General features: G+C 37.4%; 2 protein-coding genes across 2 annotated transcripts; both read right to left on the bottom strand.

Annotated features, from left to right (window-relative positions):
* Nucleotides 1-4,006: 4,006 nt before the first annotated feature.
* On the bottom strand, nt 4,007-37,027 carry LOC148862085 (solanesyl-diphosphate synthase 2, chloroplastic-like). Its single transcript, XM_088984153.1, has 6 exons — nt 36,466-37,027; nt 36,254-36,378; nt 31,728-31,855; nt 31,512-31,615; nt 4,903-5,030; nt 4,007-4,807 (listed from the first exon to the last, which is right to left on the bottom strand). The coding sequence occupies exons 1-6, from the start codon at nt 36,689-36,691 to the stop codon at nt 4,259-4,261; spliced, it is 1,260 nt and encodes a 419-aa protein (XP_088840279.1). The 5' UTR covers nt 36,692-37,027; the 3' UTR covers nt 4,007-4,258.
* A 19,155-nt stretch (nt 37,028-56,182) lies between these two features.
* On the bottom strand, nt 56,183-57,457 carry LOC148862084 (transcription factor bHLH144-like). Its single transcript, XM_088984152.1, has one exon. It carries the CDS (start codon nt 57,320-57,322, stop codon nt 56,597-56,599), a length of 726 nt encoding a protein of 241 aa, XP_088840278.1. The 5' UTR covers nt 57,323-57,457; the 3' UTR covers nt 56,183-56,596.
* Between the last annotated feature and the right edge of the window lie 3,030 nt (nt 57,458-60,487).

Genomic DNA, 60,487 nt, shown 5'->3' with positions numbered 1-60,487 from the left:
ACCCTACCTTAGCCTCTTGTCAAGTTTTATTATAGTCCCCTCAGTCCCATTGACAAGAATTTTATAAGACACCGTTGTAATACATTCCATAACCTACGCAATCAACCTAGGCCTTAACTAAAAAGGTTTTACACTGTAGCTTCTTCTTTCCTTGTTTTGGATTGGAGTTGTGCATTTTGGAATAGAATGGGAAATTTGAAAAGTTTTAGGCCATGTTTGGTTCAATTCTCATTCTTACCTAAGATGAAATTCTAAAATAGAAAAGAATATGTAAAAATAGGCAAAATGAGAAAATATTGCTATGAACCAAACACTTTTTTCCTAAAATTGAATTCTTTTCAAACTGACAAGTATCCTATGTTGCTCATTTTCATTCTTAAAAAAAAAAAAAATTGTGTCGTTATTCACAAACCGCCAACCTAGGTCTCCAATAGTTAATGTTTACCAATTGGCATAGATGTTTTGTAAAAGTACTTTTACAAAAGTGCTTTTATAAAAGTACTTTCGTAAAAATGCTTTTGTAAAAGTACATTTGTAAAAGTGCTTTCATAAAAGTACTTCTATAAAAGTACTTTTGTAAAAGTATTTTCATGAAAGTAGTTTAATAAAAGTTCTTTTGTAAAAGTACTTCCATAAATGTGATTTTATAAAAGTACTTTCGTAAATGTACTTTTGTAAGAGTACTTTCATAAAAGTTCTTTTATAAAAGTACTTTTGTAAGAGTGCTTTTGTAAAAGTACTTCCATAAAAGTGCTTTTATAAAAATACTTTTATAAAAGTGCTTTTATAAAAACACTTTTCGTAAAAGTACTTCCATAAAAGTGCTTTCGTAAAAGTACTTTTGTAAAAGTGCTTTCGCAAAAGTAAATATCTATGGCAACAGTTTTATAGGTGGAGTTTCCTCAAAGAATGAAATAAGCAAGATGGAGCATAATTATTTTTCATGCTGCAGGCTAGTAATTTTTGTGTTGTAGGGCTGATTTTTCATTCTAAAAAGAATGTAGCCCATGGCAAGAACTTTGTAACCAAACACTCGAATGTTATTCATTCTTACCCATTCTTGCCTATAATAAGCAAGAATTAAGAGAATGAGGCTCAGAGCAATGAACCAAACATGGCCTTAATCTTCTTCTTTATCCAAACTCAAAGACCAAGAGACAAGATCCTGATTCTTAGAAGTCATTCAATAATAAGGTTAAAAGTATCATAGTGGCTCTCTTTTTTTTTTTTTTATCTTTTTCAACTACAAGATTATGTTGACTTTAAACTAAACGGAGTTCTGAATTTTAAGGGGATTGGAATTTCTTTGTGGGGTTTCCATTAAGTGAAGAGGTTTGGGATTTGGTAATTGAATAGGTTTCAAAATTCTAAGTACTGATGACAATCTAATGTGGAAAGGTAATACTAATGGTGAATTTTCAATATCTTCAGCTTGGGAGGTAATTAATTATACGGAAATATGAAAAGGTTAACTGGAACAAGTTTATTTAGAAACTTGGCTTACCCTGAAAAATCTCAATCTTTATGTGGAGGTTCATATACAACTCTATTGTTGTGGATGAATGGATTAAACCCAAAGGTGTCTATCTAGCTTCAAGGTGTAGATGTTGCAGTCAATTTGGTTATGAATATCTAGATTACCTATTTAGTATGGTACATTGCCAATGAAGTGTTAGAACTACTTTAGTGGGGTGTTTGAAATTTTTACTTTTCAAACACAATACATTAGAGATCGTTGGCCAAGACCAACGAAATCAGGTCTTGACCATCATCCCCTTTCTAATTCTTTGGGAAGTGTGTGTTGAAAGATGTAGACAAACCTATGAGAGTAAGGCCACTAATGGTAGATGATTATTAGTTGTTTAAAGTCAAAAAAAAAATATATAGTTATTCCCCAAGAAAACTAAGTGGATTTGTTGGAAACGTCCCCAAGAAGGACATGTAAAACTCAATACTAATGGCTCTTGAAGGGAAAATCCTGGTCCAGGGGGAGGTGGAAGAGTGATAAGGGATAGCAATGGAATTTTTCTTATTGGTTTTTCTAACTCATATGATGACTCTAAATCCTTGCAAACTAAATTTCTAGCTGTTTTGGATGGTATTCAAAGATGTATCGGTTTAAGTTACTTGAACATTGAGATCGAGAGTGACAATAGCACTATGATTAACATCATGACAGGTAAGAGTCTCATCCCTTGGTCGCTTACTACATCTACAACAAGATCAAGATTCAAGACTTTGACTAATGGGTTGCACCATTCAATGTGGTTTCTAATGGTGCTCTAGCGAATAGAGGTATTTCTAATGGTGTTATTCCATCACTGAACTAACTTTCAATATAAGAGTCCTAATTTATGAAGATCAATGTGGTATCCCTTCAGCTAGAATTAGGTTTTGTTATAATGGTTGAGTTGCTTGTTTTGTTTTCTTTTTGTATGCCTGAGATAGTAATGGGGAGTGTTTTGTTTTCTTTTTATTCTCCCTTGGATAATGGTTGACAAATTTGCAAGATGACTGCCCCTCCACCTCCACTTGGAGTAAAGTTTGAGGTAAAAAAAAATGTATCGGTTTTTTAACCTTTGGATACATTTAATATAGCGATTTAGGTTCAATTTGGAAGGAATACAAATACAAATACATACAGGACAAATAAATATAAAATAATACAAAATATAAAGTTTTGCACTCTATGTATTTGTATTTGTACTCCTTCCAAATGGAGCGTAGGAAGAAAGGGTTTTATCAATTGTTAATACCCTTCGTACGGTTAAAATGTCAAAACCTCAAAGTGATTCTAACCACGAGCACAGCCTCTTTGAGCCATATTCAGTATTAACAGTAAGCAGGACTAGACAGTTGCTCACAATACCTAACAACAAGAATCCTGGCCTCTATCACAAAATAATCTAAATTCCATTCAGATCTTAATAAAACATCATTATTGTCTACGTCAGGAAGAAAACTTCTGAAACTAAATTCTAAAGGGTCGTTGATAATGGCTGAAGTTGCTGAAGTGAAAGACTTGTTGCTTTTCTTTTGGTTGATAAAATAATTAAATAGTAAAATTTTCTAATGTATAATGATATACCCAACTTCAGTTTCAGCCATGGAGCCCACAACCTCTTTAAAAACTTATTCACTAAAATACAAAGCAAGCTTTTCAGTTCAGTATCAAAGGGCCCCTTAGTCATCCATTAAAAGGAACTTCCCTATTTAAGAAATAACTCCAAACAATTAATGCTTCTAAGCGCATATGAGTCATTTGAAACTTAACTATTAACACAATGAATTTCTAGAGAATTTATTAATTTTATAAAAAAAAATTGCCTCCAAAAGCATCCCAAATTCAAAGTACAAAATAAAATATTACTAAAGTGAAACCCTAATGGCATTTCAATCTAAAACCAGATAGTTTATATTTTGATAGAATATCAGTGGGATGAAAAGTTCATTTGATGGTCAATTATAAGTCTTGGGAACAACGACTTGGCAAATAATGGCTTGAAGTCAATAATAGGGAATGCCTTGTGGAAAGGGATCATTTTGTTTTAGACTTCCAGTTTTATTGACTTGCTTCATTTTCTTGAAAACCTTATGACCTCATTGCAACATTTTATCAAGAATCATGGAAAACATGTCCTCTTACCTCTGAAATGAAAAGAAAACTACAATGGAATAATTTCAGTTCATGGAGAATCCAAACAGGGTATAAGCATACATACAGAATCATCATTATGCGCTTTAGCATATCTTGGATAAGGTGTAGATATGAACACATTACAATTCTACTTTAGACCTGCATTCATTGCACCATGACTTCATAGATGAATCTCTTTATGCATCTGTGAAACACATCAAATCCATTCATTGTACTTGGGGACTTCTTATAAGCGCAGAGGGATCAAGTATAACACCTCACCATTTCATACTGTGAAATACTTGCCATGGTGCAAGATGATGATTTTTTATTTCACAGGATAGTTATCATAGTAGCAGAGATAGCAAGTTTAACCCTTGTCACCAAGGAGTGGGGCATTAAATAGTTGCTTTAGCTTCTGTGCTTCAAGATTGTTATTGAACAACACTAGATCACATAAAATACAGATAAATCAAAGAAATGAAGAGAATAGTATACAATGAGAAAATATTTAAGCAAATGTAATCAACATCATGAAGAAGAGGACGCAATTGCATCACTGACAGAAAGACTTTGGAGAAGAGTACCATTACTCGTTTTGATTGTATTGTTGTTTTGCATCTAATCAATTCGCTCAAGATTGTACTTTACCATCCCTTCAAGAGCAGATTTGAAGTCACTTGTAGGAAGGCATTGGAGGCACTGGATTGCCTGATCAGCTATCTCCTTTGCTAAAGCTTGTGCTCTCTCAATTCCCCCAGACTTGTTAACCAATTCAATAGCCCCAATTAAGGATCCATCTTCAACAAACTCAGATTCAATGATTTCTCTAAGTTTTGGCTCATTTTCTAGAGCAAAAATAACAGGTGCAGTTAGGTTTCCTTTTGCCAGATCACTAGCAGCTGGCTTTCCCAGCTGTTCCGATGATTGAGTGAAATCCAAGATATCATCAACTACCTGGAATGATAGGCCAAGATTCCTTCCATATTCAAACATTTTTTCACATATGCTACTATCCACCCCACTAAAAATAGCAGCACCTTTAGTGCTTGCAGCAATTAAAGAAGCTGTTTTGTAATAGCTCTTGATCAAATATTCCTCAAGTTCAACATCACAGTCATAAAGGCTTGATGCCTGCTTTATTTCACCACTTGCAAAATCTTTAATGACCTGCCATAATACAAATAACAATAAGCAGTAGTAAATTTCACTATGTTCCATGATGAGATTCTTTTATCAATAAAATAAGCAGTTTCCTTGTAGACCTGGCTGATAAGTTTTATGACTTCGATGTTTTCAAGATTTGCAAGGTACCATGATGACTGTGCAAACATGAAGTCTCCTGCTAGTACTGCCACTCTTGTGCCATATAATTGGTGAATGGTTTCTTTTCCTGCAAAGGGAATAGCAGTTATGCAAGTTCCATTTAACAATCACTCCCCTAAGAATGGACAAGAATAGTCATCCATACAGTTATACCCCAACCAATTATGTGCCAGAGACCATGTCTGCTCCTCCAAGATTGAATTCTTTAGATCATGGGTTTCAAGGTTTTATGGAACAACAATCCATATTGATTAATTAATATAGTAATATAAACATTTAGCTAAACAGGTATCTAGGTGTAGTGTATACAGTCCGGATTTTTTTTTTTTTTTGGTGAAACAGGTCAAGCTTTCAAGCAACATTTCACTGCTCAATGTTTCCTCTTCAGTCATCATCCAATTTAAACAATAAACCCATCCATGTAGAAAACAATCATGGAATGATTTTGGGACATGGAAACACCAACTATTGTTTTCCTGCAAACCTATTAATCAGAAGGCAATAACTTTCTTCTTTTGTGTCTATGTTTGTATGTCTCAATCATGGAAGCTGGTCTGTTCATTGGTGGGAGCATGGAACCTTGTTAGTTGTTGGGGATTGGCTTCCAAAGGACAAATATCCAGGAAATGGTTAGGACATACGACTGATTAACAGGATATAGATTGAATTCTGGAGCAGAGAGAAAATTTAATTGTACAAAAAATTTCAGTTCACCCTTCTTAACTTTAGAGACACTAGTAGTGAATATGATATACTATTTACCATATACATAGTCAGAGTGGCTGTAAAGTGGAGTTCAGGAACTTTCAGTTTTCCATTTTTTTTTTCTAAATTTTGAGTCATGGGAGTAATTTCATCATTTTAATTTTCAATGTAGGGTCGGTCATCTTAAGTTGTTAATTAGGTAACTGTTAGGGTTTATTTGAAGTTATAGCATTTTTTTCTCTTAACTGGGTGTGCAGTGGCAGTTAATTATAGTAACATGCAGACACAGAGAGGCTCTTTCCAAGATTTGAACCCTGGTCACCCAGGTTGAAATGGAGAAATCCATCTCTTTCTGATCCTTTGTCTCTTCAATCCTCATCTTAAACCTTCCTTAGCCCTATCCCCATCTTCATAGTCCGAAATTGTAGCTTTAAAACCTTATCGTTACCAAAGCTCTGCTTATCTTCTTCTCTTTTTATAACAATCCCTATTTTTGGCACCTACCAAGTGTTCATAGGAATGTTGGCTATGCATCCTACACCACTAACCACTTCACCCAAAACTTATCACTATTCATCTGTTCATGCAATTTTAAACTCCATTACTTTTGATCAGTAACATCGAACTCAGCAGTGAAAGAATAAATTAAGTCAAAAAGCTAAATTTCTTACAGTTTAAAACAGTCTACCTTTACACAATAATAAGAGACATACCTTTACACAATAATAAGAGACATACCAATTCAGCCACTTTCAAGTAAGAATTGCATTCAACACAAGCTGTTTCTGTTCTTAACCCTATAACCATAGCTAAAAGATGCAACTGGCTTCACCACATGCCATATTCTGGCTTCAAAGTTAAACAATTTCAAGCCTTGCATAAACCTTGAAGTTTTTTTTTTTTTTTTTTGCTTTATTCTTAGAGACATCACAAATGTGGCTGGAAACAGAATAGTATTTGAATTTTGAAAAGCTTCTTCCACTAAGATAGGAGCCAAAGCAGGTAAGTTAAATGGTTTGCTCCACTAACCCAACTATATGCTAAGAGTCACATTGACAAATATATTTGATCTGTAGTATACTGAATAAACTCCATGCAAAGTTCTCATCATAACCTCTTTGTTTTTTATTGAAAATAAGTAGAAAAGAAAATTCATCAGAAAAAAAGAAGGAATACAAACAGAGGTGATAAGAAATCATACCAAATAGAAAGAAAAGCCACCCCTGAAAGCAACCCTACAAAACAGAAACACAAACCCCCTATGCTTTTGAATCGTAGAACCTACTCCACACAATTACAATTCTTTACTCAACCAAAGAAGAACAGAAGAAAAAATCTTCAGCTCCCACTACCTCCAAAACTTTCTTCCTCCAAAATCAACAACCATTTTCTTCAGCTTCTCTAAAGAATTTTCTTGCAAACTCCTCACCCTCTAAGAAACAAATCCCCAATATTTTACTCACCTCCACCTCCTTGTTAGCAACCTCTTCCCAGTCAACCCTTCTTTGAACAACATAAGTTTTGTCCACTTTCACTTCCTCTTCCTCTTCCTCCTCCTGTAGCAAAACATTTGAGCCCAAATCTTCTCTATCTTCAAGTCTTCAACAGGTTTTCTTCTGTATTTTCTCGCTTCAAGGGCCTGAGCAGGATTTTCTGTGATCCCCAACCTAGCTTCAGAGCCATCTTTCTCTTCCTCTTGATTAGAAGCTTGACAAGTAGTGTTGGCTTGGCTATCAAGAACACCTCCAGACTCCTTAATACAAAAATCTTGAACCTGAGAAGATTGAGGATCATCAGACACCCCCACTTTACCTTTTTCCCTTTCTTTCTCTTATACACTCTCTTAAATGTATTAGACAGGCCAGCACCATGGACACCTTCTTTCAGCCAGGAAAAAGCCTTCGTCACATGCACCAACTGACCATTTTTTGAATTATTCATCTTTTTTGGTTAACTGAAAGCTTACTCTTACCTTTCTCTCCTTTTAAAAAAATACACTTCCCATCCTATTTTCTTTTCCTATCCAAATCTTTGCCTAGTTTCCCAATAACAACTTCAAAGTTCTCATCATAACCTTAGAAGGCTAGAAATAGAAAATTTCAAGTTATAAAAGGTTACTCTTCCTCACCCAAGACATAACTAGTGTTTAGAAAACTGGATTGGACTGGCCAGTCGGACCAGTTGAACTATGACCCGGGACCTTGGCCGGTTCGATCTTACCCCAATAATTGCTTTTGCTAAAAAAACAGGTGAACTGGTCCCGGTTTCATGAAACCACCCAGGTCTTTAATCAATTGAAGTTTCAAAATGTGTTTAACAAGATTTGACCCCATGACCAGTTGAACTATGACCCGGGACCTTGGCCGGTTCGATCTTACCCCAATAATTGCTTTTGCTAAAAAAACAGGTGAACTGGTCCCGGTTTCATGAAACCACCCAGGTCTTTAATCAATTGAAGTTTCAAAATGTGTTTAACAAGATTTGACCCCATGACCTCTTATTTTCATATATTTACCACTAGTCCACCTCTTAACTTGTGTTAATTGATGACTCTTTATTGTACATATTATTTTATTACACATGTATTTTAAAGAAAATGTAAATTAGGAGACTTGAACCCTTGTTATTTGCCTTAAAAATTAAGGAATTTGCCATCCATACACCATATTTAAGTATACCAAAAGTTGTAAAATATTATATATAGTATTTATATGACCTGTAATATATAGCCACATCATCATGGTTCGACCTTCGGTTCGACCCTGGTTGAACCTCTCCCCTCTCCGGTTCTATGCCCGGTCCGGTTCTTTGAACATTGGACATAGCACCTCACACCTTACCCCATGAAACAAGAGGCCCACAAAGCAATGGACCCACTTGATTGAGGAAAATGAGAAGCTAGTGGATGAACTATGGTACTGGACAGAATCCTTACAATTAATCATTTGATATCCAAGGGTCTCAACTTGGAATAATGCATGTTGCTTTTGTTAAGAAGAAGCTAAAACAAGTCCCTCATTTTCTGTCACATTGTCAGTTTATGCATGTGTTATGGTGCCACTTTATTCAACTGTTCAAAAGATCATGGGTCCACATGACTTCCTTGTGCTTATGCCATCTTGGGAAGTGAAAGGATACTCCAGAAGAGGCACCATACTGTGGAATCGATTACCTTTAGTTTTGCCTTGTGTTGGGGTATATATTTTCTTTTGGTAGAAGTTGGGGTATATAGTGTGATAGGAACAGAAGGATTTTCTAGTTGAAAAGTGCATCCAAGGAGAAGATAATTCAAAAAATGGAGAACACAATAGTCTGATGGTGCCTCATTCTGAAGGAGTTTAACTATTGTATCTGTGACTATGATCACTTCATATATCAATGGGAAGAAATCCTCTCAAATGATGTACCTATTGCTGGTTGCTCCTTTTGTAAATATTAGATGTGGTTCTAATTCATTAGCTGTGCATGCTCTATGTTTTTCCATGGGGTTTCTCCCCTATTTTCTATTATATAATGAAATCCCACCATTTATCAAAATATAAAAAGCCCCACAACCCTCTTTCTTCATGCAATATGTTAGTATTCCATTCTTTAACTACTGACATCTTTCTCTCTTAATCATTATCATGTTACCAAGACATCACTACCAAGTTTTATTTTGACTTTCCTTACCCATACTTGGCTTTGTTTGTCAGTTATTATTTTGAGTAGTAGCAAGGGGCAAACATGGATATTGAATTTTTTAGAAGTTAGCACAACATACTTAATTGAACTCAAAAAATCCTTATCTTAACTATTCACCCATAAAAAAAAAAAAAAAAGCCTTATCTGAACTATTTAAGGTTGGCTACAAAAATGCCATAACAACTTATCAAGAGACATGGATTATATGAAGCATTAACCTTGAAGATATCTTTGCTCATATGAAGAAATTCTAGGAGTCCTTTCATAATTTTAGTTTTAATTATCATAATGAAGTTTCAACTAACTCCGCCAGTGTGAGTTTGCCTTTTCATCCTTTTAGTTTTAATTATCATAAAGGAGGAGAGTTGCATCAGATCGGCACTTGGCAGCCATCATTAAAACTTGCCAAACTTTCATGGCATGGATCCTGATTTGTATTGGTGAAACAGGATTCATGTTGCCGACCCTATATAGTTGGGATAAGGCTTGGATGATGATGAATGAAGTTGACTGAATTAATTAAAAACTAAAACTTTTTAAATTTCTCAGGTTCTGAAAATGATAATCAAGTCACTGGTTTCACTAATTGTATTTATTGAAGTTTCACTAAATAGGTTCATTGTGTGTTCCTACCCAAGTAAATGTATTTTTCTGAGTTTATTCAGAAGCAAAAAAGTATAGGCTCACTGCCTATGTCTAACATCTACATATAATAACTTTTGCCAGTACCCAAAAAGCCATATTCATGGACAAAAGTGGAATTCAAAACTGCAGGAATAAACTGAATAAAATTCTTACATTTCATTGTTCAGTGAAAGATCTTCATAGAGAAAATAAGAGTGAAATCCTTGAAGTCTGTTATGATCCATTTATCCCATGTTGGTAGTATGGGATGCTAATGTGAGGTATCCGGTATCCCACATCGGTAGTATGGGATGCTGTTGTGTGGTATATATGTGCTTGGGTTCCCTCCCTCTAACAGCTAGCTTTTAAGGGTGAGTTCTCCTAAGGCACATAACAAATGGTATCAGAGCCTACACTATGCCTCCCAGTTGCAATCGTGTGGCGCAGGTGGTGACGTCGGTATTGCAGTGTTCGGCCGGGACTAGGTGGACTACTGCAAAGCAAACCTGCATGGGCACCGGGAATGCAGAGCGTGGTGGAATGTTACGATCCATTTGTCCCATGTTGGTAGTATGGGATGCTAATGTGAAATATCCCAAATTGGTAGTATGGGATGCTGTTGTGGGGTATATATGTGCTTGGGTTCCCTCCCACTAACAGCTAGCTTTAAGGGGTGAGTTCTCCTAAGGCACATAACAAAGTCATGTACAAGTTGCCCACATAAATAGAGAAGTTTTAAAGGTAACAGAAAATTTCTTATATACAAATTCAAGTAGCGATTGCATTTTGGATAGTGGGAGTGGATCACATTTGAATGAAAATTCCATTATGGCACAGAACTAAGATTGTTGAGAAGTTTAGACTTTCAACGTTTATTGTGGGCAGAATGGCCTTTTACATTTGTTATTTCTTAATGTAATAGGAAGTAGAGTATGATAGTCTTTTTGTACACTTATTTTGGCATAATCTACAATTAGAAAGGGGATGGACAAGAACCCCATGATTGCCTCTTCTCTTTCATCATTCTATTCATCTTCTTCCTCTCTCAAAACAAAATAATTTATTTATTCCATTTATTTGTACATCAGAGTGTTAGACAAGTTGGTGTCAAAGCCAGGTTCTTTTTTCTCTTCTTTGCACATGACACCCATATAACTAGGGTCAGCAGCATGTATGGGGGATTGAAGGACTGTTCAAGTGAGACCAAATTTCCTGATTTTTAGAAGATTTTTGGAGAAGAAGCTGGTCCAGTTCGATGCCTAAATGGTGTTCCCAAAGAGAGAATTCTACCCAAAAATCAAGAAAAAGCAGAGATAGAAGAATTTGTTTTGGTTTAGGATTTTAGAAGGTGATTGGAGTTAGCACTCAGGCTTCCTTTTACTCACTTTTATATCCATTTGGAGATTTCCACCTATTTTAGGAACTCCATTACCTGGAGAGAGAGAGCCCTATTTCTCTCCTTATGTTCTTGCCACCAAGGTTGTTTTGCCCTGTAAATGGTTGGTATTCTGATCTACAGGTCAAGAATATCTATATAGTGGATTGGTTGGTTACTCAATGTATTATTGGAGTTTGTTTGGAATGAATGGTGATTTGAAACAAAGTTTGGAGTTGGGAGTGATTCTAAGTGGGTCTTGAGAGAACCCTAATGCACCAGTGACTATTGCAAAGTTTGATGGAGGAAATTATTTAGAATGGACTTGGTCTATTTGCATATTCATAGGTGGATGTGGAAAACTTATCTATATTAATAAAATAGTGGTGGAGTTGGAGAATTCAAATCCTATGTATGCTCAATGGACATAGGAAAATTATATGGTAGTGTCATAGCAAGTGAATTCTACGTAGCTACATATTAGCAAAAGTATTTGTGGATGAAGAGAATCAAGGATATATGGGACAGTATAGTAGAGATAATATATACATAGAGCATGGATGTCGCTACTTGCTACAGCCTACCAATTGCAAAGTGAAGTGAACAATCTACAAAGGAGGAAAAATCTTTAGCAATTTACTTCCCCACCTTGAAGTCTTTTGGCAAGAAATTGATCACTTGGTGACTGTAGAATAATAGAACCTAAACAATGATATAGGAACCTTGTTGAAAGGAATATAATCTTTGAATTTCTAACTGGGATGAAATAGGAATATGATACAAGATGACAGGATATCCTTACTCATGGAGACATTACTTTGTCTCACGGCCTACTTACTAGCCCATAATGAGGAGAATATGGGGGAAGTCTACTGCTACAAATGCCTGCTAGAGTATTCAGTTCATGTCAGTGAGAAGCCTAAGGTGTTACCCATGTTAGCTAATTTAATAATCCAGAGGACAATTGTTTGAAGTTATATCCAAATCTTAAACCTGATAGATTCATAAATAACAACAAGAAGGATAGCAATGACTCCAATTCGAGAAGTTTGGCAAGCATAGATGGTTGGAGAGTGTAATTGGGAGCACCTCTATAAATCCTTAGTTTATCTATAGCAATTGTCCATATAGATACTCATGTCACTACCAATCATGCTACCATTTCAAGCAGAGATTTAAAAGGCATGGGAGGTGTGCCCTTGGAGGCAAACTTCTAGGCAAGACGCCCCCAAAATGCCATGAGGTGTATTCCAGAGACAGTGATGCCTCTAAGGCATACACTTCATATGCCTTTTGCATAAGGCATGCTAGATGATTACGCCCTATGTGCCTCATGCACACCTCATACAAAAAGACAAAAAAAAAAGAAAAAAAGGAAGGCAAAGGAAAAGAAAGAAATATAAGAAAAAAAGAGCAAAGAAAGAAATGAAAAGGGAAGGGAAGGGAAGGAAAGAGAATGGAAAAAAAAAGTTCGGGCCAGGGGCTTCACTCACTGGACCCCCCCGGTGTCTTGTTGAAGCAAAGGCGAGTGAGCATAGTGTTATGCATCTTCAATCTTCTTAATACAAGAGATCTTTATTAAAAAGAAAAAAGAGAAAGAAGAGATCCTCCTTCCTCTTCTTCCCCCTCCCCTTCCTCTTAAGGAGGTTTACGCTACTTGGAAACGCCCCATGTCATGCCTCTGCATTTTAAAACATTGATTTCAAGTAATCAAAGTATCCCATAGATTATGTATTCAAGTGCTGCTAATCACAGGACTAGAGTTTCTTCCTTTTTTTTTTTTTCTTTTAACTTGTGTCATTTATGTTCTGGTAGGAGAAGGCATCTATAGCTTATGGTTCCTTGGCTCCTATCTCTAGAAAGGGAAACATTAGAGTTTCTGATGGCTTGACTCTCCCATTTGGTCTTCATGTCCATAAATTGAGCACCAATTTGCTCCCAATAGCCTTAAAAAGAATCTGAACCATTCAATGACTTTCTTCCCCAATTGTTTTGTATTTTAGGATCCAGAATTCAAGAGAATGATTGAAAGTGGCCATGATATGAATGGGATATACCTTCTTAGATGCCTGGAAAGAGTCCTCAGAATTAATGTTTGGTGTCTAAAATTATTTCTTTTGAGTATGTTGATTGTGTAATGCTCTGGAATACTCATTTGTGTCACTTATCTTTTTAGTTCTCCACTTTTTTTTTTTTCTATATTTGTTTAAGTCTATTAAGATGTTAAGTTGACATTGTAAAAGTTGTCATCTTGCCAAGTATTGTAGAAACTCTTGTACTTCAAGTGATAAAAAAATCTAGTACGCCTTTAAGATTGTGTACTATGATGTGTAGGGACCATGTCATCTTCCTTATATGGGTAGATTCCAATATTTATTGTTTTTATAGAAGATTTTTCTTGGTACACTTGCTTTATCTGATGCATTCCTTAGATTAAGTACTGAAAAATTATTTGTCAAATCATCAAGTAATCCTACAGAATTTGATTCTTATGAAAAAACCTTGCAATCAGATAATACCAAATAATATTTTGAGAAGAACCTAGCTTCTTATTCACCAAAGTCCCTATGCCTAAAACACTTTACAAAAATGGGGTTGCTGAAATAAAGAACCAAAATATGCCCTCCTGTATTCTTGGCTTCAAAAGCCCATGCAATCTAGTGTATCCCAATAGTGATTTGTTTTCTATCCCCCATGAAAGAACCTTTATGTTCACATTCATGGTTCCCACAGTTTACAATTCAACCCGTAAGCTTTTAAGCTTATATTTCTTGGTTATGCCCGAACTCAGAGATATTGTTGCATTGATCCCATCAATGAAAGTTGTTTTGTGTCTATGGATGTTAGAACAATGATGCCCTTGATCCATCCTTACTTCTCCTTATACTCAAGTAACACTTTTCTTGATTCTAGTCCTATTCATTCAACAATGAATCCTCAAGAGGAGTTGCAGGTCCACAAATGAAGAAAGAAGGTTGTTTCCACCTCAGCAACTCAACCTTTACCACCACCGTTCTCCTCTAAGATGATAGATTTTGGGTTGCCCTTGTCTAGCATTATCAATTTCACTAACTTTGATTATTGATAAAAAAATTCACTGACTTCGATTTATCCATTGCTTTGAGGAAAGATAAGTACCATTCATCCACTTATTGTTGTATTTCCATGTACTTGTCCTATGATCTCTTGTCACCTGTTGAGTTGGGCCGATTTCTAGTTATTGGGCCCAGTTGTTTTTGTTCTTATTTTAAGTTGTTAAGTTAGGAAGTTGTTGGGCTTTAGGCCCATTAGCTTATGTTTTTTAAGTTGTGACTGTTCAGCTACTTTAGTAGCCGCCCTACTAAGGGCATTCTTGTAATCTTTCATTCTTTTAAGTTAAGTATAAAATATAATGAGGGGTTGGCAGCCAGAACTAATTCAATTCTAGTTATCATCCCACTCTTTCTTTCCCCTCTTTTCTTCTCTATTGCTGAAACTCTTCATCTTCTTCTTCTTTCTCTTCACAAGGAATTCATCCTGATTTACAAACAGTGATTTCTACTTAGTATCTGAGCAAGGCCAAAGGTTTCTTGAGAGCTGTTTTCTCATGCAGCCCTAGATCAGCCGACTACATGGTGATTTAAGAGGCTGATCAAAGATCTCAGGTAAGCCCAATTTTTGGATTTTTTGGTGAATCTGTTTTTCCTTGTAGCTGGTCTAGGGTTTCTCATCAAAATTAGGAAAAACTAGAGAAAGGGGGAGAGCCTTGTTTCTGTTGGACTCTTCAATTTTGACCTAGGAAGTGGCGCCCTAATTTTTTAGGGTTCCTTGGAGTTTTCTGTAGGAAGCGGTTCAAGTCCTACCTGATTTGGAGGTTTCTGGAGAAAGCGGCTGCCTCTTCTCTCTCTTCTCCTGTCCCGCAGAAAAGGAAACTTTTGTGGGAGGACCATCTAGGGCACCAAAAAGGTGTTGTTGGTTCCAAAAGTGTTTCATTTGATCTTCTTGCATATTACAGTAATTTTCTTTGCACCTTTTGAGAAGTATGGAGGGTCATGGAGTTGAAAACAAGCTCGGGAGTGAAATGGAACCAGTGGAAGGAGGTGCTAGAGACCTTTTTGGGGCTGGGACCATTACTACAGTTAAGTTGGATGGTTAGAATTACTTAGAATGGTCACAATCTACAAAGATGGCCATTGGTGCTCGTGGGAAGTTAGGGTATATCACTGGTGAAAAAGTGAAACCCGAAACTAACAACTCCCGGTGGGTACAGGAGAATTATACGGTGATGACTTGGTTGTGTAATTCCATGTTGCCCCATATAAGTAAAAACTTTTTTATGGGCAAATACAACTAAGGAAATATGGGATGGGGTTGCAGAAACCTATTCACAGAGGGAGAATGTTGCTAGGACTTATCAATTGAGAAATCAGATTATTGCTACAAGGCAGGGAGACAAACCTATTGTAGTTTACTTTTCAGCCCTTAAAACCCCGTGGCAGAAGATTGACCGTTTAGAGACATTTGCTTGGGAAGGCCTTAATCCCGAGTATGATATTGCAAGATAGCACATTCTTTCCAGGGACAATGTTACCCTCTCCCAGGCATATGCCTTTGTGTCAGGGGAGAAGAGCAGGAGAAATGTGATGATGAAAAATTCTGGTTTTGATCAGTCAGCCATGGTTAGTACTATGAGACCTAAACAAGGTGGAGACCGGGGTGGCAGTGAAATCAAGAAGGAAGACAAAAAAGATTTGATCTGTGACTACTGTAAGAAGCCTAAACACGCAAGAGATACTTGCTGGAAGCTTCATCCACATCTTGTGCCGAATATACTCAAAAATAAGAAGGGAAATGCTCACATGGCAATCACTGGTGACATTCCGTCCCCTCCTACTACAGCTGCTCTGGAGTCTGTTGCAGTTGTTGCAATAAGGGCCGAATTTGAGAGGTATGGGCAGTTTCAGAACCAGTGGGGTATAGCCAGTTCTAGTTCAGCAATAGGCGGACAACAAGGTACATGTGGTTCTGGTGGAGTTCACTCTACTTCCTTTGCTCACACAAGTAGTTCACATGCCACTGCAAATTATGTTTCTACTTCAGGTAAAGAGAGACCTCATTGGGTTATAAATTCTGGAGCCTCAAAGCACATGACCCAAAGCTCCACTATTTTTCCCTCTTACCAGCTCTGTTCTGGTAGAGATAGGGTCTCCATAGCTGATGGATCTCATGTTCCCATTGCTGGGAAGGGGTCTGTCAAGATTAGTGATTCCATTTCCCTTCCCTCTGTCCTTCATGTTCCCAAATTGAGCACTAATTTGTTATCCGTTAGTAGTTTGATTAAGAACCTGAATTGTTCAGTAATTTTTTCTCCTGATCATTGTATCTTGCAGGATCTGGATTCAAAAAGGACGATTTGGGGTGGTCGTTAGGTGAATGGAATCTACCTCCTGGATGTGCTTCCTCCTCATCAGAGTCATCATGTCAACAGGGATAGTGAGTTAGGATCTGTGGGCCAGATTATGCTTTGGCATTATCGTTTGGGTCATTTGCCTTTTTCTTCTTCGAGTCTTTTGTTTCCAAAGCTATTTGAGTTTGTTAGTTTGTCAAGTTTGGAGTGTGAAGGTTGCCAACTTGGAAAGCATTGTAGACATTCCTTTAAAGTTAAGAATAAAAGGTGTTCTTCTTCTTTTGATGTTATTCATTCTGATGTGTGGGGACTTATCATGTTCCTTCTATGGGTGGTTATCGATATTTTTCTCTTATTTGTGGATGAATTCTCTTGATATTCTTGGGTTTACTTGATGAGATCCTGAGATGAGGTACCATCCTTGGTAAGGCAATTTCATCAGATAGTGCTAACACAGTTTGGAACACGAATAAAGGTGTTTAGATCAGACAATGCTAGAGAATATTTTGGAAAACACCTTGTTTCATATCTGTTAGAATATGGTGTTGTCCATTAGAGCAATTGTTCCTACAGTCCACAACAGAATGGTGTTGTAGAAAGGAAGAACAGACACATTGTCGGAATTGCAAGAAGCATGATGATCACATCTACAGTTCCACTTCGGTTTTGGGGTGATGCAGTCCTCACAACAGTATATTTGATTAATAGGGTGCCCTCTCGTATACTTGGATTCAGCACCCCATTCAGTCTCCTTTTTCCTGAGAGGGAGATGTTTCATATTCCTCTCAGGGTGTTTGGGTGTGTCTGCTTTACACATATCCTTGGTCCTCACCGCTCGAAGCTTGGTCCGAAGGCAAAGAACTGCGTCTTCCTTGGATATGCAGAAAATTAAAAAGGGTACTGCTGCTATGATCCAGTCTCTAGGAGTCAATATGTTACTATGGATGTCACTTTTTTTGAGTCCACATACTTCTTCTCGAAGAATCCTTCTTAGGAGGAGTGTTTTGGGGAAGTGAGTGAGCAGCCTATCCCTCTCCCAGTTCCAGTCCCTGTGTCCACTCCTGTGCTTGATCCTCCTGTATCACCTACCTTACCACCTCCCTTGTGTCCTGTTTCTCAACGTTACTCACGATAGAAACTTCACAGGGAGGTTGATTCCACTGTAGTAGAACTCACATCACTTCCTGTCGATTCCTTGGAGACTCCAGATTTAGCTAACACGGATTCAGGTATTCCTCTTGATCCCTCTATTGTTTCAGTTCCCATTGATTCTACTAATCCGTTACAGATGACCTGGACCTTCCTATTGCTCTTAGAAAAGGGAAGAGAAAGTGTATTGCTCATTGTATTTCGCAGTACTTATCCTACAGTGGACTTTCTCCTACCTATCGTGCTTTTCTTTCCTCTCTTGACTCTGTGTCTATACCCAAGGGTGTCAGTGAGGCTCTCTCCAAACCTAAGTCGAAGGCAACTATGCAGGAAAAGATGGAAGCTTTAATTAAGAATCAGAAATGGGAGATTGTGGACCTACCAGAGGGCAAGGAGATTGTTGGATGCAGATGGGTTTACATAGTAAAATATAAGGCAGATGGAAGTATAGAAAGGTACAAGGCCAGACTTGTTGCAAAAGGATACACACAGACCTATGGCATTGATTACTTAGTGTAGAGAACATCGATGTGGTCCCCACAATGTTCGTATGGCAGCAATATTTCTTTTAGATATGACAGTGTTAGTTGGTAGTTATTTCAGCTTTATTATTAGTTATTTCTTATTCTATTTGCCATGTAAGCAATAAGGGCAATTCAGCCCTTTTACAGTTAGCCAATAGTTATATAAATACTAAGAGAGGGTTGGCAGAAATTGTAACATTCTCTCTCTCTCTTTTCTGAAAGTCTCTTCGTGTACTTCTTCTCTTCAATGTCCATCCTTTTTTCTTTTTAATTCAAGACTGATTGTAGTCTAGATTGACTACTTGGTATCAGAGCTGACCTAGGAGCTCTTATGCTAGTCTGATTAGGCCAACTGCATGAGAACCTCCTAGGTTTGGAAGTTTTTCAACAAGGAAGGAGGATCAGCTGATTCTTGGAGGTTACTGGTAGTGTGCGGCTGCTACTAAAGAGGTTGTAGAAGTCTGGGAGAGTTCTAGTAGTTAGGAAGAATCAGAAGAAGCTTCGGATCCTCAAGATTAGGGTTTTGCATCAACCAGAAGGTGGCGGCCAGAGATTTTTTCATAAAGTAATCTTTTTCTTGTGATTTTGTGTAGAGAGATCAGAATTTGAACTGGTTTCATTCAGAATTCTGTTTTCTGTGTTCTTTGGAAGACCTAGGCCGGCTGTTATCAGTTGTTTGGGTGTTGTTTCTCCCATTACAGTAATTAAAAAAGGGTTTTTTATTAATTCTTGATCAAGAATGGAGTTCAAGAGTCAAAGGGAAGGTGTTTTTAGGACTAGCAATTCTGGTAACATGTCTGAGAATACCTTTCAGATTACAACAATTAAGTTTCATGGATCAAACTACCTAAAATGGGCTCAATCGGCCATGATGGCCATTGGGGGTAGGGGAAAACTGAGCTACTTGTTGAGAGATGTGAAAGAACCAACTAAGGAGGACCAAACCTATATCAAATGGATTCAGGAGAACTATTTGGTTATGATATGGCTGTGCAACTCTATGCAGCCACATATCAGTTCGAACTATTTGTGGGTGAAAACAGCTAAGGAAATCTGGGATGTCATGAAAGAAACCTACTCCCAACCCCTTAATGTTGCTAGGGCTTATAAACTAAAATGTGAGGTTAACAACCTTAAGCAAGGAGAGAAACCAATCCCGGTTTACTTCTCTACACTGAAATCTTTGTGGCATGAATTTGACCACCTAGAAACACTTGAGTGGGAAAGCCAGAAGGATGAACAGACTCATAGAAAGCAGGTTGAAACTAATAGGGTTTTTGAGTTCCTAGCTGGTCTGAATCCCGAGTACGATATTGTGAGACAACAACTACCAACAAGAGATAGTGTGACCCTATCACAAGCCTACTCCTTAGTGCACAGTGAAGAGACTAGGAGAAAGGTTATGATGCAACATCAGCCCTTCCCACCAACCTTGGCAGTAGTCAAACCTAAGTCTGGGGGTGATACGGAGAGGGATATAAAGAAGGAAGACAAGCAGGATCTAGTATGTGAACATTGCAAGAAAGCCAAGCATACTAAAGACACCTGTTGGAAGCTGCACCCTCATTTAGTCCCAGCAAAACTCAGGAACAAAAGGGGTAATGTTAATATGGCTGTTAATACTGATTGTGCCTCCTCATCGGGCACAAAAGGCACACCCCTAGACACCCTAGCTGCTGTCCGGGCTGCCCTGACTCAATTGGAAAAGGAAGTTGGCAATTCAGCTCAATCATCTCAGTCGCCATCAGCTCCCACATCAGCTTTTGCTCATTCAGGTACTCGGGCCTCAACTTATCATGCTTCAGCTCCAGGTAACACTGAACATTGTTGGGTAATAGACTCAGGTGCATCTAACCATATGACTGACTTGCCATCACTATTCACTATCTATCACTTATCTTCTGGCAGAGATAAGGTGTCCATTGCTGATGGTTCCCTTGTTCTCATTTCTGGCAAGGGAGACATCAAGTTGTCTAATGCCATATCTTTATCTTCAGTTCTGCATGTTCCTAAGCTTAATACTAACTTGCTTTCAGTCAGTAGCATTACCAAACATCATAATTGTTCAGTAACCTTTTTCCCTAACCGATGTGTTTTTCAGGACTTGGAGACAAGGAAGGTGATTGGGACTAGCCGTGAGACGAATGAGATCTATCTGATTGGAGAGAGTTCACATTGGAAGATAGTGAAGATAGGAAGTCATTTGTTTCTCAGCCTGTTAGTTAGGTTATGCTTTGGCATAATCGGTTGGGTCATTTATCTTTTCGGTCTTTGAAGAGTTTGTTTCTTGATTTATTTGAGTATGTTCAGATGTCCAATTTGAGATGTGAGAATTGTGAGTTTGCAAAGCATTGTAGAACATCTTATTCATTGAGTAATAAAAGAAGTAATAATCCTTTTGATATTGTGCATACCGATGTTTGGGGTCCTTATCACATCACTACTATGGGGGGTACAGATATTTCTTGTTGTTTGTTGATGACTATACCCGTTTTTCTTGGGTTTACCTTATGCGTTTTCGAGATGAGGTTCCTAGTTTGACCCGGATCTTTCATCAGATGATTTTAACCCAATTTGGGGTCAAAATCAAAATCTTCAAATCCGATAGTGCAAAAGAATACCTTGCCAACCAATTAGCCTCCTATTTGCTTGACCATGGGATTATCCACCAAAGTACTTGTCCTCATACACCACAGCAGAATGGGGTTGCTAAGAGGAAGAATAAGCACATATTGGAGGTGGCCAAAAGCATCATGTTTAACTCCAATGTGCCTATTCGTTTCTGGGGAGATGCTATTCTTACAGTAGTGTATCTCATTAACCGAGTTCCTTCACGGGTTCTTGACATGAAGCCTCCATTTACCCTCCTATACCCTGATAAAGACTTGTTTACTATTCCCCTTAAAACCTTTGGTTGTACTTGCTTTGTTCAGATTCTTGGACCTCATCGTTCCAAATTTGATCCTAAGGCCTCCAAATGTATTTTTCTCGATTATGCACAAACACAAAAGGGATATTGCTGCTATGAACCCACTTCTGGGAAAAGATTTGTCTCTATGGATGTTACTTTCTTCAAGGATGTACCCTATCATCCTAGTGTTTCTCTTCAGGGGGAGAGTAGTGAATGTGGGGCTAACTCATCAGAAGTTCCTTTACTTGTTCCATTGAGTGATGAGGGATGTAATTGGGAGGGGTGTCAGAGGTGTCGGGATTTGAGAGTCTATCACAGGCAATAGAGGCAGTTTGATTTTGGTCATCAACAATCCAGGCCAGTCCCAGTTCCTTCTACGGATCCAAATCCAGGTTCTACCGAGATACCTTCCACTGTTGAGCCTTACCTCCTTTGGATGACCTTGACCTCCCCATTGCAGTCTGTAAAGGCAAACGGCGCTGCACCACATCCACAGCCCACTACATTTCCCAGTTCTTGTCCTATGATCACTTGTCCCCCTCTTACAGGTCCTTCCTCACATCTATTGTTGATATTCCTATCCCCAGAACAGTGCAGGAGGCCTTGTCAGTTCCTGAGTGGAAAGATGCAATGAAGGTTGAAATGGATGCTCTTCTGAGGAATAATACTTGGGAGCTAGTTGACCAGCCTAAAGGGAAGAAACCAGTTGGATGTAGATGGGTATTTACTGTAAAACATAATGTTGATGGTTCCATTGAAAGGTATAAGGCTCGGTTAGTTGCAAAGGGAATTACTCAGACTTATGGTATAGACTACTTGGAGACTTTTGCTCCAGTAGCAAGGATGACCAGTATTAGAGTTTTATTGCCCCTTGCAGCCAATTACTCCTGGCCCTTGTTCCAGATGAATGTTAAAAATGCCTTCCTCAATGGAGACTTGCAAGAAGAAGTCTACATGCAGTTGCCTCCTAGATTTTATGATGCAGACACAGGAAAGAAGGTTTGCCAGTTGAATAAAGCTTTGTATGGACTCAAACAGTCCCCCAAAGCTTGGTTTGATAGATTTAGACAAGCCCTTGAAAGGTTCGGCTATGTATAGGCCCAGTCAGACCATACATTGTTCATTAAGGGAGTGGACTCTTCCTTTACCTTGCTTGCTGTATATGTGGATGATATTGTAGTGACAGGGAACGATAATGGTGAGATTGAGTCTCTCAAACAACTCCTTCATCAAGAATTTGAGGTGAAAGATCTGGGAGAGCTACTTCTTGGGTATTGAGGTAGCTAGATCTAAACATGGGATTTTTGTTTCCCAAAGAAAGTATGTTCTAGATTTGTTGGAAGAAACTGGAAAGTTAGGTGTTAAGCCTACAGATACACCTATTGAACAAAATCACAAGATCAGTGTAGAGGGTGGAGAACCACTTGAAGATAAAGCTGTGTTCCAACGGTAAGTTGGAAAACTCCTCTATCTTTGTCTCACACGACCGGAGATCAGCTATGCGGTCAGCATTGTCAGTCAGTATATGCACTCTCCTATGACTACTTACTTGCTTGCAGTTGAGAGGATATTAGCATATTTGAAGAGGTGCCCAGGTAGAGGTATACTATTCAAGAATAATAATCACATGAAGATAGAGGTTTATACAGATGCTGATTGGGCTAGGAGTATTGATGATAGAAGGTCTACATCTAGATATTATGCTTTTGTATGAGGTAACCTGGTCTCTTGGAGGAGTAAGAAGCAAAGTATTGTTTCTCGTTCTAGTGCAGAAACTGAATATAGGTCCATGGCTAATGGTGTGGCTGAAATCCCATGGTTGAAAACACTATTTGAGGAGTTGGGTATTGCTTATGAGAAGCCCTTAATGCTATATTGTGATAATCAGGCTGCTATTAATATAGCTCATAATCTGGTACAGCATGACAGAACTAAGCATATTGAAGTAGACCGACATTTTGTCAGAGAAAGGGTTTCATCTCAAGGTGTGTCTTCCGTATATCACCTCCAGCATGCAGCTTGCAGATCTTCTCACCAAAGCTGTTCCAAGGAATAAGTTAGAGACAGATCTATGCAAGTTGGGAATGACAAATATCTATTCCCAACTTGAGGGGGAGTATAGAGAACACTGATGTGGTCCCCACAGTGCTCGTATGGCAGCAATATTTCTGTTAGATATGACAATGTTAGTTGGTAGTTATTTCAGCTTTATTATTAGTTATTTCTTATTCGATTTTCCATGTAAGCAATAAGGGCAATTCAGCCCTTTTACAGTTAGCCAATAGTTATATAAATACTAAGAGAGGGTCGGCAGAAATTGTAACCTTCTCTCTCTCTTTTCTGAAACTCTCTTCATGTACTTCTCTTCCTCTCTTCTCTTCTTCTTCTCTTCAATTTTCATCCTTTTATCTTTCTAATTCAAGACTGATTGTAGTGTAAATCGACTACTCTTAGAGACCTTTGCACTAGTTGCAAAGATGACCTCTGTTCGAATACTTCTTTCTCTTGCTGCCACATACTCTGGCCTAGTTGGTAGAGGGTTTGGAGAGTTTAAATCTGACTGGATATTGCCAAGAAGCGGTGTTGTTCTGTTGCTGCCCAAAACTCTAGTCGATTAGAGATTTTCAAAGGTACAAGTAAAGGTGAAACTTTGGGTGTGGCACATTGTGCTTGGGAGGTGTCTTGTGACTCTTAAAGAAGGGCGGTTCAGGTTTGGAAGAAATTGGGAAGTTCTGGTAGGAGCGGCTGCATCTTCTCTCTTCCTCCCCAACAGTTGGACGGAGTAAAACCCTAGTTTTCAAGCATCTGGGTTCTGATTTGACTTCAAGTAAGTTTATATAGACAAAATTTCTGGTTCTTTGATTTTCGTTTGATTAATGGAGCCATATAGAAGTGAGTTCAAGCAAGTGCCAGTTTCAGGCCTTGGCTCGGTAGATTCTGTTTTGACTAGTGTAACCACAATCAAGCTAGATGGGACAAATTATCTTGCTTGGGCACAGTCTATAAGAATTTATGTCTGTAGTAGAGGAAAACTCGGGTATCTCACAGGTAGCAAAGTGAAACCCGAAGAGACAGACCCTGAATTTGAAAAATGGATGCAAGAGAACTAATACTGTCATAAGATGGTTGGTCAATTCTATGCAACCTCATATAAGTCAGCATTATCTCTGGATGTCTTCGGCTAAAGAGATATGGGACAGTGTTACTGAGACCTATTCACAGAAGTTCAATGTAGCCAGAGTCTATAAGTTGAAAAGTGATGTGAAGAACCTAAGACAAGGGGAGAAGAGTGTAGCAATCTACTACTCTATACTGAAATCCCTATGGCAAGAAATTGATGTTATGGAGACAACTGTATGGGAGAGTAAGAATGATGCTGAAATGTATAGGAAGTTGGTGGAGAGAAATAGGGTGTTTGAATTTCTCACTGGACTCGACCCTGAGTTTGACATCATTAGGCAAAATATCCTGGCCAAAGATGAGGTTACTCTTTCCCAGGCACATGCTATGATAAGCAATGAGGAGAGTAGGCGGCAGGTTCAGTTGCAGGGTCCACCTACAGAACACTTTGCACATGCTGGAATAAAGCCAAAGGGTCCTACTGAGAAAAAGGAGCAGATATGTGAATATTGCAAGAAACCGAGGCATACAAAGGACACTTGCTGGAAGCTTCATCCTGAGCTTCTTCCTGATAGGTTTAAGAATAACATCTCTAAGAAGGGCAGTCAGGTAGGAAAGCCTAAAGCAGCTAATGTTGCTACAGTACCTGAAGGAGGAAATAAGGAGAGTGAAGAGAAATCAGCCATTGAGCAGTTGGCAGCAATGAAGGCGGATTTTGAAAAGTATGGGATGCTACTAAATTACTTGGAAGCTATTGTTTCTTCATCTCACTCTTCCAACAACAACACATCATCTTCATCAGCATTTGCTCACTCAGGTATTCGTGCTTCTGCAAATCATGCTTCAGTTTTAGGTAATCATAAAATCCCTTGGATAATTGATTCCGGTGCATTAGACCATATGACCAGCCTGTCTAATCTCTTCTACTCATACCACCTTCTCTCTGGCAAAGAGAAAATATCCCTTGCTGGTGGGTCTCTTGCTCCCATCTCTGGTAAAGGAGATATAAAGACCTCTAACACCCTTTATTTATCCTCTGTCCTTCATGTCCCTAAACTTAACACAAACCTTTTATCTGTTAGCAGCTTAACTAAATCCATGAATTGTAGCATAACCTTTTTTCCCACTCATTGTGTTTTTCAGGACCTGCAATCTCAGAGGATGATTGGGAGTGACCACGAGGCGAACGGAATATACTTGTTGGACACACCGGATCGAGTTTGGGACCACCTCATGGAGTTGCCTTAGAGTCAGTTTTGTCAGAGTCTGTTAACAAAGTCTTGTTATGTCACTTTCGGTTTGGTCATTTGTCATTTTCTGCTTTGAGTCATTTGTTTCCAGATATGTTTAAGGGAGTGTCTTTATCAAGTCTTCATTGTGAGTCGTGTGAACTAGCAAAGCATTGTAGACATTCTTATTTAGTAAGCAATAAAAGATCCCTTTCTCTTTTTCATATTGTTCACTCTGACATGTGGGGGCCATTTCATTTGCCAACTATGGGGGGTTATAGGTACTTTATCCTTTTTATTGATGACTACTCTCATTAAACTTGGATTTATCCCACGAAACCCAGGGATGAAGTACCAGCTATTGTGCAAAAATTTCATGAACTCATCCTCACCCAGTTTAACACTCGTATCAAAATATTCTGTTCTGACAATGCTAAGGAGTATTTTGAGAGAACCCTCTCCACCTATCTTGAAACTTTTGAGGTTATTCATCAAAGTTCTTGTTCCTACACTCCACAATAAAACGGGGTGGCGAAAAGGAAGAACAAACATGTGGTTGAAGTTGCCAGATCCCTCTTGTTTGCATCCCATGTTCCTATAAAATTTTGGGGAGATGTTGTTCTTACTGCTACTTTTTTTATCAATCGTATGCCCTCCCGGGTCCTTGAGGATATTTTTTCTCTTCCTCTCCGTGTTTTTGGGTGCACTTGCTATGTGCATATTCACAGTCATCAAAGGCACAAGTTTAAACCTAAGGCTCATAAATGTGTTTTTTTGGGATATGCTTCCACGCAGAAGGGATATTGCTGCTTTGATCTAGTTCGTGGCACCCGCTTTGTATCCCGGGATGTCACCTTTGCTGAGTCGACTCCTTTCTTTAGCATTTCTCCCGAGGGGGAGAAATCTGAAGAACCATTTGCTATGTCTCAAGCTATTCCCCTTCCCATTCCTCTTAAGTCCTGTCATGAGGTGTCTACTTCTCCCACTAGACCTACCTCCGATATTCCTATTCCTCCACCTCATTCTCCTATAATTCCTACTCCTGTTCTCCAAAGGTGGTACCAAAGGTAGAGATTCAGACATGGGCAGGTTGTTTCCACTCCTACAGAAAAGCCTCTTGCTCCTCCCATTATTACTGAGGTAATAGGTCAGCCTTCTTCTGACCCATCTATAGCTTTCCCAGACCTTGACCTTCCCATTGTATCTCCAAACACCTGTCTTACAACCTTCTCTCTCCTTCCTACTACTCCTTCCTACTACTCTTTTCTTGCATCTATTTCTTCCCATGTGATACCCAGGTCCGTACCGAAAGCCTTATCTCAACCTGAATGAAGGGATGCTATGATGGTTGAACTGGATGCTTTGCATAAGAACCATACCTGGGATATTGTTGACTTGCTTGAAAGGAAGGAACCAGTGGGTTGTAAATGGGTGTTTACCATTAAATATCACTCTGATGGCTCTATTGAGAGGTTTAAGTCTAGGCTGGTTGCTAAGGGCTACACTCAAATGTATGGCATTGACTATCTTGAGACATTTGCTCCTGTCGCTAAGATGACCTCAATCAGGGTTTTGTTATCTCTAGCCGCTACTTTTGACTGGCCCCCACACCAGTTTGATGTTAAAAATGCCTTCTTGAATAGAGACCTGCATGAAGAGGTCTATATGTCTTTGCCTCCAGAGGTGTATGGGAAGGAAATGCAAGGCAAGGTGTGTAAACTGCAGAAATCTATTTATGGTCTCAAACAGTCTCCTCGGGCTTGGTTTGAGAGGTTTAGGGCTGCTCGTCTCCTTTGGCTACACACAAACTCAATCCGATCATACCCTGTTCTTGAAGAGAAATGGCTCTCTGGTGACTTTCTTGATAGTTTATGTTGATGATATTGTGGTCACAGATAACGACACTCAAGAGGTCAGTAAACTAAAAAGGTTTCTCAACTCTGAATTTGAGATCAAGGATTTGGGAGATCTTTGCTATTTTTTGGGCATTGAAGTTGCTAGATCTAAGGATGGTATCTTCATTTCTCAGCATAAATATGTCATTGACCTCTTTGCTGAGACTGGTAAACTTGGAGCTAAACCAATCTCCACTCCTATTGATCCTAATCATAAGCTTTCTGCTACAAATGGTGAGCTTTTATCTGATAAGGGGGTGCTTCAGAGACTACTTGGGAAGTTGTTATATCTTTGCATGACTCGGCCAAATATTTCCTATGCAGTAAGTGTTATTAGTCAATTTATGCATTCTCCCAGAGATACTCATTTAGCTACTGCAGAAAGGGTTCTGTGTTACTTGAAAGGTACTCTAGGGGTATTCTGTTTGCTAAACATGGACACATGAAGCTGGAAGCTTTCACTGATGCTGATTGGGCAGGATGTATTGATGATAGGAGATCCACCTCAGGTTATTGTGCTCTGGTCACTGGGAACATTGTGTCATGGAGGAGTAAGAAACAGTCTGTAGTTGCTAGATCCTCAGTTGAAGCAGAATACAGGGCAATGGCACATGGTGTGTCAGAATTACTGTGGCTACGATCCCTTCTAGAAGAATTGGGGGTTGACTACGAGAAGCCAATGATGCTCTACTGTGACAACTAAGCAGCTATCAACATTGCACATAATCCTGTTCAACATGATAGAACTAAGCACATTGAGGTTGATAGACATTTTATAAGGGAAAGAGTTTCCTCAGGAGAAGTTTGTTTTCCATTCATCACATCAGACAAGCAATTGGCTGATATCTTGACCAAGGTAGTTCCAAGAGGGAAAATGACACACTATATAAGCAAGCTGGGCATGATTGACATCTATGCTCAGCTTCAGGGGGAGTGTAAAGAGATTGGGCCAAATGGGTCCTAGTATCTTCTCTTGTAATATCTTTTCTTTTATTGTTGGCTAATGGGCCTCTCTTAATGGGCCTGTTATTTCTTTTTGTTTAATCTCTTTATGTTACTGCCTAGTTGGCCGCCCACTTAAGGGCATACTTGTTATTACTATAACTTTAACTCTTAATAAAAAAAGGATTAGAGGAGAAAGGGAAGATAATTCTTCTTCTTCTTCTTCTTCCTTCTCTTTTCGCCATCTTCTTCTCTTGTGTTGCTGCTCTTACTTCTCTTCTTCCTTTTTCTTATAATCTTCAAATTTACACCTAATATTTAAGGACTAATTTACATCTGGATCCTTGGTGTCAGCCCTAATTGTTTATGTGGATGATATTATTGTCACAGGGAATGACCTAAGTGAGATTGATTGTCTGAAGAAGAATCTACACAAAGAATTTGAAATTAAGGATCTTGGAGAACTTAGATACTTCTTAGGCATTGAAGTTGCAAGATCAAAACATGGAATTTTTATCTCTCAGAGGAAGTATGTCTTAGATCTTCTTCAAGAAACAGGAAAACTTGGAACAAAGGCAACCAGTACTCCTATTGATCAGAATCACAGAATTAATGCATCAGAAGGTGAGCCAGTAAAGGACATTGGGAGATATCAGAGACTTGTGGGTCGGCTGCTATACTTGTGTATGACAAGACCAGACATTTCCTATGCAATAAGTGTGGTAAGTCAATACATGCATGCTCCATGAGTCCAACATTAGGAGGCTGTTGACAAAATTCTTACTTATCTGAATGGACACCCAGGCAGAGGCATATTGTTTGTTGATCATGAACAATTGAAACTAGAGGCTTATATAGATGCAGATTGGATAGGATGCCTTGATGACAGGAGATCTACTTTAGGAGTATGCACCCTTGTTGGGGGTAACCTTGTCTCGTGGAAGAGTAAGAAACAAACAGTGGTGGCAAGACCAAGTGCTGAAGCTGAATACAAGGCCATGGCACATGGAGTTTCAGAACTTCTCTGGATCCGTTCCTTGTTGGGAGAGATTGGTGTAGAGGCAAAAGAACCTATGATGTTGTACTGTGATAACCAGGCAGCAATTAACATTTGCCCATAACCCAATTCAGCATGACCGGACTAAGCACATTGAAGTGGATAGACATTTCATCAGAGAAAGGATGACTTCTGGGGAAGTTTATCTCCCATACATTGCTTCTGATCTACATCTTGCTGATGTTCTCACAAAAGGTGATGCAAGGAACAAGCTGGAGCATGATCTACGCAAGTTGGGAATGTGTGACATTTACTCCCAACTTGAGGGGGAGTGTTAAGTTGGGCCGATTTCTAGTTATTGGGCCCAGTTGTTTTTGTTCTTATTTTAAGTTGTTAAGTTAGGAAGTTGTTGGGCTTTAGGCCCATTAGCTTATGTTTTTTAAGTTGTGACTGTTCAACTACTTTAGTAGCCACCCTACTAAGGGCATTCTTGTAATCTTGCATTATTTTAAGTTAAGTATAAAATATAATGAGGGGTTGGCAGCCAAAATTAATTCAACTCTAGTTATCAACCCACTCTTTCTTTCCCCTCTTTTCTTCTCTACTGCTGAAACTCTTCATCTTCTTCTTTCTCTTCACAAGGAATTCATCCTGATTTACAAACAGTGATTTCTACTTCACCTTCCTCCAAATCCTTCCTTGCATCTGTTCAGTCTAAGTTTGTTCCTAGGAATGTTTTAGAAGCACTAACTAAACTTGAATGGAAGGATGCTAGGAAAGCAAAGATGGATGTACCGCTACTGAAAAATGAGATGTTGGACATTGTCGAGTTGCCTAAAGGGAAAGAACCAATTGCCTATGAAAGAGTCTACACAATAAAGTACATAGTAGATGGATCTATTATGAGATTTAAGGCAAGGTTGTGCTAAAGGTTACACTCTAATGTATGGGGTGGATTATCTATAGACCTTTGCATTGGTGGTAAAACTTAGTTAGAGTTCTTCTATCTCTTTCAGCTTCCCATTCTTGGTTATCTCTGTGAAAAAGTTTACATGGTTCTCTTGCCTGGTTTTTATGATATTAAAGTAAAAGGGAAAGCATGGACTTAAACAGTCTCCTAGGGTATGGGTTCGGTTGGTTGATTCAAAGGATCTCTTCTAAGAGTTAGGTTTGTACAAGCTTAGCCAATCACACCTTATTTACTAGAAGGAAAGGCACCTTTCCTTATAGTTCTCACTGTATATGTTGATAATATAGTAGTCATTGGAAATGATCTTCCAGAGATAGGGAAACTCAAACAGTTTCTCAAAGTTGAATTTGAAATTAAGGCTCAGTTTGGAAGGAGTATAAATACAAATATGTATTGTGTAAATCTTCTATTTTGTATTGTTTTGTATGTATTTTTACTGTACATATTTGTATTTGTACTCTTTCCAAACTGATCCTAAAGATCTTAGAGAGGTTCTATATTTCTTATGAACTGAAGTAGCTCAGTCAAATCATGAGTTTGTTTTTTTTTTTTTTTTTTTGTGGTCTCTCATCATAAAATCAGACAGAGAACTTAAAGACAGAAGTGTTTCGGCGTTTGGTAGGAAGGCTATTGTACTTGCATGAAATATCCTCACATATCTGATACTATGAGTGTTATTGGTCAGTATATGCATGCTCCTAGAGATACACACTTTGCTAGTCCCAACTATTTGAGGTCTTGGGAGGGGTCAAAACTATTTATCTAACTAAATAAACCCAGTGCCAATGAACTACTCTTTTTACAACAGCATAAAACAAGTAATTCATAATGTGCAAGAAAATTAGCCTTAAGAAGAGTTCTGAAATACATTACTCTGAAGATCAATATCAACTGCATCTTATCTAAAATACATACTCCAGTAGTCTCATTGCATTTAAAATATGGCAATAAGTGCCTTTTTCAGAGGTATTGATAGGATAAAACACAAACAGAGAAAATTGTAGAAAAAATTTTTGTGGAAAGATATTAAGATGTACCTCTTCGTATGTTACTGTCATCTAACACATCATCATGTATCAAGCTTGCAGTATGAATCATCTCAATTATCTCTGCCAAGCGTCGATGTTGTGGGGTAAGTTCCCTGGATTAAAATAATAAATAAATAAATGGAAATTTGGACTATTTCAGCAGGAAATTTTCAATTATTTTGGCAGCACAGATAGCCAATGCTTGAGAAACTGGAGAAAACATACTTTATGCCTGCTATTTCTGTTGTAGCTCTTGACACAAGGAATACTAAAGCTGGTCTGAGTCTCTTCCCACCAGCACCGAAAATCTGCTCTGCTGCAGACACTAAAACTGGGTTTTCTGCACCAACAATCTAGCATAACATCTTAATCAGATAAAAAATGGGATGATGCTAAAAGGATTGTTACAACGTTACATGTAAATTTACAAAGGTTGACATTGCACAATAGAAATAGAATAAAACATAAAAATTCCACCATAGACATTGATTTGCCAAACTTCTTATCATGAAGAAGAAGAAAGAAGACTTGTGTTCCCAAGTGCAATCAATTGTTCATGGTTTTCAAGTCAGATAGCCCATTTTTGTATAACCTTAAATGTGTTATATTCACATAGACAAAAATATATGGACACCTGAAGATGATGATAGGAAACAAGTAAAATGGAAAAAGGGCACCACACACCACTTCCAAGTCATTAAAGATATGATCTCACTTGTACACTAATGATTATAAGATCTCTGTTAGGATACTGCCCAACTCAGGAGCTTCTTCAAGGGAAGCTCAACCTCATGAGAAGAAAAGAGGGAAGAAGGAAATTAGGCTAATTCAATTGTTATTCTCGAGGATGAGACAAGCCAAATATATAGGAGCTCTCTCATGTAAGAGGCATGAATTCACATAGCTGTCACTATAACTGATCGGACCCAGGTCTGTAAAGACCTCAGATGACTTGTTGCTAATGTGTTCCTCATGTGAACACCCGCTGAACTAAGTCACTTTCCAATAAACAGGGGAAATAAAATACACAATCTCCACTCAACCAAACTCGGCCTTAATCTAAATTATTTGGGAATGGAAGATAGGGCGCACAATGTATTCTGAATTTTTGTAGAAAATACTCCTAGTCACAAGATAGTATGACTAAGAGCAACTTGTATGGGTTTAGAAATTGGAATTAATAAGCACTAGAAAAAAAAAAGTAAATTGCAAAATACATGAACCATACAAAATCTGAACTCACTAAGATGGACAGATTTGGGCCAATAAAGGGTTTCTTCTGTTCAGCTAACCTAGATATTGACCAATACTGAGGGGTTTGCCAAAGTGAAATTTACTCACAATTTTGTGTCTGTGTGTGTGTGTATATATATATATATATATTAGATAGATAGATAGATAGATAGATAAAATAAGGTAAATCATAGCATTGAAACTAGGAAGGAAGAAGGAACATATGGAACTGGAGCTAGAGACAACCAAAAATGACATACCATACATGGATGATATTATGTTGTAGGCCCGCAGGCCTTAAAGCTGTCTTACATGGACACAAACACAAGAACCAGAGTTCAATCTGTGTCTGGGAGTCTGACTAGGCAACATGAAGAAACAAGTATTTGTGGACACATCTATGGAAAGTAAAAACTATTAAAATAGGTCAAATTTTGTTGAATACTAATATTTTAAAGACAATAAGAAAATGTTTAGAAGATTATCTTTGTTATTTAATAACATTTTATATGAAAAACAGCATTCACTGTGTGCATTAGCTGTTTGTTTATGTAAATAAGTAGAGAAAAAAGAGACGACTGCCACATAGAAGTGTCTTTTTAAGAATCCATGGTTGGAGTCCAATGCATGTTTGACAATGGATACATCATCCATTTAGGAGAGTCCATGCAACACTGCCTCAAAGTCAAGGACAAATATACAACCCAAGGCTGATAAGCAATGATTATAGATACCACACAGCCCAGGCCATATCTTGGTGGGTACTCAAGCTAAAAGGTCAGAGTCCTTCAGACAGTCAGGGACGAAATGCCACATCAATAGACTTTTCAAATGAACTGGTTGCCTAAACGCTTTTAAAATCTGAGATTCTGAATAGTTCAAGGGATTGTCTATATGTGTATGAGTGCATCAATCATATAAAACATATTTTAAATCAAGATAAAGGAATGAAAGACCCTTGAAGATCAGCATTATATTAGAATTTATAACGAAATCATTTTTTTTAAAAAGAAAATAAAGAAAGAAAGAAAAGAAGGAGAATATACATTTACAAGGTAAACATCCCACTTGGTTCTAATGTTTCTAATCATCCAAATGTGTACAGCATGCAATATACACCTTTATTCTCTTAATGGTGTTTATTACGCTGTTAAACAGTGATCAGAAAAACAGATCATTTTGTTTTTGATAAGAAACAGAAAAAAAAATTATTGAGAACTTATAAACAGAAGTTTACGAGTATGGTTACACCCCTACAAATACAAAGAAACACCAAGAGCATAGCCCTAGCTATCTCTCCCCACTTGTGTCAATTTACGACTAAGCCCAAAACATTTGATTTCTATTTACCCCTTGTCTTGCAAGCAAATCACCCAGACTATTTGCAGACCTTTGAACCCATAAAATCTTTAGTTGCATGTCTTTTGACAGCCATTTGAATTTCTTTATCTCATATCTGTAACTCCATGGGACCTTCCTCTCATCCTGCAACCAACTTATCATACTCTTTGAATTTCCTTCAACCATGAATTTCTTTGCATTCATTACCACTGCTTTCTCTATTCTGAACTTGCAGCCAATATTTCGGCTCTAGTTGAGTCCCCTACCCAATTCGCCCTGAGTAAATTGCAATTATATTACCTTTTTCATATTTAAATGCTCCTCCTATTCCCAATGGTCCAGGATTCCAAAAGCTGCTTGCATTGAAGTTCATCTTTATAAAACCCCTTTACAGTGTTGGCCAAAATTTCACCACCTTTTCCTTCATAGATGAGGATCCTGCTAGGCTGCTACTGCTGCCCACTTCCTCATGATTTCATTGAAGGGTAAAGATGAGAATAACTCTAAAGTCTTCACCCAAAGAAGCAGCCTCAGTGAAATACATTCAATAATTGCCTCTTTATTCTCTCCTTATCTTCAAACAACCTAGCATGCCTTTCCTCCCAAGCAGCCCATGCCAATGCTGCCCGTGTACATTTTCTTTCTTGAATAGCATAGTTTATTAATTTTAACAGGTTTGGAGAGTCCTTATGTTAACAATTGCTTGAAACATAGATCTTTTTTGAAGCATAGATTCCTAATAGGTCTCATAAAAGCATAGCTCATTCTACTATATTCAAATTGATCTTGATAAACTTTCACAATGAAAATTTTCTAAGATTTTGTCCCATCAAATTGCTTCATTGTGTTGAGATGGATGAGTGGAAAAACCAAAAGACAGTCAGAAGAGAACTCACTCGTAGGAACCTAGGAGAAACTCCAACAGGTAAAAAAATGAGGAAAGGACTCTGAGATAGGTTAGTCATGTGTAGAGAAGACCATCTACAACACCTGTAAGAAGAAATGATCTATTACAAGTTGAAGGGACTAGGAGAGCTAGGGGCAGACCAAGGACATGAGTTGAAGGATTTAGCACCAAACAGAAGTGAATGGAAAAACAGGATTTATGTAATCGACCCCATATTTTTGGGACCAGGGTTGGATGTAGATGATGAAATTGCATCTTTACATCTTTCAGAAAACCATAAGAACTAGAAAGCCAGTGTTCAAGTTATCATGGCATCAAGCATATGGAATATCTACCTCCCAAACACACACAAAAGAAAAGAAGTTAAAGCAATGTTAATAGAAATCTGGACATTCAATTTGGATAATTCAGAACAAGGTTTTGTTAAGGTGCCTCAGTCATATAAATTGAGGTATGTGAGGCTTGGCCAAAAGTTCTGTAAGACAGGTATAGGTACGATTTGCTGACAAAAGGTGAAACAGGCATAATTTCAAGAATGAAGCAAGCACCCCGTATGAGGCATATGCCTTTTTTTTGGAACCCCAAGCTCAAGGAGTGGTGTCTTTTTTATATAGATAAAGAGAAAGGTTTTATTAATGAAAATTAAGAAGATTACAAGGAACCACAGAAGGGTGCAAGGTGCAACCTCTAATAAGCAATGAGAGAAAATTACAACTGAGCCCAAAACAAAGGAATATGTCTCATGAACATCTCACATATCTTTGAGCACAATAAGAAAATCCAGAGAGAGATTGTGGTTTTGAAATCCAACTATTGTTAGTAAAAGTTAACACTGGTTGGCCAAAGATAAAACAAAGGCAAATAGAACAAACAACTGAAAAAATAGCTGCTTAATCCAATGTATTTATTCACCCACGAAAAAGCTGGATCCAGGAAAGCTAATCATCGTGCTTTAGGTGAAGTGTAAAGCTTTAGCATCTTAAGCCATTGGCAACAAATTGACCGAATCACATAACTTGACACCACAAAAGGACTGGTAGATCAACCCAACAAATTGAATAGATATAGATGTTGACAATATTGACAACCCGAATAGGCAGCGAAGAATCCGAGAATTACTATACACTAAATACGATAAGAACCATAATTTCAACGTCATATTTCATATCTCCAGTAAAAAGAAATACCGGAAGATGGAGGTAAAGTAAGCATGCAGTGGGTAATTTGCGAAACAGTAGCCAAATTTCGGAATTTTCAGGTGGGTGCTCACCGATTTGAGATTTTTGTTCAAAGTTTGGAGGTCATCAGCAACCACTTCCAATAAATTCGATACTGAAACAGGGCCTCTAGGCTTTGAACTGACATCCAATGTTGACGCAGATTCTTGAGCAACCACTAGAAAAAAAGTAATTGGATTCATAAGGAAAAGAAGTTGTCTCTACAGCTGTTGAAACTTGTCTGGGAAAAAGAAACAAACAATACCATTCAGCACTGGCCGATCTCTCTGAACGGAAGAAACTCTGAACCGAGCAATGTCCGGCCGACCCCAGATCAATTTCCGGGTACCAGTTGCTATTTCCCTTGCATAGTTCCTGACCGGAAATCCGTTAAGTGACATCCCAGACCGATTGGAATTGCACCCACAAGTAGTTACCAAATCCAACCTTGACCGGCCGACATCGAAGTTCCGGCATGTCAAGGATACCATTCTCAGCAACACCCAGAACCCAGAAACACTAAAAAAACTCACTAAAGAAGAACACCCCACTTCTCAATCAAAACCCAGTTCAATAACATACTAATATTCAAATATACGAAACACCCAACAGACCAACACTCAAATAACTAATAAAAGCAGAGAGAATTTAGAGAATCCTTGAAAGAATCCAGTAGATGTTAAATAGGCCAGTCAGAATTCAGTAGATTCTAAATGAGTTTTGTAGTTAAATGTGCTTCTTAACAGGGGAAGCAAAACCGTGTCAGTTGTCGGCTAGAGGATGAGAGAAGCTTATTGAGTAGATGTTGGTTGAGAGAGATTTTGAGTGGATCCATGAGGTCCACATGTACAGTTGTGACTGCAAGAATTTTTCTTTATCATTTTGGAGACGCAGAAAATAAAAGAAAAATAGTAAATAGGGTAGGGTTGGGTTGGGATAATATTGACTGACCAAAAGAAGATCAATGATTGGATCACCCGCCGGTGAGTCACCAGTGATCTGACGTGGCTAAATGCATTACCTCAAGTACAAGAGTCGAGGGAGTCATCTATCCATGTTGGAGAGGAAATCTCTCTCAAGGGCGTCTTCCGTTGGACGGCTGAGGTTGTGCCCCGTGCAAAATAATTACTTAAAGTGATTTAAATGTGGAAAAGAAAAAAAAGAGAAGAACAGCGAAGTATGAGGTAGGCGTACTGACATGCAGGGCGATAAGCTTGGTTCTTTTATGTTAACAAGATATCTTAGCGTACTGACATGCAGAGCGATAAGCTTGGTCCTTGTATTACTTTTACGTTACCAAGATATCTTAGCCCTTGCTCTTTGCCTTTGTGTAGTCACTTCCTTCTTACAAGGGAAAATAAATAAGGTTAAAATTGAAGAACCTAGGGCATGTTTGGTAATTGGCACCATGTTGTTTTTTTATGTAATAAATATATTTATGCCTTAAAAATTCTATGCATATTTTTTATTATTATTTAAACCAATTAGGTGTCATTAGATACTATATAAATAAAAAAAGTAAAAAAGAAATGTCGGTACTATTACACGACTTTAATGGTAACTTTTTTTTATAACTTCCACAATGGTAACTTGAGATTTTTCTTTTAACTTGGGGGTGTTTTCTACTGTGAATGAGAAATTGGTGGGTGTGGATTGGTCCACACCACACCCTATGACAAGAACCAATCCACATGACACCAAAGTCTACAATTATTCTGAACTGTGGACAAATTGTGTGGACTGAACTAGTTCACACCCACAGTGGCATTTTGTAGCGTGTTGCGGACCAATATGCACCATACTTTTTTTATTCCATGCATCTCATATACATTATATGAATGATGTACGCAGATAATCATAAATATCTAATTTTTGCATTTTATATGATAAATATTTTAAAAAATGCATCAATAAATTAATATTAATCGATAAAATGATAAATAATAATTTTTTATAAAACAATAGTAAAATAATTAAAATTTTAAAAATATATTTTAAATATTTAAAAATATTATTTTATTGATAAAAACATTAAAACTTTATAAAAATTAAGTAAATTAATTAATATTTTAGATCATACAACCAAAATGCATCTGTAGGAATTTCAAAGATAAAACCGAAGGTGTATCTTTATGTATCTATAGTCTGCCTTAGATCACACAGCCTCTAACCCCTGCTTCTTGAAACATGGGATAAAAAATAAACCCTGGATGCGTGGGATGTATCCACGAGTTTTTCCCATTGACAATATATTGGGGTGTTCTTGATGTACACAAGACCTTTACCTTTTATTAAAAAAAAAAGGTGAATGATGACTGTTTATGTTAAATGTTAGGTGTGTTTCATGCACACGGACCTATACACATACTATTTACGTTAAATTGACATTTTTAAAAGCGGATTAACTGAACTTGATGATTGTTTTTGTGGGCTATGGGGTAAATAATAACATGTTGACACCCCAAAGCCGGTCATAGATGTGAAGTGAATGATTAAGTGGTTGTGGGCCATATTTATGGCTGGCATGGGACACAATGCTATTATTAGTTCCACGTCCCATAATATAGCCATCAAATTCAATCAATCCATTCTTTGTGAAATCAAATTTCCTTCTCACAAAATCGGTCTTCATAACCCTTATAATCGTACATTGGGAACATCTCCCCATGATTGAAAACATACAAATATAGAGATGTTCTTGATGTACGGGTACAAGGGCTATGAGGTAGGTGTGAGGACTAATTTTGTTAGGAGGAAATCCAAACTCAATTTTGGCATATTCACTCTTGATTGGTCTGAGGACCAATTTCGTTTGAACTTGCCTAATTCAATTGATTGGCGTGTTTTGATTCTAATGAAGAAAACAAAAAGAGAAGTTCCAAAGCACTAATTATGTGTTCGGTTTGAAAGAAAAATTAGGAGAAGGAAAAGGTAGGGAAATGGAAACCTATACAAGGTTTGTACAAGTTTTCTTGCCTTTTTCTAAGGGGATGTTTTCCAATATGAATGTTTTTAGTTTCATTTGTTTTTGAAATTCCTACGTTAGCAAGAAAATAAAACATGTTATTGAAATGTATTTTTTGTTTCGAAAAGAAAAAATAAGTTAGGGTCCATTTGGTTCGGGGTTGGAGTTGGAATGACTTATGTTGAGATTATGCATAGTGTATAGGGACATTATTGCCCTTCTCTTTTATTTGTATTTGGATGCTCATTTAGGGGCATACATGTAATTTTTTATTATTAATAAAGTATATTGTTAGGTGAATAGTATTACATCATATTATCTCGAAATGGCTATTCTTCTTCTTTTGCTTATTCTTCGTCTTCTTCCTTTCTACTCTTCCTCCAGCCTTCATTTACAACTTGGTATTAGAGCCTAGGAAGACATTAAAAGAGTTTTCTCTACTAACCCTTGAACCCAAGAAGACCTACCGATGTCAAACTACTACCAAATGTTGTTAACAATTTATACATGTGCTGGTGGTAACCCTTGAATCTAATTCAAATTAGTGTAGACCTGATTTTAAAAAAGGTTTTGGTATGGGTCTCATCTTTATTTGATGCTTCCATGCTTTTATCAGATTTTCAATAAAAATTATAGAAAATTATAGGTTTGATACTTGGAATTTGCTCTCTCAATCTAAGGTTGGTTCTTCTTTGAGACATGTTTTTTTAAGTCATTTTGCTTTTATGGAGATATGGGAAGTGATTTCACATTTTTCTGCACCCTAGTTACCTTTTTGGAGGCTTTTATTCTCTTCCTATATTACTGTCAACCTTGTTTTAGCCTCCTTTTGGCCCTCAATTGGGTGTTGACCTACTCGATTCTAGAGGGTCTATTGTGTGTTGGTTGGTTGTTGGAGTAATGTAGAGCTACCGAGATGGAATTGCTTCAAGAAGTACAAACCATTTCTAAAGTGCTCCTGAGTTATATTATGATAACCATTATAAAACTTGATGAAACAAATTTTCTAAAGTAGTCTCAATAAGCCAAGCTTACCATCGGAGGAAGAGATATCATAGGATTACGAGCAAAGAGTTTACCAAAATTTGATGACCCCAAGTTTACCAAATGAGAACAGGATGATTCATTGGTTATGCCATATGGTCAATTTGCTCGATGCAACCACATATTGCCACGTGCTCCTAGGTTAAAAATACATGTCATATCTACCAACCACAAAGGGAAGCTTTGTATATGCATCATGGGGAAAGGATTGTAGCTATGCACTTCTCTTCCATACAATCTTTCTATTGATAGATGGACCATTTATAAGCCTTGTAATGGAAAATTTAGAGGATTGTGAACAATATCGAAAATATGTTGAGGACCAAATGTTTGATTTCTTAGCGGGTTTGAATGCCAAGTATGACTTTACCTAGCAACACATCTTGAGTGCAAATATTCTTTCCATTACCACTGCATACTCCTTGGTACAAAGAGAAGAGAGTAAGAGGGCTGCCATGATCTAAACTTCAATAGTTGAACATTCGGTTTACATGTCCTCCAAACTTAATTAAAGTCTAAATAGATAGAGTGTTAATGAGAAGACTAATGGGGAGGTATGTGAATGCTACAAGAAGCCAAAATACACCAAAGATTGATGTTGGAAGCTGAATCCATATTTGAAGTCTAAGAAGTTTAAAACAACAAATAAGGGAGCTATAAATATTTTATCTTATTCATTAATGATTATTCTCAATACTATATCTAATGAAGAGTATAGATAAGTTCCCTCCATTATGTAAAACTTCTTTAGAATGGTGGAAATTCAATTTGAGAAAAACATAAAGATAATAAGGTCCAACAATGTTAAGGAGTATTTTGAAAAGAATATACAATTTTTCCTTGAATAAAAAGATCCATTAGTGTTCTTGTCTCCATACTCCACAACAAAATGGTGTAGCAAAGAGGAAAAATAGACATGTGGTTAAAGTTGTTAGGGGCTACTTTTCAGACTTTCTTCATGGGGATAAATGCAGTTGAAGCAGTGATATATCTCATTAATAGACTTTTTTCATGGACCCTTTAGTCTCCTCATCAACTTTTTTTTCCTAATGATCATATTTGGCTTCCTCTTAAAGTCTTTGTTTGTAACTGCTTTGTTCATTATTTGAGCCATTTTCACCTTAAACTTGTCATAAGTTCATTAAACATGTTTTCTTTTTTATTATTCTCCTATCCAAAAAGAATGTAATTGCTTTGATCCCCATTTCAACCAATAGTATGTTTTTAAGAGTGTTATTTTTCTTAAATCTACTACTTTTTTTTTTCAATTACCTTATCATCTTTAGGGGGGAGTGTTAGTGAAGATTGGATTCCTCTGTCTCCTTGTTCTTTCTCTATAGATATTCTTGATTCATCTTCCTCTTTTCCCACTTTTAATGATAGTATTCTTGTTCCTTCTCCTCCTCCTATTCCATAGTAGTAGCCTTGGTAGTAGTGGTTAATAAGACGCAAAAGGAATGTTACTTGTGAGGTTTAAATGTTTACAACAACTTGATCATTCAGTTCTAGGCAATTTTAAAAGCAATCTTGAACCTGAAACTCTTGTTGATTCTAAGCTTCTTTTTTCTACTTACACTTAGCCTTATATTTTATAGTCTAACATTGATCTTTTCATTACAATACGAAAAGGAAAAAGAAAATACACTACCTATCCCATCATTAACTATGCTTTTTATGATTCCCTTTCACCTTCCTACTATGCCTATATTCTTGCCATTTTCTTTGTTTCTGTTTCCTATTTGCACAGTTACCTTAGTGAAATGATGCTATGAACCAAGAGATGAAAGCTCTCATAAAGAACTAAATTTGAGAGATTGTTTCTCTTCCTAAGGGTAAGGTCCCAAAAGGTTGCAAGTGGGTTTATACAGTTAAATATTGGATTAATGGATTAATTAAAAGATATAAAGCTAAGTTGGTGGCAAAAGGGTACACCTAGGGGTGAGCATTCGGCTTATTCGATAACCGAATAAACCAAAATTTTTAAAACCAAAATAATAAAATGAAAACGGAAACCGAAACCAATTTCCAATAAAACCAAAATTTTTGGCTCAGTTTTCGGTTAAAAATCGAATTTAGTTATTATATATATAATATTATATATTTTAGCTAATTCGGTTTTTTCGGTTAACCGAATTACCTAAAATTTGAAAAAACCAAAATCAAATTTTTTGGTTCGGTATTCGATTTTAACCAAATAATGCTCACCCCCAATTACACCCAAAGTATGGGATTTATTATTACGAAGTCTTTGCACTTATAGCCAAAATGAACTCTACCCAAATGGTTATGTCTCTTGTTGCTTACCATTCATGACCTCTATACCAAATGATGTGGAGAATGCCTTCCTCGATGGGGATCTTCAAGAAAAGTTATACATGGATCTTTCCCTAAGAGTATGACTCTTTAACAATTAGAGGAAGGTTTATTGTCTGAAGAAATCTCTTTATAGACTTAAGCAATCTCCTAAAGCTTGGTTTAATAGATTCATGTTCTTAAAATTGGATTCACTTAATCACAAGCATATCATATTCTTTTCATACGGTTAATGGCCTAGTGGCTCTAGTAATAGTATATGTTGATGATATTGTTACTAAAGATGATAACTCTAGAATTGTCTAACTAAAGTCATTTATTGTTTTTAAATTTGAGATAAAAAATCTCAAAGTCTCATATACTTTTTTGGAATTGAAGTGGCAAGATTAAACGAAGGGATCTTCATCTCATAACGAAAGTATGTGTTTGACCTCCTTCATGAGGTTTGCAAGTTGGGGTGCAAGCCAGTTGAAACTCCCATTAACTCCAATCATAAACTAAGTGTTGATGATGGAGACATTCTTCCAAATAAAGGTGTTTATTAGAGATAAGCTTGTTAACTTCTCTACTTGTGCCTGATTAAGCCTAATATATCCTATGCCATAAGTGTGATGAGTCATTATATGCATAATCCCAAAACTTTATACATGTAAACAATCAATATGATCATTGCCTACTTAAAGGGGTGCTTAGGCAAAGAAATGTTGTATTCCAACCATGGGCATTTCAAGGTTAAGGCTTATACTGTTGCTGATTGGGTAGGTTTTATGGATGATAAGAAATCTACTTTTGATTATTATTCATTTGGTGGGAGGTAACGTTGTATATTCAAAAAGTAAAAAGCAACCAATTGTAGTTCGATCTAATGAAGAAGTAGAATATAGAGTTATGGCTCATAGTATATCAGAATTACTATGGCTGAATACCTTGTTATATGATATTGGAATCGAAGATAAATTTTAATGAGACTATATTGTGATAACCAAGATGCTATAAACATTGCCCATAATCCAGTCCAACATGATTGCACAAAATACATTGAGCTCAATGACCACTTCATTGAAGAAATGATAACTAGTGGAGAAATATGTGTGCCTTTTGTCAAGTCAAAAGATTAAATTGTTGATTATCCAAGCGTCTTTACAACCCAGAGCTTGATAAAACCTAAGCAAGTTAGGCATGATGGATATCTATGCTCAACTTAAGGAGGAGTACCAAGATTTGTATTGTGGATAGGGGCATTATTGTCCTTCCCTTTTATTTGTATTTGGGTGCTCATTTATGGGCATACATGTATTTTTTTTTCATTATTATGTTAAAAGTAATATTTTTCTTCTCCCTTTATATTCTTCCTCCAACACTCTTCATTTACAATTGCCTATTCCCTCATTTGTTTGGTTTAAACGGAAAACAAAACCCAAATGGATTATTCCCATTGATAAAGATAGAAGGAAGTTTGGAAACAGATTAAAGAACAATAGGATTTGGGGGTGCCACTTATCTTTTTTTAGTTAGCTAGAATGGGATTCCCATTCCCTCAAATGGAGGAATACCATTTTAACTAGAATGCAAATCAAACTTCGGTTTTGCTTAACCAAATAGCAGTATCCATTTTGATTCCAATTCTAAACCGCTATTCATATGAACTAAATAAACCCTTAGTTTATTTTAATGATAAAAGAATCTAATAATAATATAAAAAATGCATTTTACTTGAAACTTAACCATTCTACCTATATAATACAAGTAGTAATTGATAAGCTAGTATTCATCAAGATTCATGGGGAGTTCTAATTAGTCAAAATTCTTCTATTGTCGTACTATTTTAACATCATAGTATTGCTCAAAACAATTCATATTTTTGGAACCATCAAAATGATGGTTTTAAAACAAAAACAAATTTTATAGTACAAGTATTTATATGACTAGTAAATGTGCATGTGACTAACCAACAAAATAAGAAATGTGCATGTAACTATTGACTTTGGCCTTGTTCTTTTGGTCTGTTTTTAACCTCTAATGTCTGAAAAGCAAAAGACTTTAGATATCAAGTTAAGGCTCCCATTGTTAAAGAGATTATAGATGAAGAACCCATTAGAGATATTAGGGAGGAAGAACATGTTGATGGGAATAGAGAGGAAGAAAATGATGATGAGCCAACTGAAAGTGATGGTGAGTCAAATGATAAGGACTCTTTAGATGAAGAGGATGGTATAGGTATAGACATTGAATGACTCACAGACATTGAGGATGAAGAACTTCAGGTAGTGAGGCATAAAGTGAAGGAGTTGAAAAAAATGAAGGGGTTAATGAATGTGTAAATAAAGACAATAGTGGTGCTACTCAATAGAGACATAGATGGTCTAGTAGTAAGTTAGTTGAGATTGAGGGAGAAAACCAACAGTTAGGGTTTCAAGAAATTGGTTATGATGATGATGCTAGGTATTATATAACTATTGGGTTAAACAATGAACTCAAGGCAGAACATGTCAAGAGGGAAAGTAAAAGGCTCCCGTTTATGATCCCATCATTGATGTTTCTCACTTTGATTTGGAGATGATTTTCTTGAACGGCAAGCAATACAAGGAGGTAGTTATAAAGCATTCTATAAAGTGAAAGAATATGTTAAGATTCAAGAAATGCAAGTATAAAAGAATTAGGGATGTCTATAAAGATATGTATTGTCCATGGGTATTATATGCAATATTGGATAAGAGCACAAACAATTTTTAGGTGAAGACATATGATCCCAATCACAAGTGGCAATGGAGTTTTAAAAATGCAAGAGTGACTTCCAAGGTTGTAGTAGAATATTTCGTAGACAACATGCATTCTATAACATTGAAGTTGGGGGAAAAGAAAACTTCAAAAGTGATTAAACTCATAAATACATGTTGGTTTATGACTATACTATAAAGTTGGTTAGATTTAGCCCAAACAACTTAGTATATATTTATGTTCACAAGGAAAATGATGGAAAAAAATCAAATTTCAAGATGTTTTATGATTGTTTTTATGCTTGTAAGAAGGCATTCATGGCAGGTTGTAGGCATGTTATTGGTCTAGATGGTTGCTTCCTAAAGGAACTAGGCCATGGTGAGCTTATTTCAACTATTGGCAGGGATGCAAATAATCAAATAATGCCAATAAAATGGGTAGTAGTTGAAAGTGAAAATATTAATAATTGGAAATTGTTCCTTAATTACCTTACTAGAGACACTTGGTGTTGGTTACATCATAATTTTTTATCAACAAAATGTATGTAAACAACATGTTTATCTTATATTTATACAACACTTTAAATAAATATTGATAACATATCAAAGAGTTATTGATTTCGTTTTACAGGGATTAGTCAAAGCAACTGTAGAATTAATGCCTCAAGTAGAGCACAAAAAGTGTGCTAGACATGTATTTGCAAATTGGAGAAGAACGCACAAGGGCAAAGAACTACATAGTCAATTCTGAATGTTCACAAAAGCCACAACCATTTTCGATTTCTAAATTAAATTAGAGATGCTTAAGAAATTGAAGCCTAGTGCTAAGGAGGATGTAATGAAGGTTAATGTAGTCCAATGGTCAAAAGTATATTTTAAAACCTTCTCCAAGTGTAATGTTATTGATAACAATATATCATAGACATTCAATGGAGGTATTGTTGAGTTTAGAAATACGTTAATAATTTCATTATAGTTAAGGTCATGACAAGGATAGTAGATAAAAGATCTTTTACTTTCAAATTTAAAGAAGAGTTAGGTCCTAAGATATAAGAGAAAATTGAAGAGAATAAAGAGAACATTCATACAAGATTAGTATGGAATGGAGAGACAAGGTATGAAATGCAACATGGTGTAGATAGATATATTGTAGAAATTAGTAGATAGACTTGCATCTATAGGATGTGGGATTTAACTAGGATACTCTATCCCCATGGTATATGTGTAAATACTTCATCGAAATAAGAGGATTAAGGATTATGTTTCGCATTGGTAAAGAATGGAAGTTTTTTTAAAAATCTATCGGCATGTAATCCAACTAGTAGCTAGGAGGAAGTTTTCGCCCAAATCAACTTTTAAAGCACATGAGCCACCATAAATTAGGAAGAAGAGGAGGAGACCAAGGAATAAGAGAATTTTGGAGGAGTAGGAGACACCTCAAGGAACAAAGCATAATAAGAGAGGCAAGAGAATGATTTGCCAATACTACTTCATTCATGGCCACAAGCAAAGGTTTTTCCCCATGAGGAAAAGTGATAAAGACAAGGTATTAAGCATAAACCTATTTTCTTTAGAATTAATAAATGTGTGCATCATTATACTTCGTCAAATATTAAGTGGGAATGGTCTAGGTTAGGGATCATTCAAGGTCTGAATGGGGGTTGGGTTGGGTCATTTTAGTAATGTCCAAGTCAGACCCGAGACTACCTGACTATTAACAACCATTGATATGTCAATGGGCTTGGTCTGTACTAGACAATGATGGCATGGGTTAGGGATGGTTTAGGGTGGGCCCTTTTTGGGGTGTGGTTTGGGTCTAGATTAGACTGACTGCTCATAACCAAGCACAACCTTGTGATGTGATTGGGGTCAGGTGAGGTTTGCTTGTGACTTCCATGGGGTAGGACAAGCTATGATTTGGCTGGAACAGGATGGGTGGGGATGGGTTGGGTTGGACTAGGGCTAGGTTAAGGTAGGTAGTCTGGCCCTAAGTAATGGATCAATGATAGGTTGGATCTATATGGGTGACTCTAATATGGATAAGGTGGGTGGCTTGAACCTAAGTCTGCTACTAGGTTAAGCTAAGTGCTCACAACTAGACCTAACCCTATGTTGTGATGGTATGACATGGTAAGGGCTATGTTGAGTGAGACATGGATTTTGGTTTGGGTCAAGATTGGGTTAGCTCTACCGTGGCTAGGCTGGGTTTGGTTGTAGTTGTGTTGGGTTGGTTTAAGCCAGGCCAAGCCCTAAACTTCAGCGGGTGGAAACAGTTATGTCTACTGCTAAGTCAAGCTAAATGCTCATAGCCAATCTTAGCCCTAGGCTTCAGTGGTGGTAGCACTTGCGTCTATTGTTGGGTCAAGCTAAGTGCTGACAACCAATCCCAACCCTATGTAATGGTTTCAAGACAAGATAAAGGTTGGGCTAAGTGAGAGATGAGTCTAGATTTGGTTTAGGATTGGATTATGTCTAGTGTGGTTGGGCCTGGTTTGGTTATGGTTCTTATGGGTTGGTTTGAGACAGGCCCAACCCTAAGCTTAAGTGGTGGCAACACCTGTATCTATTGTCGGGTCAGGTTGAGTGTTTACAAACAAGCCCAACCATGTGTTGTGGTGGTATGATAGGATAAGGATTAAGCAAAGTGAGACATGGGTTTGGGTTTAGGTCAGAATTGTGTTAAGTCTGGTGTGGTTGGGCTGGATTGGTCTGAGTCAGGCCTATCCCTGGGCTTGAGTAGTGCCAACACCTACGTCTATTGCTAGGTCAAGTTGAATGCTCACAACTAGGCCCAACCATGTGAGCAATTAAGGTGTTTGGGTTAGTGTGGGTGTAATGGAATTGGTTGGGTTGGGCTATGGCTAGGGTCATGATCAGGTTAGGTTTGGTTGTGGTAAGGATGGGTTAGACTATGTTTAAGTCTTTGTCAGGGTGGGTTGGGCTGGCTGCTCAAAGCTAGCAATGGACTGGGATGGGGTTGGCTATTCATATGACTGTCATGTATTGGATTATGTTAAGTTTGGTTGTATGGGAAGGGCTAATTCAAGTTTGAGATTGGGCCAAGGTATGGGTTAGGGTTTGATTAGCTATGATCAATGTAGGTTGAGATGGGGCAGGGTGTGGTAAGTCGTGTTAAGGTCTAAGTGGGTTGGATGGGTGCAATCAAGGTAGTTAGGTAAGTCACTCTTGGGTTGGGTGGGGTTCGTGTGAGTTTGGGTCATAGTTCAGGTCTGACTGACTATGATCTATGTAGGTTGGGATAGGTTAGGGGGTGTGTTGAGTTGTGTTAGGTTCTAAGTGGGCCAGATCAATGTGTGGGTGGGATGGATGTAATCAAGGTGGGTGGGGTTGGGGTGAGTCAAAGTCATGGTTAGGGTCTAGTTGAGTATAATCTATGTGGGTTGATATAGGGCATGCTGTGGTGAGTTTTGTTAGGGTCTGAGTAGGTTGGATTAACGTGTGTGTGGGATGGGTATAGTCAAGGGGGGGTGGGTCAATCGTGGGTTGCATGGGGTTGGGGTGGGTCAAGGTATAAGTTTGGCTAGGTGATGCAGGCAGGTTGACTGCTCATAGCCAACCCAACCTTGGGATGAAATGAGGGTAGGGTTGGGGGTTCTAGGTTTGGGTTAGGTTGGGTGGGTCAAGGTTAGGGTATGGGTTAGGCTAGGTGGATCTAGATGGGTGGTGTAGTTAGGTTGACTACTTAAAACCAAGCCCAACCTTATGCTTGTATGGGGTTAGGCATGTTTTGCTTGTGACTACTATGGAGAAGTACAAGCTATAGGTTGGGATGGGTTTAGGTCGGGTCTAGGTTTAGCTGGGTGGTTTAGTCAAGCTGACTACTCATAGCTAGGCCCAACCTTATGCTTGTATGTAGGGATGAGTTGGGTCAAACCAACCAAATTGATCAACCTGACCTAACTCCGAGTTAGTCGGTTTTCTTAAATTTTTGGTCGGTCTTGGTTTAAAGATATAGATAAACCAACTAATTGGTTTGGGTTACGATTTATGAGTTTATAAACCGAGCAAAACCAACTCGGACTGCTATATATAGTGGGATATGTTATAGTTGTTAAAGTAAAGTCAATGCGCTCTCTCTCTCTCTCACGAAGGCCCCACTTTCCCCGTTTCTCATAAAAGTAAAAGTTTCTAAACCACTTTTTTTCTGTCATATCTCAAGATAGTGACATGACCTACCATTTTTTTTTTGTACAAGTAGGCCTAAAACCCTACCCCCAACCCCCTATGCTTGTACGATTTCTAAGCAAATTCCTATATCCCCTATTCATTATTTATTTTTCACATTTTTCATTACTTTGTATTTTGATATTTGAATAAATATTCAAATGGTCAGATGAATTTATTTTACTTGACAAAAACAATTGCCATAATACTGCACAATCCATAATGATTTCTCTTCTTTCTTTTTAAATTTCTACATCATTACATGGAACCCCAAGTTGCAAGAGACTACAAAAATACAAGAGAAGATCTAACATATTAATAGATATCTCGATTTAGTTTAAACCAACCAAATGAGCATTTGACAAAATTATTATTAGTTGGTATGTGTTATTTTTCGGTTGGCTTCAGTTGGCATAATAGCTAACCTAAAATGTTCGGTTTGATTGCCAAAATACTGTGTAATCAAATTGAACCAACCCATGAACAATCCTACTTGTATGGGATTGGGTTTGTTCTGCTTGTGACTATTATGGGGTAGCACAAGGTATGGGTTGGGTAAGTGCTTAGGTCAAAGGTCCATTCATCATTAGCGTATACAACAAATCCAAAAAAAAAAAAAAAAGAGGTTTGAAAGATGAAGCTAACTGAATGCATGGTTCTCAATTACTCCTCTCTTTGTTCTTCATTCTTCGTTCTCTTCTCTTCTATTCTATTTGAGTTGCTATGCTTACATAATTTTAATTTTTCTTATTATAATTCATTTAGATGGTTAAGGCAAGGGCTTGTAATGAAATGCAACTTAAATAGGCTTTTTAGGCCTATACAATAAAATTATACATCTAAATACGATTCTTTAACTATACATGTAATTCTCTCTCTCTCACACACACGCAAATGGGGATGTTTAAGAGGTTTATAAGGTTATTTACTTGAACTGGTCTAAGTGGGCATGATGTAGACCCTCGTATCGGCTATTGTGAAGGTCATGATTGGGCCTGATTATGCCCCTACATGACTTGCCGTATGAACCATCCACTACAATAGAATTAGGACTTAGGGGGTGTTCTTTTTTTTGGATTTTGAGAGAGGGGAAAGTTGGTCAATGGGATTTTAGTTCCCATTGATCAAGAATCCCATGTTTATTTTTGGATTTATGTGGGGAATAGGGAAAGTTTATTTTCCTAGGTATCACTTACCCGGGTAAGTTATTTGTCCCATCTCCTAGGTGGGTAAATAACTTTCCCACCTAGGGGGAAAGTTGATAACACTTGAATGGGACAAAAAATACCCCTTTTAATAATGGATTTTTATGGCTAAAATGGTCATTACCTTAGTTACCTAGGAAATAAAAGAACATAGATAAATGAACTTACCCGGGTAAGCGTTTCCCAAGAAAAACTTACCTGGGTAATTACACTTACCCGGGTAAGTAATTTACCAAAAAGCAAACGGGGCCTTAAAACTAAGTAAAACCTATTAAATGGGCTGAAACAATTTATCCACAAACATTGCTTATGATGAGTTGAATTAGAGATGGCAATTTGACCTGTCCCGTTGGGGGCTCCACTTTGCCCCACCAGGTGGGTTTTTTAACCATTGATTGGGGTCAAGGCATGTTTCAAAGAAACCCAAAACTTAGGTTATCAGGGGTGGGGATGGTATTTATCCACCCTGCCCCAACTAAAAGTGTATGTGTGTGTGTGTGTCTTTATCTATCTATCTATCTATATGTTGAAAGCATTCCTACATTGGCACCTTGGGCTGTGTTTGGTTACAGTGCAAATGAATTTGCATTGATGCAAAACTATAATAGTGCAAATGATTTGGGTGCAAGTTTTGATTTACTTTTGTTTCAAATTTTACCTTACTTTGTTTGGTTGTAATAAAAATGAAGGAAAATAAGATCCAAGGTTAAATAAAGTAAAATCCAAACAAAATTAAATAAAATTTACATTTTTTTTTTCATTTGCACTCCCATACATTTGTACTAATGCAAATAAAATTGCAATGCAATCAAACACAACCTTGAAAACATCTCCCCATGAATTTAACACATACAAAAAAAGTATTCTCAATGTACAGGTGGATGCTACTGCAAGGGAATCTGGCTTAAGGAAATGCATGGTAGGACGGACAGTTGTTGTATTAAAATATTAAGACATATGGTTGTGCTGATCTCTCTGTAAACTTACTATTTGTAACATGCCCATGATTTCATGTATAACCATGAGAAGATAATGGTTAATATACATGCTACTTGGGGCCTCAAGTCGGAAACCGGATTTAATCAGTGCAAAGTCCGTTCGAATACTCATTATAGTCTTACATTGAGAATATCTTCCATAAAATAAAGCACAGAAGAACAGAGATGTTCCCGATGCAAGGTTGTTCGGATGGGCCTTGCACTGACCGAAGCCGATCTCCTCAAGTAGGTTATATTAGAGGCAAAATGACCACATTTGACCCATAAAGACTATGGATGCCAATAACTTGGGCCCTTACAAGGTTTTGTTCAACCCGTACTTGACCTGAAGTCATTGCAATCCAAACTGGCCCAACCCAATGAAATGAAATAGGATACCAAGTTGATCCACCCCATCACAAACATAGTACTACACCTAGTTATTGTAATAAAATAAGGTTGTATCTACAAATGTTTCAATGCTACGATGTCAATGGGTTGGGTTCAGCACGAGAAACAGTTTCAGTCCAACCCAAATTGATTTATGCTGAACCAAGGTTTTAAAAACCGGACTGGTTACAGAACCATTTTGGCTATCAGTTTTTGGGTTAAATGGTCCGATCATCTGATTCGAATGGATTGTTCATTCTGATTTAAAAAAAAAATAAAATAAAATAAAAAACCATTACTTGGGTTGATGGTTTGACCGCTTTGGTCAGTAGGTCACTGACCAAATAAACAGTTTTAGGATGAAATGGTACTGGTTGCATCACTGGTTCTAGAGTCAACCGGTCTGGTCTGGTGTTCAAAACCATGTGTTGAACTAACCCTAGCCCAAAACGATTTGCTCAATGTGGGTTTACCATTTAACCAAACCTAGTGACATTAGGGATGTAATCAATCGGATCCATCTGCATCGATTATCAAACCTCTAGACATCCAATTGTTATGTCGGATTTCAGATCGGGTTCAGATTTAATTTGCAATCATCTTATCTTATTATGTTTGAAATGAACAAAAAAACTTAAAAAGTTAAAAAAATAATTACTAAAACCTACCCTATAATTTATGTTTTACTGAAAACCCCATAGTTTACATGCAATTTACTTAATCAACCTTCTATTAAGAATCCTTTGTCTTTTTGTCTAAGAATGGTACTGTGACCAGTGAAAAATGTTTAAAGGCACGAGAGCATTTTTATTACAAAAGTGCCCCTAAAAATTCATATCAAGCTTCTAGAGAGAAAAAAGGTTTGATTTTCAGAACTATCAAGAAATGTTCAGCTTCAGTAAAATGAAGAAGAGAAAACAATGGCATCTAGGGTTCTTCGTTAGAAATTGTTCGTCTTCCTTCTTCAATCAGACAATAAATTTTACTGAATAGAATTGTTGCCAGTGTTTCATTTTCCATTTCTATTTAATGGAATGTTGATTAAGTAAATTAGTTGTATGTTATGGGGGTGTTTTAGTAAAATACAAACTATAGAGAAGGTTTTAGTAAATCCATAAAACTACAAGGGCATTTTAATAAATAACCTTATTTTTAACCTATATATGTATAATTAATGTAGATAAATATAAAATATTAAATTTATCAATTATAAACTTTATATAATTATACATAATATCCACATATTATAAAATAATATTTTTTGTCAAATTCTAATATACAAATTGAGATAATCAAATTAGGAATTGAATAGAATATCAGCAGAATCCATTGACATTCCTAATTGACATCCCTCTAATCTTGCCATCATTAATAGACTCCAATTTGTGCATAAGGCTCAGTTTGGAAGGACTACAAATACAAATACATACAAAATAATAAAAAATATATAAGGTTTTGTACTCTACATATTTGTATTTGTACTCCCTGCAAAACTGAGCCTAAGAGAATCAAGCTTGTGAAAAAGAAATGCTTTTTTTTGTCATTAGTTTCTCTATTTGCAACAAATTCATCTCCTAATTGTATTTTCAAATGTCAATACTAATTTTCCTTCTTTTTTCTTTTTATTTTGCATTGCTTTGCTGTTTTTTTTTTTTTTTCGCTCCATTGGGGGCCCCCCAACCAAGGAGTAGGCAGGATTTGATCCCAAGTCTTCACTACCACCAGCAAGAGACCTTACCAACCAACCGGTTGGCACCTTGTCATTGCTTTGCTGATTCTATTATTTGTTTTAATCTTCTTAGTAGGTAGGGGTTTCAATGGACCAGTTTTGGATTGAACCCCGTCCAAACCAAAATCAATTTGGATGGATTGGATGGACCAACAAGACATTGAATTGGACTGGTCCAGACTTAATGGTCCAAAGTATTTATTGGATTGGATTGGACCTGGTCCATCTGTATTGGACTGAGCCAATATCTGGTCCATTAATGGAAGATGAGAAAATAGGTATCAATGGACCAGGTATGGGTTATAATTAATCTAAATTAAAACAAACTTGAATTGATTGGATGGTCCAGACATTGAATTAGACGGGCCCAATTCCAAAATATTCATTGGAATGGATTGGACCTGGCCCATTTGTAATGGACTCAGATTGGACTGGATCGGATTGGACCAAATCCTATCCAATTGACACCCCTATGAATAGTAGGTAATGGTTCCTCTCTGAATTTATTCAATGATGTATGAGCTTATTCTAGTTTGGCGCTCAATTCAACGAATCAAATGAAAACCATTATGATTTTTAAGTCATCCAAAGCTAGCACCATAGAACATAATATCTAGTGTGAAATAGAAAAACACCATCATAATGGCTGGCAACGCAGTAGGTAAGAAGCAATGCCTTTGTACTCTGCTTCTTGTGGCAACCGGATCTGATCCCTGGTCTCTACTCCCACGAGTCAAAGAACTTACCATGTGATCCACCACTAGTTGGCCTTATGCCTTTCGATATTGAAACCATTGTTGACCTGGACATGGGCAGTCCAATTATTTGATCTAACAACCATATCCAATTCCATTTTTTACCTGGTTCTCGATTGACAAACCGCTAAACCAGACAGTTGAATCATTAAACGAGTGGCCTGGTTCACGGAATTAAATTAACAGTGAACAACAGATCAAAGTAGAAGATGAATCGAGTGGCACCCGGGGGGATTCCATCTGAGCAGATGTCCACAGCTACATTGGTTTGTTGGAATTTGGAAAGAGACATGTATTGTCCCGTGGTTCATTGGAATTTGCTTTCCTTCGTTCTGATCAAATTAATCTCAGGCAGTCAGGCTTGATTTTCCGGTGAGAGGCCCAATAGGTCTGCTCAGAGCTGAAGAAAGTCATGTGCAACACCTATCTGACATGTTCTCAAAACGGATCTATAGTTCTGTCCTTACTCCTCGTCCACGTGGCCACTTTTAGCCGGGTAGACCTCTGCCACATGGCAAAAAGTGACGTAATTAGTTACCGCCGTGGGGAAAAAAACAGATTTGTACTTCCGGCTAACGTTGTTGAACAGTTTAGGTCTGACGACTTGGGGGTACTCTCCATGCGGCACTGGCACAGAACTCTAGTGTTTTCACCGGAGAGAGATTACTTTCACCCACATGAGAGGGGAGATGACGACAAATTTGCCGATGGTGATGGGGATTGGGGAATTCGTGCCCAAACAAAGGTTGGAGCTAGTTGAAAGGACTAAAACGGGAATCAAAACCAAACTCGGCACGTGAATATGCACCCTCACCGGCTCGCTCAGCCTCAGTCAATTGCCTATCAGAAAAGAAAGAGGAAAAGCCAAAAAAAAAGGCAACAGTGAACCACAATCCACTTCAAATTTGGTGTTCCCAGTCTCCCTCTATATCAGAGAAATCCGCCTTCGCATTCACATGCTTCTTGGAGTGGTCAAAAGACTCGAAACTCAAAAGTATTTGAACAGACCGGAAAAAGTGAGTGATAGGAACTCAGGAAGATCTGATCAGTCCTAGAAAGTTTTAGAGGAAATCCTGTGTGGGACCCCATGGGGTAGCCTGTAACTGAGAACTGAGAATCTGACTGAGGTCATTGTTTTAGACTGGGCCTTACATTGCATTTACCACTACTTGCTGTCTGAACACAGAAGCAGGATTTGGCTTAGGATACAAAGTTGCAGACTGGGCCTTGATCAAAGGGATACAATACGACATCCGGAAGGTTCCAAAAGCTCAGCAGTTGCAGTCAGTGCACGGTGCATCCGTTAATTTATAGCCAATTCAAATTCCAATCCAACCCAGAGGGTGGGCTTTGTGCCACTAAGACCACTAGTTATTGGAAATGGTGAGGTCCAAGGTACAGCACCATGCATGGCATGACCTATAATTTCTCGTCTCAAAGATTTCCAGCATATGAAACAAACACAAAAGGTTTAATAAAATGCAATTAATTAGAGAAAGAGAGAGAAAGAGAGAGAGAGAGAGAGAGAGAGAGAGGCAAATGTCATGTCCACAATCCTCATAGAAGTCATGAATTCCCATTGAAGCATTATTAAACCAATAATCGATTTGGACCCCATACAGCAAAAAGCAGTCATGGATATTAATAAAATAGGATGTGCTTAAAAGACTGCAGAAGGCAGATGGAAAGAAGACGGGGAGAATGCAAAAATATGTAATATTGAAAACATTATTACGACATTGAAAGAGAAATGACAGAAGTAGCAAGAACATAAACAATACATAAATTCCCTTAACCCAGCACCACCCTGCCCTTTGATTCAATCATTCAACAAACCAAACAGGGGCCAGTCACTAAAGCCTAAAAGTTCACAGTTCCTATCCCACCTTACCCAACCCAACTGAATCAACCTCCCTTGCCTAAGCCAATATCGACCAACCACCAAAAGCATCAAGGCTATGCCATACAACATGGCATAAAGGAGGGAGGGGGAGAGAGTGAGAGAGAGAGAGAGAGAGAGAAAGAGAGCATTCAACTAAGATGGTAATTATTGATAACCAAAGGAAGAAAAGGAAAAGGAGATTTCAATCTTCGTTACCATGGTGGAGACTTTGGCTCAGTTCTTGAAATTCCCTATGCCCAACTTCTTCACTTCCACCTTCAGAGATTTGAGGTACCTGACTGCTTCATCAAGCACAGAAACAGTACTCATCTGTTTGCCACCAGGCACAATTCCTCTCAGTGCCTTTATCATCTTCTTCATTCTCAGACGTTTAGTTTCACTGTTGCAGCTGCTGCCACTGCCACAAAATGGGTTCTGAATAGAGGATGACAACCTACGTTTGCTGGGTTTTGAACCATAAGTTGAACATGAATCTGGAGAATTGCTACCATAGCTGCCATGAGTTCGTGCAGTGCTGACTACATCCCCATCTTCTTGTTCTTCATCTTCCAAGCTCAACAATGCATTAATGTCTTCCGTGTCCTCCTTCAAGGGAGTGATGGATTCTATGTTGTCCTTGTCTATATCTTTCCTCGCTCCATTGTCTTCGACTTGAGTCCCACAGATTTCAAATCCAGGGCAACTGAATTTGTTGGCAAGTGCAGGATGAAACATGATCCGGTTTTTGTTACCAGTCTGGTCAAAAATAATGAAATTCCTTGGACACACTTCAGAAGGTTGGAATTCAAACCCATGAATGGGTGCCCCCTGGTTTAGACGTGGTGGTAGAGTTGCACCTAAGAAGGGTGCAACAGGAGCATTAAACATACAGCTACCACCGACTTGATAAGCAAGTGGTGGCACCACCTTTCTAGGGTAAAAATGTTGGTCACCCTGCATGAATGGACCTAGTGAACTGTCAAATACAGCGTGTGGATGGATGGGGAGTGATGGTGTTGACAACACCGAAGTTCAGTTTCAAAGAGAGAGGTTTCCTAAGGTAAACGGGAGACTAAATTGGAGGGACTTATGCTATCACCATGATGATGAGAGAGCTGCCTATCCCAAGTTAACAGCTACCATGTACAAATAATTCATTTTTGCTACTGCCATCTGATGAATGGACAAAGCAAGAGGGCAGTCAGCTTCTGTGTCCAGGAGCCTGTGATGTTTGAACTACGTAACAGGCTTAAGCAACTGGCGAAAGTACTCAGCCTGCCATGAGAAAGACAAAAACATAAATGATAATTGCAACCACCAACCTCAAACATTAGTTAAAGATACAGGATGTTGGGAACTGGGATATTGCCAAAAGAAACTTCCTGAAATACATCCTCAAAAAAAGGATATATTTGAAAAACTTGAATGCAAATGAAGACCTCAGAGTTCTTGCCTAAGCAAACTTCTATGTGGAAAAGTGAATGCAGTCAAATAATGCATGTAGTACAACCTCTGTAGCAACATCAACAGTATCAACTCAAACTCATAGCGAATTTGACATTATAAGCATGCACATGAACATGAAACACTAGAGAAATAATGTGCATGATTAAATAACCTACAAATAATGGAGTCCATTAGCAAGATTAAGATTGGGAAAACATTGTTGATGTCAATTCTTGGTCTTTTACTTTCAATCTCTTCAAAAGTTCTACTCTACCTCATTCAGGAAGGAGTACAAATAAAAAATATGTAAAGTACAAAACCTAATATTTTGTATGTATTTGTACTCTTTCAAAACTGAGCCTATGTTACAAATTTCATAACAAATATGCACAATTATCAGCCATAAATGGATGAAAAAGGGAAGAGAATCGAAAAGAAGTCCTATGTAAATTCCCATCTCTTGACACATAAGATGTTTCATATATCCTAAGGAAAAATACTGTTTTGTTTTGAAAATATCATCCACCACAGATTTATCATGGCAGATAGGGTAATTTTATTGCACAAATTTGTCAAGCAAGCAAACCCAATGCATGGTGTTACATGTAAATAGTCAAAAATAATGACAGCATATGCCACCAAAAGGATAAATATCATGCAGAATTACCTCGTAGGATTAGAATTAAATTAATTAAAAATATCCCAGGATTTTGTTATGAGGAAGCTTGTAGAAACTGGGGAAAAGTAGCATGGTTCAGTGCAAACATAAATGAAGTAACATAATCACATAAATTGTTAATTTGCAGAAATGTCAATATTATGAAAGAAAAAAAAAAAAAAAAACTCAAAGCTTCCTCCTAGGTTCCCACCACAACATTGAATGCATAGATTTCAAGAAACTAGTTGTAGAAACCCCAAAACAATCAAAGATAGGAAATTAATGCTAAATTTGAAGGTAAATTATTTATAAAAAAAAAACGTTCGAAGGAAAATTTTGAACTACAGATAACAATAGAAAAAAGTTTACCTGACAAACTTGCATTAATTGGTAGCATGCAATGACCCTGACATTCATTGTAATTTTCCCGACTTCCTTCACTTTTTGATATCTTTTCAGGTTAACTGCAACGTACATTCTCACTCCTACCAGACCAATATGGTAATAAGGTCTAAATGAAAATAATTCCTCTAGAACCAAATATTTTCTCACCTGCATTGATAACACAGCAAGCCCTTACTACTATTTCCTTAATGCAAATGAAGAAAGGACTAAAAGAGGAGCGGATTAACCTTAAGATGGTTTAAGCATCCGATATTAGATCTTTCAACTTAAATACTAATTTATCCATCAAAGAAAAAAAAAACATAAATATGTATTCAACAAAGTAAAATTGATATTGAATTGAATAAGAAAACTATTGATACATGAAATGAAAACAAAATATAAGTTAGAGAGGAGGATCTTACGACAGAAGCTCGAAATTTACAGTATCACACGGAAGAATACCACCAAGCGGACACAGTTCCTGCTGTAATTAACAAAAGAAGATGTCCACGGCATACTGACCGACTTTTTCAGCTAAACCCCTGAAACAACGACAAAACAAGAACAAGTGTAAATTTTTGCACAACCCTGAAGCAACGGCAATTATTGAACTATAAAAACCAATCAGAGAAGAAACCGAAAAAAAAAAAAAAAAAAAAAAGATGAGGCGATTCGACCTTAAACTTAAATAAGCAGGAAAACTAAAAGAAAACAAAACAACAAAAGACAATAGTACTATCCAGTACACTATTAGCAAATAAACAGTGCAAAAACATTGAAAAATAATATTAAAATAAAACAGCGAACCATGAATCCAAAAGCGATTAAATAATGGCATCTATTTGATGATATTCAGATAAAATTTGACTAAAAACGCCTCAAAAACGCACCCAAACAAATGGGTCTGTTTATACATTCAGAAAAACCCTATATTCATTCGACACCAAATCAACGCATTTTTTTATTAATAACAGAAATCAGCTCAAATTATACGCTAGTTTACAAAATAATGAGAAAACCATTAAACAAACCAAATCCGAGATAATAACTAAAGAAAGATCTCTAAGAAACAGAAGAAAAGTAACGAAAGAATACAAAAAATGTCAACCTCGAAACAAATCTGTGGCCTAAAAATCATTAAGCGAAGCTCGACTCTGCAACAAAACACACGTACACAACTGAAATCGAATGAATTGGTACATAAAATGAATCTATTAAGAACCCTAGAACCCACAAGAAACTCAACAGAACAACTGAACAAGGGACAGCACAGTAACATAGCCAAACCTAGGGTTTCTGAGAAGATCGCGACTAAGAAAACCAAAAGAACAGCTCAAATCAGCATTAAAATTCAAACTTTTCTTTATTGCTCGCGAATTTGAACGTTCCAGTTGAACAGTCAGAGATTGCGAAAGCGCACAACAAGGAAGAACACACGCTCAGGAGATCAGAACGAGAAAAAATAGAATTTAAAGGAGAGAGAGATTGGGGGGTTAACTCGGGGTTGGGTTAAGAGCTAACTGCAGTTAGGTATTTAATTCAGGTATTGAGATGCGTGCCCACCACAGACAGCAGAGTCAAATCTGGAGATCGCGAGTCGTCGATTATGGCCTCGGAAATGCTTTCCGTCCATT

The sequence above is a fragment of the Nelumbo lutea genome, chromosome 4, assembly GCF_056320005.1.
Source record: "Nelumbo lutea isolate HS-2025 chromosome 4, American lotus-T2T, whole genome shotgun sequence".
In the NCBI taxonomy this organism is placed as follows: domain Eukaryota; kingdom Viridiplantae; phylum Streptophyta; class Magnoliopsida; order Proteales; family Nelumbonaceae; genus Nelumbo; species Nelumbo lutea.
Note: the sequence above shows the minus strand (reverse complement) of the source record. Positions and strands in the feature narration are given on the sequence as shown.

Bases quoted from the DNA above. Each gene is read 5' to 3' on its own strand.
- LOC148862085 (XM_088984153.1), bottom strand. From the start codon at position 36,691: ATGGTATCCTTGACATGCCGGAACTTCGATGTCGGCCGGTCAAGGTTG. The intron at 31,856-36,253 runs GTGAGCACCCAC...ATGTTATGCTAG, and splicing joins TGAACAAAAATCTCAAATCG to ATTGTTGGTGCAGAAAACCC. The intron at 31,616-31,727 runs GTATGTTTTCTC...ATTTTAATCCAG, and splicing joins ACAGAAATAGCAGGCATAAA to GGAACTTACCCCACAACATC.
- LOC148862084 (XM_088984152.1), bottom strand. From the start codon at position 57,322: ATGCAGGGTGACCAACATTTTTACCCTAGAAAGGTGGTGCCACCACTT.